The sequence below is a fragment of the Phragmites australis genome, chromosome 22, assembly GCF_958298935.1.
Source record: "Phragmites australis chromosome 22, lpPhrAust1.1, whole genome shotgun sequence".
NCBI lineage: Eukaryota > Viridiplantae > Streptophyta > Magnoliopsida > Poales > Poaceae > Phragmites > Phragmites australis.
This window is the reverse complement of record NC_084942.1, coordinates 21,192,940-21,265,028: the sequence shown is the minus strand read 5'-3', so window position 1 is coordinate 21,265,028 and position 72,089 is coordinate 21,192,940. Positions and strand designations below refer to the sequence as shown.

General features: G+C 41.9%; 4 protein-coding genes and 2 pseudogenes across 5 annotated transcripts in view; 4 read left to right on the top strand and 2 right to left on the bottom strand.

The window, feature by feature from the left end:
• The first annotated feature begins 8,838 nt into the window (after positions 1–8,838).
• On the top strand, positions 8,839–10,318 carry LOC133904272 (zinc finger protein 1-like). Its single transcript, XM_062345735.1, has one exon. It carries the CDS (start codon positions 9,305–9,307, stop codon positions 10,055–10,057), a length of 753 nt encoding a protein of 250 aa, XP_062201719.1. The 5' UTR covers positions 8,839–9,304; the 3' UTR covers positions 10,058–10,318.
• A 20,770-nt stretch (positions 10,319–31,088) lies between these two features.
• LOC133905176 (BTB/POZ domain-containing protein NPY4-like) lies at positions 31,089–37,910 on the top strand. 2 transcript variants are annotated; one of them, XM_062346904.1, is made up of 6 exons: positions 31,089–31,345; positions 31,434–31,521; positions 32,128–32,547; positions 35,391–35,460; positions 35,807–37,000; positions 37,099–37,910. In XM_062346904.1, the coding sequence occupies exons 3-6, from the start codon at positions 32,486–32,488 to the stop codon at positions 37,687–37,689; spliced, it is 1,917 nt and encodes a 638-aa protein (XP_062202888.1). In that variant the 5' UTR covers positions 31,089–31,345; positions 31,434–31,521; positions 32,128–32,485; the 3' UTR covers positions 37,690–37,910. The 2 variants fall into 2 exon arrangements, with proteins under 2 accessions (XP_062202888.1, XP_062202887.1); XM_062346903.1 differs by lacking the exon at positions 31,434–31,521 and having other exon boundaries at positions 31,091–31,345.
• Positions 37,911–38,806: 896 nt separating this feature from the next.
• LOC133904604 (GDP-Man:Man(3)GlcNAc(2)-PP-Dol alpha-1,2-mannosyltransferase-like) lies at positions 38,807–41,536 on the top strand. Its single transcript, XM_062346082.1, has 2 exons — positions 38,807–39,123; positions 41,414–41,536. Exons 1-2 carry the CDS (start codon positions 38,836–38,838, stop codon positions 41,534–41,536), a joined length of 411 nt encoding a protein of 136 aa, XP_062202066.1. The 5' UTR covers positions 38,807–38,835.
• A 454-nt stretch (positions 41,537–41,990) lies between these two features.
• LOC133905058 (GDP-Man:Man(3)GlcNAc(2)-PP-Dol alpha-1,2-mannosyltransferase-like) lies at positions 41,991–43,994 on the top strand (annotated as a pseudogene).
• A 398-nt stretch (positions 43,995–44,392) lies between these two features.
• LOC133904603 (uncharacterized) lies at positions 44,393–45,517 on the bottom strand (annotated as a pseudogene).
• A 20,883-nt stretch (positions 45,518–66,400) lies between these two features.
• LOC133904829 (CSC1-like protein HYP1) overlaps positions 66,401–72,089 on the bottom strand; it is a 7,829-nt gene continuing 2,140 nt past the window's right edge. The window contains exons 3-10 of the mRNA XM_062346403.1: positions 71,033–71,096; positions 70,554–70,763; positions 69,528–69,713; positions 69,077–69,375; positions 68,671–68,947; positions 68,054–68,326; positions 66,929–67,162; positions 66,401–66,766 (exon numbers count right to left, since the gene is read on the bottom strand). Of these exons, the coding sequence (XP_062202387.1) occupies positions 66,611–66,766; positions 66,929–67,162; positions 68,054–68,326; positions 68,671–68,947; positions 69,077–69,375; positions 69,528–69,713; positions 70,554–70,763; positions 71,033–71,096 (1,699 nt within the window). The 3' untranslated portion in view covers positions 66,401–66,610. The remainder of the gene's footprint in view (positions 66,767–66,928; positions 67,163–68,053; positions 68,327–68,670; positions 68,948–69,076; positions 69,376–69,527; positions 69,714–70,553; positions 70,764–71,032; positions 71,097–72,089) is intronic.

The following is a 72,089-nucleotide window of genomic DNA, read 5'->3' as shown; positions in this document are numbered from 1 at the left end:
CTACAGGCATGTCGGCACTCCAATTACCAATATGTCCTGTGTCCGTAGACGATATTAAAAAAATTATATTTTTTATATAATCTTGGATGGAAATTATCTTTATAAAAAAATATACATATCGACAATATCCACAACTTTGCAGTTGAACACTTTTCAATTTGAATATGTTTAGATGCCAAAAATGGCTAAGAATTTCAGATCTAGTTTTTCAAATTGGAAATTTATAACCACTTTTTGTATCTAAACGGATTCAAATAGACAATTTTTCAACTATAAATTTGTAGATATCATTGATATGTACAATTTTTATATAAAGATCATCTCCATCCAAAATCATATAAAAAATATAAATTTATTTTGAATATTGTCTGTGAGACACAAGATCTGTCGGCAATTGGAGTGCCGATACGTCCATAGGGAGTTACATGTCTGTTATCCGGTTACAGATAAGGGACTATTCGGCACATCGATTGGCACGTATTTCTGTGACTTTTCTATTTTAAATATTATTTTGTAATTTTTTAATAAAATAATATTATTTCAAAAAAATCTTAGTATTTCTGGTTTCGGTTCATGTAGCTCAAGTGTTTCAATGTAGTGGGTTTAGTACCACCGTAGCAGTTTAAATAGGTTCAAGCCAGCTTATTAACCTTTGTGTTCCAAATATAGCATCTTCGGTTTAACTATTTTACATGAAGTGAGAATAAAAGTGTAAGAGATGTGTTATGTATATGCGGGTCACAATTGGGTTGGACCGTAAATAAATTTTTGAGATGGAGTGTTACATATGGCATGTTCGTGACACCGATGAGAGATCATGTGTATTTGTCTACCGTGTATGTAGTAAGCTGTCAAGAGCGTCAGTCCTGATGAAGGGGGTATAATACACCGGTCCATTAGTATTTCTAATTTCGATCCGTGTAGTCCAAATGTCCTGGTATGGTGGATTTATTACCACCTTGACACTTTAAAATAGGTTTGGATCGACTTATAAGTCTTTGTGTTTTATAATAAAATAACTTTTTGAGTAATCCTAAATGACTATGAGACAATTAATTGTATTAAAACACCTAAAAACTATCAGCACATATATATGCATTAAAAGCTTATTTTTAATAACAATTTATTACTTTCTCTCCTGTTAGACCTCATAAAAAAGGCATCTAGTGTAGCCTAATCAGTAACCTCTACGCACAGCCGTACGAAATCTCTGAAGAAGACCACAGCATCATGCACAGGGACTGTTGTTGTAGAAGACCAGGAGCTGGTGCCGTTACTACTTCCCTGACAAGGTAAGCATGAGCCTTTCAGGTAGTCTGAAACCACTGCCCATTTCTTTAGTGTGTTTGACGACTTGCTGCCTATTAATTAAACTGTTCAAAAGGCTCACTTGCCAACAAATTACTCGTAGTAATCAAGACCCAAGATCCCATGATCCTTGCACTACACTACGAATTCGTTACGCTTTCAATCATGGAGACGACACCTAACCTAGTGCTGTGCCAGATCAGGTGAGTTGGGAAGTTTGGCCATTGCCTCAGCTCGAAAGTGGCCATGGAAAGTGAAAAAAGAAAGAGAGAAATGAGAAGGCAAAAGGTGCTGCTGCTATCACACCAGACAAGAGCATGTTCTTGCTTAGCAGGTGTTGATTTTGAATACATTTTTTTATCTGAGAAATGATAGTTTCGTATTTTTGCAAGAAATTGTTAGTAGTAGAATATTTGTTTAATTTGGAGGAAGCAAAGTTAGCGAGGTGAACAGTGTGCATATTAGGTTTCAGGCAGTCGATTTTTAGTAGTTTATTTTATTGAGAAAGCAATTAAACATTCTTTTCTTGAAATGAATTACTGGGTTTAGCTAATGACACATCATGCACCATGCACATCACATCGAGCTAAAATAGGATAGGACCCTTGCAATGCAATTTACACACGGTTTCTGCGTCGACAATCTGCCGGTGACATCAGAAAACGAGAAAGTAATGTGCAAGGGTAGGTTCGTACTATTTCAGTTTGATTTTACAATTTGTTGGCACTCATATTTGCACCGCGATAAGTAGATCCCTCGGATTTAAGTGCTACTTAATAGTAGTTCGAAGTCACTATTTAATTTATTTTTTAATTTAGTCAGATGTGAGTAAAAATTTAATTTATTTTTTAGTTTTAGATCGTCTCAATAACTTAAAAATATAAAACTTATATAAAATGCCGTCCCCTCTCATTTCGAAAAACAAAATGATGGACCCTCCCTAACCAAGCTGCCAAAATCATACTAGTCTTCGATGAATTGGCGACTTTGGTGGTCATCACCAACGGCCAACGTCGTAGCCCTCGTCTCAATCTATGTATAGGCGAGATTCTAGTAAACTCTGACCCCTGATTTGACTGAATTTTCCGCTGTTAGAGACAGAGGTAAAGCATGACTCATAATTTTGACCTTGACGTCAAGGAATTAGAGTACCCTCAACCACGGTTCATCGAAAAAGATAAAGAAAATCCAATAGCTTTAGTTAGTGGGATATCTTTAAATAGGATGATCTTATTTTATTTTTTAGACGTTTCGTTAGAAGATAGAAAGGATAGAATGGTCCTCATAAGAGAATTTCCTAGACGTAGTCCTCCTACTTAGGATGTGGGGATGATGGTGGGTTTGAGTTTCTAAAATAGGCTGTTAAATCTCTCACACTAAACAAATATTTTGAATTATCACATCCTTAATACATGGATGGGTCATCCCATCCTCATCCTACCTTATCTTCCAATCAAACACTACTAAAAAATTCGATGAAAAAGTCAGACCATATATACCTTTATTTGTAAATTGTATCACTACTGCTACAACAAATCAAACCCACCCTCTTGATTTGCGACACAGAACTTCATCAAATCGTGAATGTTGCAATCAGAAACCGAACATATGTTCATGTTGAGTTTAGTCTCACATCAAAATTTGATGATGATGGAGTATGATATAAAAGGTAGAGGATCCTCACATATCGACTAATCTTTTGGCTTGTGTTGGCCCGTAAACTTAGTCGTGGCTCCGGTTAGACTTGTGTGTATAGCATACACAGTAAGACCTGAGCTGGAGGCCCCAATTCGTGGGTATAACAAGCTGGACCAGCCTGCTGCACACCCCAACAGTTATTACTGTAACAAAATTCAGAAACAGATACTCGGTTCTTAATCAATATACATCTCTCTTTTTATCAAAAAAAGAAAAAAACTGAATCTAAACTGTATAGTCTGTTTGGTAGGGATCTATATTTTTCTATAAACGTTTCGGTTTCGAATTCTCTCTGAAAACGTTAATCTGTAGAATCAGAATCATTTAGAAATCGTTTAGCTAGTTTTTTGTTTTTCAGTGAGTGTTTCATGGTTATTAGTAATTTTAATATATAGAGCATGTCAATACAGAACCAATAAAATAGATTTTATAATGTTTGGAGTTATATTCTTTTACTATGCATTTTAAAATGTCTCAACCGATTTAATAGTAACAATAATCCTATTTTGCCTTTTTCAGGATAAAACTCAATACTAAACATTTTCGCACCAGAAGAAACCTAGCCATATCGAGGCAAATGTCTAGAGATTTCAGATCTAAAATTTATAATCACTTTTTAGACATATAAATGAATTTAAATAAAAAAAGTGTTCAACTAAAATTTGTAGATATCATCGATATGTATAATTTTCATATAAAGATCATCTTCATCTGAGATCATATGAAAAGTTATAAATTTTTATTTAAACATTGTCTACGGGAACAATACATATCGGCAATTGATATGTCAACATGTTCATAACAAATTACATATCGGCTATCCGGTTACTGATAAGGGACTAGTCGACACTTTGATTGCCTATGTGGCTAGTTGACAATTAGAGTGATGACTAGCACATATTTCTACGATTTTATTATTTTAAATATTATTTTTTAATCTTCCAATAAAATAATATTATTTCAAAAAAGATTCTGCTTTAGAACAGCAACAGTAAAGTCCTTCTGGGCCGGATTCAGTCCAGTGGGTGAATGAAGCCCACAATTACCGATGGCCTATTATCGGGGTAACAAGGCCGGCGGCCCACTAACAACTTCAAACACAAGACGAAACCTGGGCTCACCAGCCTGCACCCTCGCTTTTGAGCCCAACGCTCTCATGGGTTTTATTCTCTTCTATTATTTGTGTGTGTTGCTTGCCGTCAGCGGCGGATCTTTATGGACCCTGCTATTCCACGAGCGTCCTCCAGTTAAAAAACTAGCAACTAATAATTTTTTAAACAGTCCCCTCTACTTTTCGTTTTTGAAACTTTGCGCTCCTGTATCTTTCTATTTTTGAAATTTCTAAATAAGTTATCCGAAATTTTTTTATAAATTTTTCTCGTTAACTTTTTCTAACAACTTTTTCTCAAAACTTTTCTTATTATTTTTTTGAAAAAATATTCAGAAAACTTTCTAGAAAGACGTGAAAGGAAAAAAATTTCAAAAATGAAAAGTTATTGTCCTATCGGGGTGGTGTGAGCAACTCAGAGCGTGTGCATGCTGATTAGGAATTTCGGATCTTTACAGGGGCGGGAGGGGCTCAAACCTCCCATAGCTGCCATTATCTTATAACCTCCTCTCCATTTTTTTATTTTTTTTAAGAGAAGGAGAAGAAAAGGAGAAAAAAAAATGATAGAAGAGAAAGAAGATCAAACTCCTCTATGCCTTCGTTGCATCCGCCACAGCTGGCCGTGTGCTGCATGTGGGCCTGGGTCGCGCCAGACTCACACTAAATCACACGTCTTTTTTTTTTCTTTTTCTTTGGAGCTAAGCACTCCTGCGTCGATCACAGAGCATTCCCTGTCATCAGAAGATCATGATTAATCAGTGAGCGTCTGCGTACTTAACGTGTTTAATCACGAAACTTGTTCGCACGGGGAAGTAGCAGTGCTGGCTGCCTCACTACGAAGTATCAAAGCTGCTGGCAGGAAGGAGGTGTAGAGATTTGAGCACCCAGCTGTAGCCGCGTATATTCCCACAAATTAACCAATCACTCCGTATTTCACACCCCAGCACGTAAAAAGATAGATCCAAATTAGTAGTCAACTGATGGGAACCAGCTGAGCATGCATTTTTTTAACCTCATATATATGTTAAAACATCATAAGTAGAGTACAAAGTTCAGGGTATGAAATCCCCGATGATACAAGTGTAGCACCCTAGCTATGAGCAACTCGAGCAGTACATGGCCAGGATAAGGATAGTTACGACTATGGTATGCAACTAGCGATTCTACATCTTCGTCTAGAGTACATATGTTTAAGAAAATATTATTGAATATCTAATTATAGGTATATACGTATAAAGAGTATATTATATACAGATAATGTATGTTGTGTGCATGCTTAACAACTCTGGATATTACAGAACTGAATTTACTGTACTTGATACTCCCAAAAATCCAGAAGTCGCATACTAGAAAGGTCTCGATTGGTTTCCCAACTTGAGAATAACCAGTATCCTAACCGAATTTATCAGATATTTCTTAGTGGATAAGATAAATGACTCTTTATCAACTACGATGAGATTAAAAGCAGTACAAGATCCCTATATAAGACGGGAACCTAGACCCTCGAAGAGAGACTCTTTTTTCAAAGGAAAACAACTCGTCTGCAACTCGACGTAAGCACTAAGGTCATAGGAAATACTCATAGACTTCGTCATTAATTTAGTTTAGATCATATCTACTTCTTATAATAGATCTAGACAAATTATTTTGTATTCGAGTGAATACAGATACATCATCAACCACACATGACGTATGATATTACTCCAATCTGGGCACTATATCCGTAAGAATAACGGAGTTGTCTTTGTGATTCAGGAATCGAATAATAAACGAGGTACACACAATGTATACAGGTTCAACCCCCCGATTATCGAGGGGTTTTCCCTGACAATATGTCCGTAAAATAACGGGGTTGTCTTCGTGATCCAGAAATCGAACAAAAGATGAGACACACGTGATGTATACAGGTTCAGGTCCCCGATTGAAGTAATACCCAACATCATGTGTGGTTGATGATGTATCTGTATTCACTCGAATATAAGCAATGTGTCTAGATCTATTACAATGAGTAGACGGGATTTAAACTAGACTAAAGTCGTCGAGTATCTCCTGTGGCCCTAGTGCTTGCATTGAGTTGCAGATGAGTTGTGTTCCTTCAGAAAAATAGTCTCTCTTCGGGGGTCTGGGTCCCCGTCTTATATAGAGGTCTTGTATTGCCTCCTATCTCGCCATAGTCGATAGGGAGTCCTTCATGTTGTCCATCAAGAAAGATCAGATAAATCCGGCAGGGATACTAGTTGTTCTCGAGTTGAGTAACCAATCGAGATCTTTCTAGTATACGCCTTCTAAATCTCTAGGAGTATCAGGTACCACATATTCGGTTCCGTAATATCCAAAGTTGTTAAATATGCATACGGTATACCTTATTAGTATATAGTATACTCTTTATGTTTATATACCCTATAGTTAGATATTCGATAAATATCCTCTGTAAGAATAAGCTTTGTTTATATTGTACAATTAATTAAATAAGTGGTTACTTGAATGAATTAAGCTAATTTATGCATGAAGCACATTGCTCCAACTACTCTCATCATAATCTTTACAAGAATTGTGAGTTAAATCTTCGAAAGACCTAGTATTGTGGTAATAACATGCCATTGCTTATACATATTTATGAAAAATATGATTAAGACACTTTGAACAATGAAATTCTAAGGATGTTGCTATGTGGGGAGCATATTTGTTGAACTTTGATCATCTTGTTAAGAGACTCATAAGTCTTACTTTGGATTTGCCAAGAAGGAATCATATTGATGATTATTATTTGAATTAAACTTTGAAGGTTTGTGCCACTTAATTATTTAAGATCAAGTAGATCATATTTGCTAAAACATTAAAGTTTATGCAATGATCATAAAGATTAATACTTATTCATAAAGAATATAATACTAGAAGACTATATGACTGAAAAGGTTAGGTGTTGTACTTTTTTCCCTTTGTTAGTTTTTATATTAATGTTTGTCACATGAGGTTTTTAACAGGTAACATGTGCAATGTAATTTGCTTACGCGATGTATTTTTTTCTTCGAGAACCATTTTTTCTGGTTTTTTAGATGGAATTTTTAATGAGCCATGTGCATCTCACATATTTGTCATTTGCCTAGGGGTGTTATGAAACCGTATCCATAAAGGATACCTGCAGTTTTGTACCAAAACTCAGACTCCATTCCAACATGGCCATATATAACAGAGAAGATGAGAGAGAAATTGTATCGATCATTATGCTGAATAATAAAGAAAGAGAACATCTCCTTATATTTGTGTCTTTTTCTGAGAAAAATCCAAAATTAAATAACATACAAAAGCGTATTTACTGAAATAGATAACATATTATCGTATTTACAAATTTAGCATCCGTATTCGGCGCATCATTTACCGAAAATGGATTTTCGGTACACCGTACGTCGAAAAAACCCATATTTAGCACACCATGTGGCGAATACATGCTACAGTGCTGTATTTACCATACGTTGTGTCGAATACGGACTACAGTGCCGTATTCGCCATACTGTGTGCCAACTATGACCGTGTGGCGAATTAGTGACTGCACGGCAGGCAAAGTTCATATTCGGCACACCGTGTACCGAATATGGCACTATAGCCCGTATTCGGCACACACGGTTGATATTCGGCATATGCTGTGTCGAATATGGGCTACAGTGCCATATTCGATACACGGTGTGCTAAATATGATCAGGCCTGTGGTTTTTCAGCGTACGGTGTACCGAAATTCTATTTTTAGTAAATAATGTATCAAATACGAATGCTAAAATTATAAATACGATAATATGTATATGTTGCCTAATTTTAGATTTTTACCATCTTTTTCTACTTGCATCTATTATTCTCTGTATTGATTGGAGAGGCCGAAAGTGAAAAGTCCTAACCACTGCCAACGTGAGTTTACAACAGCAAGAATTACGTCACTGAGCTACGCCCACCATGCATCCTACGTCAGCAGTGCAGTGTGTAGCTGAACTTTTCTTACCTGGCAAATAGGCTGCTAACATTTATCGAAGCAAATAACCTCTTAAAAACTTGTTGCCAAATGCATTATTGTTTGTACATGTAACACAAATAGTACAACCTTCAGCATTAAGGCTTTGCCGATGAATCACACACTCACCACCGGGTGGCCAGTCTCAGCAAACGTGACACCATGTCAACATAGGAAACGTAATTCTATATGTCAATATGTACATATGGCTTGATCTCAACCGTCTATCTTTTTCTTATAATATTAATCTATTTTTTAATTATCCTCACTTATTCTATAATTATTTTTACTCATCTTTTTAATATAAATCTCAATACAAATAAATTGTCTTGATAAGCGGGCATAAGCTTAGCTAGGTACCTCAACAGCATGCACACCCCTAATCATATGAACACAACACTTAGGCTCTATTTGTTTTATGTTTCTGGCTCTGCTTTTATTGCTGGCAGAAGCCAGAACAAACGGGGTTCTGGAGAAATCAGAAATTTATTTCTGAAGAAAATAAATTAAAGCTGAGAAGTTCGTTGAAAGACGTTTTTCTAAAAAGCTATATACTGAGAAGTCAAAAAATTATTGTAAAAATTAACATCCTATTTCTCAACAAACAGGCCCCCCTCTCTCACCCTTGATGGATGCCTTGACATCACACCTCACGCGTCAACACGTCATGCAAAAGTACGGGTATATATAGCATACAGATCCATATCCATTTGGGCGGCAGCTGAGCAGTTGGTGGCGCCGCCTCTCTTTCCCACACCATTCCGTGCTGAATTTTCCATCTCGTGGACCTGTAGTAACCCCTCCAGTCCCTTCTAGACTTGTACTAACCCCTGCATGCATACTGCTCAAGCAAGCAGCTAAGGCCAAGCTCCCTCCACGCAGTGGCGACTAAAGTTAGCTAATCCACCAGTCGACACCACTCTTGTTCCATCTCTCTCCTCAATCCTCACTTGATCGACACCTGGAATCAGGTTGGAAGCATCCCCATCCATTGGAGTGTTTGACCCCAAGGCTCTTCTCCTCTTCTCTCCTCTTGTCCATCGTATAAAGCCATTTCCCTTTGCCCTACTCTTCCAGTCACTGCCACTAGTCTACGATCGATCTACTGCTACTCTTCTCTCTTTGCCATCAAGCTAATTGAGCAACTTCTCAAGTGTTCAAGAGCTTAGGAGAGACCACCAGTGCCTACCATGGCGGTTGAGGCGGTTCTTGACACGGCGGCGATGCCGTCGCCGAGCAGGGAGGTGGTGACTGCTGCAACGAGCAGCGAGGAGGCGTCAACGGTGCAGGAACAGGAAGTGGAGGGGTGGGCGAAGCGGAAGCGCTCGAGGCGGCGGCGGCAGCGCGCGCTGCCGCAGGAGCCCACCGAGGAGGAGTACCTGGCGCTGTGCCTCGTCATGCTGGCGCGCGGCCGCCGCGACGTCCGCGCCCCGCCCCCCGCGCAGGAGCACGCGTGCTCCGTCTGCGGCAAGGCGTTCGCGTCGTACCAGGCGCTCGGCGGCCACAAGGCCAGCCACCGGAAGCCTCCGGCGCCGACACCGGCCCCCGCTCTCTCCGGCGCGGATCGTCAGGAGGAGCAGAAGCAGCAGGCAGCGCCGGCGCCCTCGTCGTCCGCCGTGTCCTCGTCCGCAGGATCTACCGGCGCCGGAGATGGCAAGGCGGCGCACGAGTGCAACGTGTGCGGGAAGGCGTTCCCGACGGGCCAGGCGCTGGGTGGGCACAAGCGGTGCCACTACGACGGCACCATCGGCAGCGCCGCCGCGCGCGCCACGGCAGCTAGCGGACCTCCTCGTGTCGCGATTGGTGGCTTCGACCTCAACCTGCCGGCGCTGCCGGACATCGCGGAGCGGTGCACGGCTGCGGGGGCCGGCGGCACGTCGGCAGAGGAGGAGGTGCTCAGCCCGCTCGCCTTAAAGAAGCCCAGGCTCATGATCCCGGCTTGATCAAGGTGTTCAATCAATCCATTAGTTGGACACTCGATCGATCAGAAGCATCTGTTCCTTGATTATTTGGTGGTGACTAATTACTTTGTGTAAATACATAGGTAGTGTTCATTATTCTTCTTCACTGTATTATCTCTAATTCTTCTCCTAGCGAGGCTAGAATTAGAATCAAGGATCAATTCTTTCATTGGTCGAATTGGCGTATACATGTAATGTATGACGCGAAAATAATAATAAAAAAGGATGGATTCTTTTTCATCAGTAGAGAAGTGTACCATGTGTTGGATTGAGATAAGGCAGTTGCTTGCCGTTTCAGCCTGGTAATCAAGAGATGTGCATGCGTGTATCTCAGCTTGTGTGCACACATTAGCAAGATATATAGGCTTTGTCAAAGCCAGCACACGAGCTCCACTTCTTTGATGAGTATATTTAGGTGTTTCTCAAATAAAAGTAAGCGAAAGTGTATATACTATTAGTCCCGATTAACCAAGTTGACCAACCATTCCAGACGATGAGATAACGAATGATCTGTTTCAGTTCCAAGTCGCTTCTTTGGTTGCCGGACGAAAAGACCAACCAACTGTGTATAGTATACGGCACAAGAGACGCGTGGAGGCTGGTGATTGGTTGGTTAGCAACCGACCGACGGCTAGCTGTGGATGCATACAGTGATGTATCATCCTGGTAGCTAGTAGTAGGTTTAGTTTGATTAGTAATCAGTGTGCTTGATGATAATTAAGTGGTTGAGTTAGTATCGGTTTGTTTGGGCTGTGACTTTTCCAAAAACTGTTTCTAACTGATGACATTAGAGAAGCTGCTTTTCAAATGCTGCTTATGCAAAAGTTGTGTTTATCTAAAAATCATGCTTTTGGATGGCTTGACTGATAACTTTTGAGCTAAATAAAGTGTGCAATATTTATAATGCCTTTAATTATTTGAAGTGAATGTATATTCCTATAAATTGTTTATAAGAGACTATTGGGAAAAGATGGTGCGGGGTCCCTGAGTGCCCGTAGTGGCAGGGAAACCCTAGTCGCCCTCCCTCATGAGGTCTGTTCTAGAGGCAGTGCACGGGCATCTTGGTCGTAGGGGCGGTAGGCAAGCACCGATTCGTAGTATTTATATAATAGCATTTACGAGTAAATATCACCGAAGTTCAGGAGCAGTCTCATTTCGTCCACTGCAAAAGCCAAAGAAGCCTGCTTGGGCTTGCTTCTCGCTTCCTAACAAAATTAGCTTTTGCGAGAAGCTGTCTTATGAGAAGCCACTTCAAAAAATCGGCCTGTTTATCTCGCCTCCAGAAGTAGGAAATAAGCCCAAAAAAACATGATATTAGACTTGGTCTTGCTAGAATGTTTCGCGTGTATAATTAGCTAGCTGTGGTCAATTCCTTGCGGCCGTATGATAAAAGGGTATTTGACTTCACACATGCCTGATTAGTTAGATGTTTGATCGAGTTTATGGAAATGACGGAATAAAAAAACTTAAAAACATATAGTTAATGAAAAATAAAACTCTGACCGACACGAATTGTGTCATACAATCGATGGTTGGTACCAAGGTTTTTAGAATCGGGATCCTAAGTAAAATCATTTTTTTTCCCAAATAAGATCAAATCGTAGGATTGAATTGCAGGATTATCATTATATGAGATTTTTATTTTTAAAACTTAATTTATTTTTATATTAAAAATATATTTAACAAGCATGGAACATCATTAAATATAGTTTCTAAAGATACAGACTAATAAACACATGTTAGGTTAGACTAATAAAACTTAATTATATATAGATCTTAACGATTCTATAGGATCCTATAGAACTCTCATTTAGGATCGTAGGATCGGGATCATGTACGGCCTTCGTGTACGACCTTTAGCGGAAACAATCCACCATCAGTTCATCGAACTGGTGAACAAAGTACGGATATACGTGATGTGTCTACACGCTAGACCAACCCAGCTGTGCAATCAAACTAAGTTAAAGAAATAAAAAAAGTAATGAACATATACATACACAAGTAGCATATCACTTACCCTACGTCAACACCACAAGGACCCCATGGTCGGGCCATCGACGTCGTCTGCAGCGAACTGGTACACAATATGGTCGACAACTCTGCCGATGGTGATGCGCTCGTACGACCACATCTGAAGCAGCAGGGGACACCCGGTAAGGATCGCATTGATGTCGGTCTTCGTGTAGTCGTCGTATAGGCCGAGATACGTCACAGCCAGCACAACTGAAGCCCAGCTGTAATGTGGGACCTCCCCTGGGTTGGTGTCTGCAATCTCTCTGGCGTAGGGGATCATTCTCCTTGAGACCATGTTGTCATGGGTCTCGGTGAACATGATCCACCCGAATAACTATAGGAGGTACACCTTCAGGTGATGGGAGACGTCCTCGTCATTAGCCTGTGGGTGGATGTTATCCGCTTGAAAAAAAAGGAATAACTACCAATATCTTCATCCATTAGTAATGTAAAGGAGATAAAAATACAGTACAAGATATATTTACAACAAATTGAACGAGAAATGCCTTCGTCAGGCCATGCTTCTCGATCCCTAGAAAAGGCCTCAACGGGGCTACACCGTCCCTCCGTTCAACGATGGAGAAGCAGGCCAACATCTCATCATGCCAGCCCACGTCCACGTCCCTAGCCCTAACAGCGGCACCCACGCAAGGAAGACACATCAGGAGTGAGACATCCTTGAGCGTGGACGCCATCTCACCGCACAAGAGGTGGAATGTGTGCATCTCGGGACGCCACCTGTTGACGAGGGCCGCGAGGAGGGCCCTATCATAGCTGAACCGCATCACCGCCTTTGAAGCCCCTGCCAACGCATCCACCTCCACCAGCCAGCACAGCGAAAGTAGACCCGCAACATGCAACCTACAAATATAATACACTTAGAGACAAATACCGATAAAAATCGGTATGAAATGTTAAATTTAAAATGGACAAACCTCGAGATCCACCACTCGTTAATCCTCATGAGCTTATCCGGCACACGAGGTCGTAGTATTGGGAGCTCCTTAGCTTGCACAGCGGTGCGGTACGAATAGTGCCTAATATCGAGCTCAGGGTCAAGTAGCTTCAGGTGCGCCATACCTGCATGTTCACATGTTATTTACATTTGTATATACAAAACAAACACAGAGTAAGATATATGAGAACTAAACAAGTAAACGTCCAACATATAATATGACATAATAGATTGTTCAAATCGTACATAAAAATATGAACAAATCACATCTAACATGTTACAACCTCGCACATAGTGACAATCTCAGTACTAAAACAGTAAATCCATCACACCGCGAATTATATTATTAATCGATCTTAATGAGCCAACAGAGCTGATGACCGACAAACCTGAGGATGTCTCCTATCTGCACCAGACCCTAAAGGACCTGCTTCTGCGGGTTCACACTTGGGACACCAACGATGCATTTTTTGTAAGTGTGTCCTGTTCTGTTGCACTTGCTATATAATTTCACGTGGCGTCAAGCTTCTGCTTTATCCATGTCATTACGGAGCCTCATAGTCCTGGGTCGTCCGTTCTTCTTTTCATCTTGTCAGGATCAGGAATGAATACACAATCAGGCCCAAGTTCCTTCGTGAAAGAACCATAAATCCCGAAATCGTAGACCTCATGGTTCTAAGTGTTGATGAAAGCTTCCTTCTTGAAGTACTCGGAGATGTACCTCCGAGTCCTCACACCCGTCACAACACACGTGGCAATTACACGGGACCATGACTTCTGCAGTAGCATCGACTTATAGCAGGTGCAAACACACCTGTCATAAAAGATGGTGCACTCATAGATAACTCTCCCATAATTGTCTCCTCTCCTTCCTTTATCCCCGTATAGAATTTCATATATGTGTTGTTCAGTTCCCATGATCTTCATCTGGTACATCTTTGCATTCTCTGTCTTGTATTCTATGTACTTAGTTATCTTTGTTCCATAAATCAGACGAGCATTATTTAGTGTTGTGTGCGCTACCGCATAACGGTCTCTGAAATACTTGCAGGTCCCTTGAAGTATGAACTCTGCAATCCCCACCAACTGTAACCCCCTCACACCTTTCATCACCCACTTGTAAACATCTGCTAAATTTGTAGTCATAATGTTGTACCTAGCCCCGTTTGTGTCGTAGAGAAGAGCCTACTTCTGCTTTGGCTCATTCTCAATCTACCAGCTAAATGATCTGGTAGATGACCTAGTCCTTTGCATGATGCCAATTTCATTGTTCATTGGCAGGGACTCAAGAGGTACTAGTTCGTCCTCTGGTTCGCTCATGGGCCTCCTTGCACGCTCATGTGTTTGCTTCTTCGTCAGCTCATCTAGTATCTTCTAAAGGCCATCAAACTTCCACTGTTGGTTCTGATCACACAACCTCTTGAATATGTTTATGAGGTTCTTGTTCTTGAATTGGCGGAAGAAATTTGCACTCAAATACCTTATGCACCACCTACTCTGCAGATCTGGCCACACAGGTCCAATCAAGCCATCGTCTATTCCATTTTGCAGATCCTTAATTGTCGCGAGCATCCCAGCATGCTAGTCATGTATAAAGCACACGTTCAATCAAGCACCAATAATTATCATCGTCACACGGTACAGGAACCAATACCAACTGTTCGTGTTCTCACTCTCCACAAATGCAAATGCCAACGGTAAAACTTGGTTGTTCACATCGACCCCAATAGCAGTCAGGATCCGTCCCGTGTACTTGCCGGTAAAAAAAGTGTCGTCAATGCATAGAATAGGCCAACAATGCTTGAAAGCTTTGATACATGCTCATAATACGAAGAAAGATCACTTCAGAATGTACTTGCCAGGTTTGGACAATAATGAGTATTTATCAATGTCGTAATATGTCCTTGAGTTCTTTCGAGCAATGGTCTGTAGCAATGTGGCAGATTGTCATGTGACGCTTCGTAGGTCCCGAGCCTCATCTCAATTGCCTTCCTCTTCACACTCAATACCTTGTTGTAGCTGATAATGTACTTGTACTTCTCTTTAATTTATCTGATTATGGACTCCGGTTCGTAGTTCAGGTTGTTCACAATTTGGGCATACATCACATTAGCGACAAAGGTTGAGGTGATGTTCCAGTGGCTGCGCTCAAATTCATCTATCATGCAAGTGTGGTCAATCACAATCGACACCTCCCAATAGTTAACCCACTTCTCCTTGAAGTCGTGCACCTACCACGGGCAACCCGCCTTTACACACTTGGCATCATATTCCTTCTTGCTTGACTTCACAACATAAAAATGTCATCGAAGCGATGTTGCCCATTGAGTCACTGCATCCTTTATGGCCTGACAGTCTGACCGAAGAAACGGCCGGTCTGACCGAAGGGCTTTGCCGGTCTGACCGCTATATAACCATTTTTTAGATGTGTTCGGACCTCAGTCCCGGTCTGACCGCGGTGCGGCTCGGTCTGACCGCCAAGATCAAGTGGAATAGAGGTATTGAATAATTCTTATTCTATTCTAGCTTAAGATCAAGTTGCTCGGTGTGAGCCCTTTCTCGTGTGAGAATTGGATACTTGATAGATAGGCGACTAGAAGCTTGAACTCATCTCAACGTGGATTAGAGGTGATCGACAAATCATCGATACCACGAGATAAATTTCGTGTATCATACTTTGAGCAATTTACTTTATACAATTTATCTTCCTAGAATATAAATTATTGCATGTCACCCTATAATTGCATACCTTGACATAGCTCTTAGTTATTGTCATATTACTCTAGTGATCTTTAGTTTGTTTGTACTTATTTTCTTGATCGCTTAGCAATCAATTTTAATACCGTCTATTCACCCCCTCTAATCGGTATCCTTGATCCTACAAAAGGTATAATTATTGTTGTTCAATTATTAATTGCCTAGTCCTCTGTACCTTGTTTAATTAGTACTACTATCATCTTGTGCAAGTAAATCATGGCATTAACCGTATTACTAAATTCCTAAATTTTGTAAAACAACTGCCACACTTAGTTGAGGATCTTTTAAATTTAAATATAGATAGCTGCTATTTATAAGAGTTATATATGTCACCAATATATAATATTATAGACAACATTCTCAAAAGTTTAAATGTAGTATTGTTTATAAAATTAATGTAGCCCCACATGTATAAACTGGGAAATTCCTGCACTACAGTTGCACGCGAGCAGCCCAACTCGTGTGTAACCGAGTGAGACTGCCCACATAGCCCACTAGTGACCCAATACAAACTTTTCTTGTTAATTTTTTTTCTGAAAACTTTTCCTCACAATCTTTTTTCTCAAGACTTTTGAGCTAAACTTTTCCTCAAAAATTTGAGCAAAAACTTTCCTCTGAAAGGTTTTAAAATAAAAGTTTTTTTAGAAAACTTTCAAAAAAAGAAAGATAGGGGAGGGAAAAATTCAAGGTGGTTCGTACGGATAACTTCTAGTGTGCGTTGATTAGGAGTGTCCAATAAACTATATCAAGCTATAGGCTTAGTATATTGTAGGTGTTATGTGCCTCGATGAGAATCTGAGGCTGACTCTGTTTGCCTCAATGATAATAATAATATGGGCAAAATTGGGATTTTAGACAACACACACCGCCGTATTTGAGAAAATAGACAACATGTTGGCGTATTTACAAATTTAGCATCCGTATTCGGAACCTCAAACGCCGAAAACTGACTTTCGGTAACTCAGAATCCGAAAACAGCCCGGTCCCACAATTTTCGGCAACTCAGTTACCGAATACGACACTGTTCACCGTATTCGGCAACTCAGTTGCCGAAAACACTGTAAACAGTGCCGTATTCGGCAACTGAGTTACCGAATACGGCCTCTGCATGCATGCGCCGGCGCCCGGAAGCTACAGTAAACAGCTAGCAAGCAAAAGTGTATAAAAGTGCATGTTTTTTATTTAATTCACAATTTTTTTTGAAAATACAAAAATAGTCCAAAAATTCTAAATGTTTTCATGATCAAACTAGAGATCACCAGCAACCCATTTTAATTAGTTTGGTCCAAAAAACCTGAGCCAATATTTAATTAGAATTCTCCAAATAAGTCAACTTTTATAAATTCTAGCAATATTTAATGCCTCAAATAATTTCTAAAAATCTAGAAAAATTCACTAATATTGTTATAATGTGATATACTAATTTATAAAAATATTTCCATCCCTATGTTATTTGGTGAAAAAGTGAGTTCCTTTGTAATGCTTCGTTTATATGCATTTTTATCATTTCATGTGATATTCTCTTTTTAATTCAATTTGAATAAAAATAATGCAACAAAAAAATGCATATAAATAGAGCATTACAAAGGCTTTAATATTAATCTGAGAACCAAAGTTTTGTGCATGTTTGAATTTTTTATTCAAATTGAATTAAAAAGATAATTTGGCATGAAATGATAAAAAATATATATAAATGGAGCATTACAAAGGCTTAATATTAATATGAGAACCAAAATTTTGTGCATGTTGCATTATTTTTATTCAAATTGAATTAAAAAGAGAATATCACATGAAATGATAAAAATGCATATAAACGAAGTATTACAAAGGAACTCATTTTTTCACCAAATAACATAGGGATGGAAATATTTTTATAAATTAGTATATCACATTATAACAATATTAGTGAATTTTTCTAGATTTTTAGAAATTATTTGAGGCATTAAATATTGCTAGAATTTATAAAAGTTGACTTATTTGGAGAATTCTAATTAAATATTGGCTCAGGCTTTTTGGACCAAACTAATTAAAATGGGTTGCTGGTGATCTCTAGTTTGATCATGAAAACATTTAGAATTTTTGGGCTATTTTTGTATTTTAAAAAAAAATCGTGAATTAAATAAAAAACATGCACTTTTATACACTTTTGCTTGCTAGCTTTTTACTGTAGCTTCCAGCCGCCGGCGCATGCATGCAGAGGCCGTATTCGGTAACTCAGTTGCCGAATACGGCACTGTTTACAGTGTTTTCGGCAACTGAGTTGCCGAATACGGTGAACAGTGCCGTATTCGGTAACTGAGTTGTCGATAATTGTGGGATCGGGCTGTTTTCGGATTCTGAGTTACCGAAAGTCAATTTTCGGCGTTTGAGGTTCCGAATACGGATGCTAAATTTGTAAATACGCCAACATGTTGTTTATTTTATCAAATACGGCGGTGTCTGTTGTCTAAAATCCCAAATTTGCCTAATAATATGAGGTGGCCTCAATTTACCCATTTTGAGGCTAACATCAGCTGGTTGACTCAAAAACTACCTTTTAAGGCAGGGTATCCGATGCAGCGAGTGTTTGTCTCAATATGTCATTTGAGGCTACTTTTGCTAGTTTCTGAGGCTTAAAAGGCAACCTCTAATTCTCTATCCATGTTGCAATGGTTTGATTGGGGACAAATCTAAATAGAGTTATATTGAGGATCAGATGTAGAATATGTATATATTTGCAAATCATGATATCAACTGGTACCATTAATAGAAGGGGCATGTAGCCTAGTGGTAGCGTTGCCAGTGAGGCATGCTGCCCACCTGGGTTTGATCCTTAGGATTGTTTTCTGGGTGTCTCACTAGGGTTTATCCCTAAAATAATTTCAGGTCGATCTCCAACGCCTTTGGATCACAATGGGATAACGATGTGCTCGTCGTTTGCGGAGCTTGAAGCTTTGTGAATCTCTTCAATAGTCATGTGCATGTGTATAGTGTAGGTCTAACATACGTCTTAGAGGTGTGAGTTGATATGTGTTAAGATGTACGATCAGATACTACAGCTTGTACATAAGATGAGAGGTGAATACTAGTACTATTAAAATAGTTTTTGTTTATCCAAAGTGTCATATTATGTGCACAACTTAAACGACATATTTGTCAGAGTTCCAACTCTATAGAGTTGATGCTACATAGGGCATGTTTGGTATAACTCCACTCTAGGGTTTTCAGCTCTGCTCTAAAAATCTATGGTGAAGCAGATCTGCTATGGAAGTGGAGCTAACAGTAAAGGTGTTTTGCTAGGAAGATGGTTCTAGATCCAAGAATAAGAGCTTTTTGAGGGAATTGTCAATAGTACCGTTATAGTGGTACACATACGTTATTTTTTATATAGCATTAGGCTATCTTTAGTATATACTTTAAAAATTCATCTCATATAATACTATTATAGTATTTTTTATACTATTATAGTACTCTCTATTTTTTCATCTTTAACAACAACCCTATTTTCTATATTTTTTTATCTCTTTAAAATCACAGTCATTCTTATAAATAATGATATAGATAGATTCTCTATAAATAATGATACAGACAGAAAGGAGCACCTCAAATATAGAGTTCGTATCATCTAATGCATCACTATAGTACTTAATACTAGCTCTGCTATAGCACCAGCGAACCCTCAAATCTGTCTGCATCACTGTAGCAATAGAGATACGGACGGGGATACCGACATTGCATCTATCGGGAGTAGAGTAGAGCAGAAAAGATGGTTGCGTCCGGCATTGACAGGTCACTCCAGGTAAGGTTAAAAGCAAACTTTCTGTACGCTACAGTCGCGATTAGGTCTTGTAACTCCTGCAGAATGGTGACGACATGCGGACTCATCTACTAGGGCAAAGGGCCAGAGCATTTCTGAGAGACGCCGCGGTGTTTTGTGCGTTTGTTCTTGAAAGAATATGTGCGCACATCTGCGAAAAGTAGAGTGCTATATTGTCATGAGAAAATATCATAGTTGCACTTAATATACTTTCCTTCAACATCCTATCTCACCAGAAAAATGTGAAAAGCTACAAAATGTTTTGTGCGAACCCAACTTTACACAACGAAAATAGCACTTGGGCTATTGGATTATACCAATTTAGTCAAATTTTCAGGCTGCGGCATCATCTTCAGATTGCCTGCCATCCCCAACTTCTTTTCCAGCGTTAAATCGTGCTTTCTGATCTATTGTTTTGTTCCTCCCACCATTTTCAGAGGCAAAATCAGATATATTATCTGCTTTATTCTCAGAGTGGTTTACCTGTTGTAAATTAAATGAATCAGTACATTTTTAATTAATGGAAAAATGTAACAGACGGCCAATAATCTAAATGGATGAGGTTATGACTCACAACGAAATTATCTACACAATTCTTAATAGATAATAATAACAGAAGAGGATATACATTAACATTCCTAAAGGATTAAGGAACCATTAAAAGTTTTTGCACACACCAACCTATGAAAAGTTAATGAGTGCAAGAAGAATAAAACTAAAGGGCAATAAGAACAAAACAAGTAGTGCTCATAGGGGCAGTTACAAGGAACAATGATGGGAACACAAAACTGTACTCATGAGACTATTTATGCTTAAGATAGTCCAAAATGTGCATCATCACTCTAGAAAGCGCTGACAAGTTATCTTGTAGGCGACCTACTACCTAAGCTGAATATCGAGTGTCAATTCTTGAACTTGGCAAGATGCAAAACAATAGGCTGACACCCCAACCCACTAATTTAATCATCACCTGTTTGGCATAGCTTAAGTTCCTTTCAGAAAACAGCTTACAGGATTTCAAGCCTAATAGTTGCATAAGCCGACATACAAGACGAAACACGAAGCCAAGCATGAAGTAGCATACAAACTATAAGATTCACTTGATCAAGAGAATCAACTCCACTGTCAGCTGCGACTTATCCCCAGACCCAAAAACATTTTGTTACTACGAACAATCTCAATTGCCAAAGGAACTCAAAGCGTAAAGCCATGAAGGCGTCAATTGCCGTGCAACTCAAGGTGCAACAGTCCTTATGCCCACATACTCCTAGACTCAAAATTGCAGCACGAAATTGAGACTTGCAGTCACAGACTCCCAACAGTTAATTAACATTATACACATACTGTAACAGCACAAACACATGAAGTAGGATTTGGATGGGAGGCGTACCGACGGTGGGGATGGTGCCGACGATCTCGCCGAGCATGAGCTTGTAGAGGATGGTGGTCTTACCAGCCGTGTTGAGACCGACCATGAGGATCCTCATCTCCTTCTTGGCGAAGAGGCGGCTGAACAGCTTCGTGAACGTGAGCCCCATCTCCTCTCCCGCGCTGAAAACAAAACGAAAATGAAAGCTTCAACGCCACAGATCCACAACCTCTATGAAAAAAATAAAATCACCAGAAACAAAGTCACCGCGGCCTGCAAAAACACTGTGAATTGCCACGGCGGTGGGCGGAAGTGGCCGGCGGCGAGAGGAGGCAGCCGGCGGATGCGGCTAGGGAAAAAATCGCCAGAGAGAACTCGGGCGGGGTGGGGGTGCAGGAGTATTACAGTAACGGGTAATTACTCCTCAACTCCACAATATATTATGAGAGGCTATTTTATAAAATTAGTTTTTTTAGAAAATAAAAAACATTCCAGCCTTTCATTTTGCGAAGGTTTGGCTAATAGCAAACAAAAATAAGAAAGTAAAGCATGGTAAAAAAACATTATGCATCTATTATGTAACTCGTCATCCGTGTTTTGCGAAGGTTTTCATTACCACCATCTATAGAGTGTGGCACACCTTTAAAAAATCTTTCCTTTGTTCCTTCTTTTATAATAGTCTTTAGAATTTTAATTAATAAGTTTCCTTAAAAATTATCTACATAAAAGATTTATGAATTGATAGAATTGAAATATTTAGAAGGGCTCCGTCTAAATTATAATAGAGTTTGGCGCTAGAACCCTCCTGAACAAACCTATAGTTTAGTTCCGTTCGATGCTGATCTTAGATCCCCTCTGAATTCCTCTCATGTAGTAAATAAATAATATATAAGACAGCTTTTGACCATCTAAAAAATATTTTTCTTACCTGATGCACCCTACCTGATTCCAAAGAACCCAACACTCGATGCTAGCTAGCTTCAGTGCTTCACCACTCGATCTCGGTTAACATGTGATCGTGCATCGTCAGTTTATAGAATCAGATTAGTAGCGCTCAATACTTTAGAAGCTTTGCGTGATGGACCACATGTCGCAGTAGTTAGAAGTTTAGAACTAATTGGACCACATTACCGAAAGCAATGCAGGCCTGTAAGAAAGAGAACGACATTCCTTGGATCTCCACTTCTCCATCAGAAGTTCCACTTTGATCCTTGAAAACTCCTTAAAAAAAATCAGTGTGATGTAGTAACAGAAAGGGCGAAATTATATTCGTAAAAAAGAGGAAAAAGAAAAGGGAATAACAGTAGTTAATGTCTCATGTGAAAGAGAAAGAAAAGATTATGAAGTGGTCACCCAATCCTAAGTTGAGATGGGTTAATGTTCTGCAGCAAAACGTTTGGAATGCAGAGAATGGCCCCAAACCGTATAGAGCTTGGATTAATTAGCAGCAAAAAAGTTGATGTTGGAAGTGTGATGTGTCCGACGTTCATTCGGATGCATGCATCTGGAGTGTAACCAGTCCAGATTAGATGCTTCAGCAGGAAGCCCCAGCTGCAGCAGAATCCAATCTCGGAACTGTTCTCACTGGACTTTTTCGACAACCAATCCATCCATGAACATGCATGCACGCACAGTTGTGGACCTGTGGTTGTTCACCTGTTCAGACTTCAGCAGAGCAAGGCCCAAACGGTACGGAGAGGAGGGGACCGTAATGGAAGATCTGATGTCTGAATTTGCGAGGATCTTTTTTTTAATTAATTATTAAGTCGATCGTTTATATAATTATAATTTTAATAATTAATCAGAATATCATTTTGATAGTCTCAGCATATATTTTGTGTCCAAAATTAAAATATATATCTTTTCAACGTTTAATATTACACCACAGTTTAATAAAGAACGAGTAATTAAACTTATATTAAAAGTTCATAAACATTTGCAAATTCTCAAAATTTACAGCAAAACAGCTAGGAGGATACTAAAGCTAATCAGTCTCTAAGATAAAAGAGAAACTATATAACGGAAGCTAAAGCTATAAACATCAAAAAGATGATAAAGCCATATACCTTTAAGCTTCATCAAAAAACACGGCCTCTAAGCATTTGTCTACTCATGCCTGCCACCACCATCGGCAGGCGTGAAGTAGCTAAAGACCAACTCCTTATCGCTGGTAACACCTGAAAGAGCAGCGTGAATATGAATGTACTCACAAGACTTAATTCATAATAGGTACTTATAGATAATCCGACTCCAAGAATTATGCATTTTAATATTAGCAAAAATCTAGCCATATGGTTAAGTAAATTGATGTAAATGGCAATTTAACATAAACATGTGAGCAACTATACTATACCACAAGTATCATTTTAAACCATAACTACCAATATAAACATAGATACAACTGAAACCATAATGTACATAGGTGTAAATAGAACAATTTTAACATACCCACTATATTATCCCAAATTCGAAACTCTATGACCAATACAGATGGACAAAAGTATGCTCATGATCGAGAGCACGATAATTCGACTTGATTTTACACCCTGTAGGAAATGCTCCTTTACCCACATGACTTGAGGACCATATAGCTCATGTGACCGCACATGTCCACATCAAGGGTACTCATGTCAACCATTCTCATACCCATAACTACCCACTTACACATACCCTTATAGCACCGAGAGTACCGCGAGCATGTACCAGACACCTTCGGCTCCCCACCATCTTGCTTCTCCTATTTTTTTCTCTTACGCGTCATAGTCACGCACGACAAGTGTTAGCATGGCGTATGATATTCAGCTTATCTTACTATTAGATCGACACGTGGTGAGGATGTAAATTGCTAAAGCCAACGGTACTAATGGACTGTGCTTAAACGATGCAAGTGGTCTATAATATCCAGGTTCCTCTCCCGACCTACCATAGGGAACTCCACATTGGGGCAGGAGAAAACACCCCTAACACCGCTCACTTCTCGCCTCATCCTCACTACTCATCCAACCAACATCATAAACCCAATATTGTTATCATTATGATAGTAATTAAAGTCAATGCTCGCGAAAGATGAATTCATTTTACCGTTTGACCTCTACCGAAGAACCTAAGCATGGCTAAGCAATTCGGTTAACCTTTGAATTAGGCAATATCAAGTTAAACTCCGGATACAAGTATATAGATCATCAATATCTTAAGACACAGGATGTAATACATTAATATAGGTTCTACCCATACCAAAACCCGACGCCGACTCGAAAACATACAAACATACATAAAGCATATGCTATCATATTAGACACATATGATCCAAATTAATAGGAGAAATATGCTTAGATGATTGCCTTGTTGTTCCGGTGACCGCCTAATGCTACCCATGCAATACTCGCAGAATTCTTCTAGATTGGCGTCGCCTTCACCCACTCTCGCGTCACGTTCCGGTTCTTCGTTCACTAAAGAAGAACGCGTGCAATGTTGAGTATGAATAAAGTGTAATAATGTATGCTACAATATGTATAACAACAAGTTAAAAGTGCAAGACATGCGAAATAATAGCAAACTTTACGATCTAAATGACTTTAAAAAGCTAACAGGAGGCCGGAGACTCTGGGTTTGTCGGTGACACAGGAACCAGGGGTCCCCGAGTCCCGAGGCCAGAATAGCAGAGTGCCACGTGGTGCCCTCCCACGGGATCATCTCTGCAAGGTACGAGAAGATCAAGTCCTGGGAGAGGGTGCATGGGGCCACGAACAGTGGTTCCCCGAGTACCCGAGTTCCCCGATGACCCGAGAGGACCAAGTTCCGAAAATAGAGTGCTCGGGGCTGCGAACAGTGGCCCCCGAGCACTCGGACCCTCGATGACCAAGATAGGGCATATCCGGGAGAGAGTGCTCGAGACGGCGAACAGTGGCCCCCGAGCACTCGGATCCCCGAGGGCCTAAGAAGTCCCACGCCAGTGGCCCCCACAGAGGTCCAGCGATGAAGTGTCAACTGATGAGAGGCCTGATGCTACATTTAAGAGGGCACATGGCCTGTCACCTCCAACTGCTCCTCCACGCTCGCTGTCAGTCCCTGCCACGACCTGGCAAGGAGGCGTGGGGTCATTTAATACACGGGTCCCGTCGCGGGACATCTGGCGCGCTTCGGGATAACATCGCGAAGCCCAAGGCGCCCCGCCTGCCGCCCTGCTGTGTCAGGCCTGCTCTGACCGGGCGGGCACGCCGGGCTGCTCGGTGGCTGCCCGGTGGTCCCCCCCGGCGCCTGTTGAAGAACGACATGATGATATACAAGACCGGACAGGGGCGCGTTTTCAACCCTCCCCGTCACCTCGCGCAACAGCCCATGATGATTGCTTTCCATTTATGGTGCCTTGGAACTCGCGCCCTCCCTTTCTGGGCACGCTACCGCCCCGGCGGGTATTTAAGGCGGAGTGGGCTCCCCGGAGAAAAAAGGCGAAGACCATTCGAAGTTAGGCAAGACAGAGGTTCAGTACAAGCACAGCAGCTCAGATCACCGAAGAACAAGGAGCCCGAAGCTCTAGACTAGACAAATATTCTTGTAACCCAGTAGAACCTCTGAGAGACATTCTCAAAGCATTTATAGCATACACACAGGAGTAAGGTGTTACGCTCAGTGCGGCCCGAACCTGTCTAAAAACCTCCTGAGCATTTACTACTTTCTGCATCTGATCCTTCCATTCCACCTGCATCGCATTTATGCCCATTTATTTCACCCGCAAAACAGATTCAGAATCATCCCCCCGGCCGAATCTCAAAGGGGATCCCTCCGGATCCCTGCTTGAGGAGTTCACCCTCCGACAGGGTTGAACTTGGAACATCCGGATTCCAGAACCTTCGGGTTGTACTCCGAACAGGGGTTCTCAGTTAGTCATTTTTTAATTAACTCAGAAGGTCTGGACTGATTCTGGAACCTTTGGGTTAGGCCGAAATATCTGGATGAGGCTATGAGTGAAGGTGCTCTACTAAATCTAAATCGAATTAACCCAAAACCTTCAGGCTATACATAGAATCTCTGGGTTAGGGGGATTATCCAGGTGAGGCTCCGAGCGAGAGTGCTCAGTTAAAAGCACTGCGAATTACCCGGGCCCTCCGGGTTTAATTCGGAACATCTGGGTTAGGCCGACTTGAACTTCTCGATGGTTTTCCACGACCAATTTAACTCACATGTTGAATCTATCCTACACAGACATGTATATACACTATACAAAGATTTCTAGACCCAAAACGCATCCCAAACCCTAACGATTTCCGAGGATAATTCAGCGGGGGTTTCATTGGGCTACCCGGAACCTTTGGGTTCTACCCGGACTATCCGGGTTGCTGCAGAGAGCATTTTCACGGGGAGAAATGACCGATTTGATTTGCAAGCTTCCTCGATCCAAAGAGAAAAGGTTTTGCACTAGTTTATGGACTCTAAACTTCATCTACCAACACGACAACTCAATTCCATGACTTAAACTCATCTAATGTCTCGAAATCGCTCCTAAGCATCAAGACACGAAAAGCGCCGCAACTTCGTGACCGAAGCTCCATACTCGGAATTTATCCAACCAAAACACGCATCCTTTCCATGGGAGCCTAGTAGACTCACCCAAAATGCTTTACCGAGGTTGGTGACCATCGGGGGAAGGTGGAAAAGCTCAAGAAGAGGAAGAACGTCAGTGCTCCTCGTGCTTCAACCAAGGACACCAAAATAAGTCAAGAATGGCTCGAATCCTTCGGGAAAACGCAAATAAATTGGATGGATGAGGAGCTTAGGAGCTAAGGAACGTGTGAGTACCACATGTGTACCTCGATTGGGCTTCTAGAAGGTGAATTCGAGGAAGAAAGAGAGAGTGCTTCAGGGGAGGGAGAGGGGAGCTGCTCCCTTGCCTTGGCCGGTTGGAGAGAGCGTGGGGGAGTGAGGGAGAGAGAGAGGGAGCAGGTGGGGCTGCTACCCAAGGGAGTGGTTGGCCACCCTGTGGGACCCATATGCTAGAGAAAGAAGCCCGTTTAAACTACGAATTCATTTCTTTTCTATCCTGAATTTCTTCCCCTCATCAAATTGATTTAAAACTAAGTGCTCTAATGCTCCGAAACAAAATTACTCCAAATCAAATATAATACTTATGAAGTATGGTTATACTTAATTACGTGATTACGATTTCAGGATGTGACAGAATCTTTCTTGATGCCCATAGATAGAGGCCGTGTTTGGTTCGTTGCCGCATTTTTTCACACTTTATCAGATTTTCTCTGGGAGTTATTTGTTTCGCTGCCACAGTTTTGGCGTGTCATAGTTTTTTAGCATTTAACCCCACCTATCATAGACCAATTTCTTTATCAAACTTTGCCTAAGGTTAGCGAAAAAAATTGCTCGCCACACCTTAGACACGGTTTTGTCAAAAATGTGGTAATCTATGGTGGTGAACCAAACAGAGCTACAGTATCTACGGCTCAATCATTTGCATGGTAGATATGAATGTAATATAGCAAGAGCTCTGTCTGCACTTGGCTAGAGAAATCGGTGTGGATTCGTGCAAATCTTAATAGAGTTGATGATTGCATGATTCATCATTGAGACTAGACAGTAAGCAGATCAAGCAAGAGCTATTCAGTGAGAAACTGCCAACAGCTCCTGGCCAAAACCATGGCATGCACAGCACAAGCACAATCCTACCTTTTCAGTTAGTTGCCTAATCCAGGGTCCCAGCTAGAACAATGACAGGGAGAGGGATCCAAATCTCACTTTGACTTAAAGCCGCCACTTGATGCATGCCAAAGCCTTTCTGTCACTTGACTTAACCACACAACACTATGATTATCAGTACACATTGAGCCACTGACATGGATGGATGGTTAACCTGCTCAGATCAGATCAGGAATCAGACCAGTCTTTCTTTTGGAGGACAAGCCTGACTGACTGAGCCAGCCATGGTTGGACTGACACAAGAAAGTGGGTGGGGGATCGCTGCCCTCAGATGCAGGTGCCGGGGGAGGTGAGTTCAGATCAGTGATCTGCAGTACAGTCCATGCAGGGTGTGTGTATGGCACTGCTTTCTCCCTCCCTTCTACATAGGACGCCCACCTCTGCTTGCCTGGCCTTGGGGGCTCATCCTGCTTGGGGACTGATAATTCATGTTCAGATTCAGACGAAATGGCATGAATGATCAGAGCTCCCTCCATGTGGTGGAGTTTCAGAAATTAAGGCATCTAATTTCTGCATTCGGAGAAAGCTCCTGCGTGCCAAACTGGTCCTCGCTAAAAACTATGTTGTTTGAACAACGATCTCTATACTGTTTGAAATGATGCCAGTTTTGTCACAGGATGCGAATCCATTGCTTGGTCGGTTGGTCAGCCTCAACCATCACCTATACATACGGTCCTCGGTGATGCCAGCCGGCCAATATGCAAAATATGCTGATGGATCTACAGATCTATGTAGGGCAGACAAAATATTGGCCATTGGGACTTGTGAGCCTATCAAGACGCAGGGCAAGAATCCTAGACCACCTACCTACATGTACCTGGGCAGTTGATCTTCAAATCTTGCAACGCATACTTGAGGGAGAGAGAGAGGGGGCTAATGTGTGAGCAAAAAGAAGGCTAGGCTAGTACTATTAGCATGCCCACAAAACAATGAACAGATTCCTGATCACAAGGTAGGGGAGTCAGCACCATGTGTCACTCATGGTTCATGGTGTGACAGACTAAAAGTTGCAGCATGATATAACATAAAGTCAATAGGAAAGCCTTGTACTCCTACTTAAAAGAAAAGTAGATTAGATATTGAGGAGGGGACCAAGAGAGGTGAAGTGAGGGACACAGATACTGCAGAGGATCCCGTCGCTGAAGTGAGATAGCCTGAGTAGATCACAGGTGTTATATACTCCTACTTAAAAGCATTAAGCTTAAGAAACATCATTAGGGGACGATGGATATGATGAAATCTTACTAAGCACCATTGTGCTTATTTTCATGCATTTTTTTCTGAGGTCAAGTACTTGACCCTGATTGACATCAAAAGATGATGTATATATAGTGTGTTATGGACAAGGGGTCGAGGATTGTCACTTAATTAGGAGGTAAGTTTGGTAGAAATTAGATTTGATATGGTTAGGAGATAAGTTTGTTTTAGTTTCTAATTTAATATGAGATAAATTTGGTAAGTTAAGATTTAAAGTTAATTTAGAATTGTAATTTTTTCTCTTTATATAAATGGGCAGCAACACCTCATTGTAATCCAGCAAAAAGAATAATCAATCTAAGTCTCTTAGGCCCCATTTGAAAGCCCAAATCACTTTCGATTCTCCCCTGATTCTAAATGGAGTGAGGAGTTGAAATTTTTTCTCAAATCAGGCAGAATCAGTGAAACAGGGTGGAAGGTGTTTCAACTTATTCTCCCACCCTATCTCTATCCTTGCCCTCACCACTGCATGTGGCCGCCACCCGCCGCATCACTTGCCCGCCAGCTGCGCCACGCTGCTTGGCCGCTCGTCGCTCCGCTAGCTCGCCATGCTGCCTGTCCGGCCGCTACCTCCGCGCTACCTGCCCGATTGCTGCGCCCGCCGCGCCTTTGTTGAATGGGTAAGGTGAGAGAGATAGAGCTGGTCGGATGGATAAGGGAGAGGGAGAGAGATAAGGAGAGAGGTAAGTGAGAGAGATATTGTGTGTTAAGAAAAAAAAGTCAAATAATTTTTTTTTTGAAATAAAGTTAAATAAAAAACATATTAACAAAGAGCAAAATGGTCAACTGTACCATCATCCTCACTGAATCCAAATAGCTAGCAAAATGATTTCCAGAGGTGATTCTGATTCACCAGAGAAATGTTTTCAAGAAGAATATGTAACCAAAACATTTCTACAAGAATCTGGATCTCTACCAAACGCACTCTTATGATATTATTTCTTCCCAATATATAGTCTAATATTTCTCTTAGCAATTGACATCATCCAGCTATCCTCCCGACGAATATTTATTCTCGTTATGATCTTAGAATCTTAACATAGTGTGTTCGAAAGTTTGCATGCTGTATTGTTCATAATTACACTAGGTTTTGATTAATAGTATGACTGTCACGCCATATTTAACTGCATTTGAAAAATAAATTATCCCTGTGACAGAGGTTTCTGTCTTGTAAATTCTAGTCAAACCTAGGCACTGACATTGAACGGATAGGAGGAAAAAATTGAAGACAAACTAATTGTCAAATTAATGGTCTTGGTAAAGACTTGAAGCCACTGAAGATGTAAACAAATTTAGTTTGGTCAGAAGAGAGGGGAGAAATGATCCAACAGGATCTTTCAGCAGAGGTTTCTTTAGCCCTACATCAGGTGGTTTGACTATTCTGTTATTCAACTTCACTCCTTTTCTTTTCTAATTCTTTTCTGAAACGGAATATTTCTCCTAAGCAGTGAGCATGATCACCATCAAGGCAAAAGTCTTCAAATAATTTGCGTATCTGCATAACTGTATGACTTGATGGTTTTCAGTAATGAGCACCCCAAATTGGCCCGATTAATTTGGGCCCCAATTTGATAATTAGAGGGGTATTGCCGGCAATCTTGACCACTGATGATTACGGCCGATTTTATTAGTTAAACTGCTCATCTCATGCAATGCAATTATTGGGTGCAGTGTTATGACGCCTAACTTTCCCTGTCACTCGAATGTGAAATATCATGAGCATGCCCGGCACGAAATCTCATTCATCGGTCGTAGCATGGGCTTGTCTCCGAAAATAATTGATGCAGTACGCGTGCAAAATTTTCATTTCTTTTTCAGCCTTTCTAGAGCCGGTTCAATTTATGTTTTTTTCCTTTCTTCAGAGAGTAGTCTGACTACAAAGATTACTTGCCTTACTCCGTCACCAAAGAAATCTAAGGGCGCATTTGGATTGCAGCTCTAAGCTGCCTAGCCAACTTTTTGGTATTGACCATAAATATGGACATACGTTTAGATGGACGCCAACTTTTTGACGAGCCCATGTGTTGCCAAGATGAGTGCAGGCTAAAATCAGACGAGCCCTAAGTCATATGAAAGTTATAGCTAAATAAAAAACAAATTAAGGTAAACTGTATAAAAGAAAAAACAGAGAGAGAGAGAGAATACAGAAGTCCATTCGCTGGCCCCTACCCTCCATTGCCACCCCAGTACCCCACCCCACCAGCTTTTTTAAGCTGAACCAAACTGCATCACTCCTTTGCATCGGAGTAGCAGCAAAGCAAGTCAGTTTGTCCCGGGAGGAACACACACAAACAGGAGCTGAAGCACATAGATGTCTGCTTGACTTCTTGTTCTTGCACTGTTCTCTCTCCTCTGGGGCAGTTCTTGCAGCTCCCCCTTTCCTTGCGGCAGTTTCAGAGGTAGACGGAGGCCGAGGAGGTAAGCTTTCGAATCCCTTTTCATTTCATTTCTCCCCAATAAGCTTGTGCAATTTGATTAAAGTGATCAAGTTGGTAATGACATGGAGCTGTTCTTCTCTTGGGATGTTTCTCAGTTCAATCATTCTTTCCTAACTTGTGTGGAGTAGTAGCATGTGAGATTGGTGGCGAACATTCGTTAGTTTCTCTATTTCCTTTTTTTTTCTTGAACTGATGTTTTTTCATAGCCATTCACTGCTTTCCTGAATCGGAGTGTTGTGTGAGCCTGATCTCTTCCTTAAAACACATCCCAAGTTTCTTATACATTTTCCTTTTGTAAATTCTTACTTGTGTTCCGTTTCTCAAATTAGAGTGTGAGTTTTTTCTTTCTTGTTTCTCCACTAAAAACTCAGAAGAAAAATCAATTGATCGGAGCACACACTTAAATAATCTTCACCACCTCCCCCCTGATACACTCTAATTTTATTTTTGGTTCAAGAGAAGCAAACCATTTGCAATTCCTCCACCTCAAAAAAAGAAAAACAAAAGAAACTGTTTGCAATTCTTTGTTTACCCCGGGGGCCCCTGTTTGACTGCATACATGTACTACTGATTCCTGAGAAAAAGAGAGATCTTGCGCTGATTTTTATTTCCCATTCATGTGGTTTTTCTCTACTGCAACCTGATAAGATTCCAGCCTCACTAGTGCCTGCTCCCATGGTCTCCCTACACCCCATCCCCCATTGCCTCTGCAATTATTCCCACTGTCCCCTCACCCCAAGATGCTGCCCTTGTGCTTTGCAGGTGCTGCTTGCTCTGCCTGTGATCCAATCCAACTTGGAGGAGCACTTGGATTCCTGGGGTTGGCATTGTGCTTTCTTGGACCCAGAGCTTGGCAAGATTTGTTGAATAGTTCGCCAATCTAGAGAGCCCTACTTTGTTTATTGGCCATGGATCAAGGGGACACCAGAGCCTAGATCTCTGCAGCTAATGGTTGCTCCTGCCTTTTGGAATTTGGAGTAAATTTCAGGGGACTTGTTCTTCTTGGTTCGGATTTGGTGGTGACTAGTGAAGTGGTGAGGAGAAAAGCGAAAGGAAAAGAGTGAGAGCAAAAAGGGGGAAAGCATACAGAGGTGATTCAGGTTATTCTTGGTGTGTCAAGATGAAGTATATGAAGCTTGGATCGAAGCCGGATGTCTTTCAGACAGAGGGGAACAGTATCAGGTGAAGTAGTCCGTACTTGCTCTTGTTTAGAATTTCCAGAATATAAAGATACAAATTGCTTTAATTCTCAATTTATAACTTCTCCAGTTGATTATTCGTGAATTCTAATTTTTTATTGGGGAAATATAATTCGTGAATGATTCTAGGATCTTGTGTTAGGGATGATTGGATCAATTTTTACTATATACAAGTGGGTGCATGCCTAGTTTCAACCGGACACAGATCCTCTGCATTAATGATGATTAATGCAGAGGATTACTGTTTACACAGTAATATGAGTCTACTGCTACAGCTCTCTGCATTAATTAATTACTGTTTACTGTGGATTACTTATTTGATTCTACTGTAGCACAAATCTGTACTGTAGCATCAGGTACTGTAGCATCACTGTAGCGATTGATCCAATCCATCCACCTCCAAATCAAGGGCTGTGGAGTGCTCCTAATGCACTCCACTGTAGCTCTCTGCAGTTGCAAGCGGACTCACTTGTCAGTGTCACAAAATCATCTTCATACAAGTAACCAATCACCGTCTCAACTCTTACATTCATACATGTGGCCTCAGATTTAGTCAAACTCAGTTCAACCTATCCAGATAAATACAACCAATTAAACATTCTTATATTCAACAAATATAACTCTCAGTCTGCCATGCAAGCAAAATTTATGAGGGCAACCAATCACACCCTATTTGCCCAAGTAAGCAATGATCAATACTTTAATATTGTTCCATGAGTTTGATACAAACCAATGTACCCAGTAGAGGAGGCTAATCATACCGTTAGTTGGTCGCATGTAAGAACAGCCTTTAGCTTTGTGGGCGCGAAGTGATGCCCACTTCTGCCTTTTTTTTTTCGTTTGAAGTAAAATAAGTTAAGGTACTGAAATTGATGGTATATTTCTTTGTGGTCTATGTTGCGTTGGGTTGGGACAATATTAACCTCAACAATTATGCTTGTTTTCGAAATTACGAATAGTGAGCTGGAAGCTTAACTGCAAATAACAATTTTGGATGGATTTTTCTTGGGAAGATCTTTGTACCATATAGGTCGGAAGTTTTTTAATGTTTGATCCTAATAAAGCAAGGCGAACAAGTGGACGGGCAAGGAGCCTAGTGGTTAGGCTCCAAGGTGGGAGCCCGACCGGCGGGGGTTTGATTCCCCTGTCCCGCACCAGCCCCTGGTCTCTTAGAAGACCGCGTAGATGGGATCACGCCGTTCTAAAAAAAAAGCAAGACGAACAACTTTACTTGTCTAGTTTCTAGAGATGGCGAGCAACTGAGTCTATTCTAAAACATTTGCAATGAACTTTTGAATTATTATTATTTTTCCTTTGGACAATGATTGGCACCATAAAAAGGATCTTCTTGAAAGTGAGTACTTGTGGTGTCAAGCAGAGGGTTTCATGATGGCATCCAAAAGACACTATGTACATTGATCTCCTTTATAGGATACATCGTCTCAGATTCTTTACAAATGGCATCTGTTCTTTAACTTTCTGTACACTTCATAGCATGCGCCACTTTCCTGGTATACTCTTTTCCAGCCTCTTTAGTGTTCATCTATCAGATCAATTGCATGGGTTGATTGAAGGCTGTGTGGTCCACTTTGATTTTTGAAAACGAAATTCTATAATTTCCCTAGAATTTTGCAATATCAATTTGTTGTCAAATCATTTTCCTTGGACCACTTAGTAGTTTGATTAGTTATGTTATACTCCCTCCTTTCTCAAAAAGATGACGTTTAGGGATGTGTGCATTCAATCTTTAGAAAATTTGACCATTAATATACATAAAAATATTAAGATTTGTCACATACAAATGATATTAGTAGATTTTTAATGGAAAATATTTTCAAATGATTATATTTTTTATAACCTTGGATTACAAATACTTAGAAAAAGCAATGATCAAAGGCATACATTGGAGACCAAATCGTTGTCCTAAACGACAAGTAAAAAAGAACAGTCAGGCATAGGGCTACCTTATAGGAATATATATAAAAAGGAAAATTCTAGTTAATGGTTCCATGATTTCCCCACTTTATTGCTTTGCTCTTGGTACTTTATTTAGGATAAAATTGCAATTCCTTTTCTGACACTTGGCTGATTCAGTGGGTGAATTTTTCATTTTTATCGTTTCAACTTTACTTTGTAGTTTGTACTTTGTACATGTATTATTGGAAGGTTATCTGGATTCCATGGATCTTTTCTTATCGCACCACTTTTCTTTTAGAAAAGCTTTTCACCCCTTGGTGTGTGACCATTTTTCCCCAGCAATTATTGTGGTCCCGGTAATATGAATTGAAACAACACGCTTCACTTTGTTATCCATGCTCTTTCGTATTTCCTCCATTGCAATTTCTGCTTTGGCTTTGCATGAGCCTTCATATCACAAAATAACTATTTCTCCACAGTCTCTGGGCATTTCATTGCAAAGCTTATCTCGATGATGCTCATGTATGGATACTATTCTAATCAAGTTTGTCCATGAAGCTTTCGGAGCTATCTAGCTTTGGTTGTTGCCATTGTCGGCCCCATCTGACAATATCCTTTTTTCTGTTTCTCCTTGCGGTTTTTTTTTAGTACTGAACCTTTTTCCTGCTTAAGACGAAGACGCACAGTTCACCTGCATGTTATCGAAAAGATAAGCTATCTCAGTTTAAGTTTAAAAATATCATGCAAAACAATCAATAGAAGATCAAGGCTTCAAATGTTAAGCATTTGTTACAATCTTGTTGTCGATCTTAGATGTTCTTCACTTCTGTATTACGACTTTCCTCGATTTTTAGTACTTCTTCGACATGATGCTAATGTTGCATTCATCCTTTCTAATACGCTTTTCAGGTTTGTTACAACTGACCTGGCGACGGACATTGTTATCGCAGTAGGAGATGTCAAGTTTTATCTTCACAAGGTAACTCATTCTTCTGCCTGTACATGTTACAGCCTTAGCTCCACCTTTTTTGTTAGTAATTCTGTCTTAGCTCTTAAGCGTAACAGATATCCTTTTTGTATGCACCGAGGTTAGTGCTACCTAAAATTATCTAAACTCTGTTTTCATTTTGTTTGTTCCTCCATTGATGTATTGCTTCCCGTAATTTTTGCTTCACTAATGCATTTCCGGTTCCCTTTGCGTACTTAATATTTTACTATTTCTTTGAGTCCTTTCTAGTGCTCGTATTAAAACAATAAAATTGTGACTGAATCTTGAATGTGGTTGAAACCTTGAGTGACTAAATGCGTTGTTTAAATACATGCAGTTCCCTCTGTTGTCGAAGAGTTCCCGCTTACAAACACTGGTGGCCTCAACAAATGAGGAAAACAACGATGAAGTAGACATCTCTGATATCCCAGGCGGACCTGCAGCATTTGAAATATGTGCCAAGTTCTGCTACGGTATGATCGTCACGCTCAACGCCTACAATGTCCTCGCAGCCCGGTGCGCCGCCGAGTACCTCGAGATGTTCGAGACGATTGACAAGGGAAACCTCATCTACAAGATCGACGTGTTCTTGTCCGCAAGCATATTCCGCACCTGGAAAGACTCGATCATCGTGCTGCAGTCGACAAAGTCACTCCAGCACTGGACAGAGAACCTGAAGGTGATCAACCACTGCATCGATTCCATCGCCTCCAAAGCTTCCATAGATCCATCGGAGGTCGACTGGTCATACACCTACAACAGAAAGAAGCTTCCATCCGAGAACGGCCTCGACTCGCACTGGAACGGCGTGAGGAAGCAGCAGACGGTGCCTAGAGACTGGTGGGTGGAGGACCTCTGCGACCTTGAGATGTGCCTGTACAAGAAGGTCATCTTGGCCATCAAGGCCAAGGGGAGGACAAGCAGCGAGGTGATCGGTGAAGCGCTGCGGGCCTACGCCTGCCGATGGCTGTTCAGTTCCCTGGACAATGCTGTCAACAATGGGCTTGACTGCACAAAGCATCGTGCTGCTCTTGAAACCATCATCTCCCTGTTGCCAGCTGAGAAAGGTTCTGTCTCCTGTGGTCTCCTTCTGAAGCTGCTGAGAGCTGCATGCTTGCTGGGGTCCGGTGAGACCTACCGCGACGAGCTGATGAAGAGGATCGGCGCGCGTCTGGACGGAGCTTCAGTCTCAGATCTTCTCATACCCGCGGATTCCAACGATGACGCTATGTACAATGTAGACCTGGTCACTGCAATACTGGAGGAGTTCATGCTGCAGCACACAGATGGGAGTGAGCGAAAGCTGCAAGAAGACGAAGAGACCTTGGATGTAACTGATAACCTGATCACTCCTGTCTCCAGCGCTTCGAAGCTGGCCGCTGTCGCAAAGCTGATCGACGGGTACCTTGCTGAGATCGCCAAGGACCCCAGCCTTCCTCTTACAAAGTTCATCGCGCTCGCTGAATCGGTGCCTGCCGCGTCTCGACCGGTGCACGACGCGCTCTACCGCGCCATCGACATGTATCTCAAGGTGTGCATATATGTGATGATGCGCATGCTCTGCAATCCTGCATAGTTCTGCATTTCAGTAGGTGAAATGCTCACAAGCTACATGCTGTGCGCATGCAGGGGCATCCGGGCATGTCGAAGAGCGAGAAGAAGCGGCTCAGCGCGCTGATGGACTGCAAGAAGCTGTCCGCCGACGCGAGCGCGCACGCCGTGCAGAACGAGCGGCTGCCCCTGCGCGTGGTGGTGCAGGTCATCTTCTTCGAGCAGGTCCGGCAGTCGTCGGTCTCTGCCGCCGGCGGTGCCCGCAGCGCTCCCGCGCGCTCGCTCCTCCTGCCCAAGGAGGACGGCAACGGCACCTCGTGCGGCAGCTCCAGGTCGGCCGCGACGACGGCGACGACCGAGGACGATCAGTGGGCCGGCACGGGCGCGCCGACGTCGACGTCCGGCGGTGACGCCAGCTCGCTCCGGTCGGCGAGCCTGGCCGCCAACAGGAGCGGGAGGAGCAGCAGCGACAAGAAGGACAAGAAGAAGGCGAAGGGCGGCGCGGTGGCGCCGGCGCCTGCGAAGAGGATGTTGGGGAAGCTGTGGTCCGGCAAGGCGAGCAGCAGGGAGAACAGCGGCTCGGACACGTCGGAGAGCCCCGCCGGCTCCGTCAACCTGGAGGAGACCAAGTCAACGCCATCACGAATCACGAGGCATTCTGTGTCATAGTGATTGTCTTTTTTTTTCCTTATTTTTTTGGAAGCCAGTCATGGTTTTGTTACTACTGCCTTGGATTGTATTTGCCTGACAGAAATATATTTAGTGTAATATTGATTATTAGCTACATATCCTTTCTAATATTCTAGTAGTAGTATAGGCAAGTGGAGTGTGTGTTTGCAATTGAAACTTCGGAATTGGCTAGAAAATCATTCGGCTCAAAATTTCTGTACAATCGAACTGGCACATCTTCAATGGCGCACGCACACCACTCATATATTTTATCATATGTCTACAGATAATACCGTTAAAAATATGCATAAATTGCGGACAAAAGGATTTAAACCCTGGTAGATCGAGTCACAATATCACTTCTCTACTGTTACACTAAGAGGTGGTTTCGAGGGAGTACTATTATCCTTATACACTAGTGGAATGGCTCGCGCAATCTTATGCAGTAATGAAAAAACACGCTAATTTTCACATGTAAGGTGTTAGAAGAGATACAAATGGTGACTTTTGTCCATTGAATTTGAGCCAAAGAAACATGCTGATTTGGTTCTAAGCTGTACACAGCATATTTAGAGAATTAGAGTTCTAGATTTCACGCAACTATTCAGTGAACTCATGATTCTAGAACTGTATTTACAATTGTATACATCGGAATAGGCCTGTTTGCTTAGTGAGCATTCGCTTGTTGTTTTTTATTTTTAAATCAAAAATTGTAAATATATGGATCTTTGAAATTTCTCTTTTTTTTCTCATTATACAAATCATATTTTTATCTAAATTTTTTAAAGCTAGACAATAGCATCCTCTACACCATAATTTTTTTATTACTATTTGATTGTGTTTTGAATTATGAGAGCATTGGAACATAATATTTTTTATTTTTAAACTTGTCGATGGGTGATAGTTAGCCTGTTATCCAACGGACGATAAGAGTCTAGATTTGTAATTTTTCAAATAGGCACGTATATTTTCAATTTTGTATTTAAAAAATAAAAATAAATCGTTTGCTTGTTGCAGTGAATTCGAATTCTTTCGGCCCATACCCGGCCCATATCCAGCCCATGGGTCAACTACCCCAAGCCCGAAGCCACTCACCCTTCTCGAGCCCAACGAGCAAAGAGACTTGCAGTTGCGTCAGTCACACCAATGGCGATCTTGGCCGGCCTCCTCGCCGTCCTCTCCGCGCTCCTCGCCGCCGCGCTCCGGCGCCTCCTCCGTCGCCCCGCTCCCACGCCCGCAGCGGGGTTCTTCCATCCGTATACCAACGATGGCGGCGGCGGAGAGCGCGTGCTCTGGTGCGCCGTGCGCGCCGTGCAGGTGCTCCGCCCGGGCCTCCCCTGCGCCGTCTTCACCGGCGACGCCGACGGATCGCCCGAAGGCCTTGCCGCCCGGGCCCTAGACTGGTTCGGCGTCCGCCTCCTCCGTCCGCCGCAGGTACGGCGCGGCCTGATTGGTTGTGTTTTTTTCTTTCTTTGGAGCGAAAAAATTGGATCTTGGCCGTCCGAGCTGCTTGGTGTCCTGCAGAATAACTTTGCTTTAGTTGAAATCACTGATGTTAGTGCAACTGATTAAACGTTTCTTGTTGCTTTTAATCTGGATTAACAAGGGGTTTGTTTCAGTTGTGCATTGCCGCTTTGGAAGTCCAGTAGTAGGGCCTGCTTAGTTCATGACTGTTGCTGTTTGGCGATAGAGTCCTGCTGTCCTGGCTAAATATTGGACCTATTTAGTTTTAGTTGGTAATATTGCTTGAGAAATTAGCCAATTAGGTCAAACTAGCACACATTTTGCGATCATAAAAGTTGGTCTGTCTTCGTTAGCTGCTATTGTTAGCTTTGTTTAGGATTGTTAGCTCTATGCAGTAGGAATTATGCTGTACAGTAAACTTGCTTCCTAATGCATAATTTAAATCTTTGGTGCTGTATAAAAAAAAGACCTTGGTAGTCGGTAGTTTTGGTTGGAGACTGCTCATGGAAAAAGTGTGATTACCTTCCTAGTTTGCAATACATCGTGGATAAAGCTAGAACCATAGTTAGAGGGAAAAAGAATGATGACAAACCTAATCAGAACTGGCCGTAGTATCTTAATTTTTCCTCTATAACTTGAGTTGCAAATTGAGAGCAGCACCTCTACTGTATATAGAGATTTGAAGTAATGTCCTTTTAGTAATAAAAAATGGGGTTTTGTTAACTCACTCCCTGGATGAGGGAAATGTATGTTATCTTTTACTTCATTTGAGTGCATACTGTCGGTGTATCAGGAACCGGGGGTCCCCGAATCCCGAGGCCAGGCCAGCCATCCGCCACATGGCGTCATCCCGCGGGGTCTCTCCTGCAAGATGAGAAAAGATTAAGTCCCGGGAGAAGGCGCTCAGGACCACAGTCGGTGGCCCCCCGAGTACCCCAATTCCCGAATGATCCATGGAATCCAAGTACCGGAAAGAAAGTGCTCGGGGGAGTGTATAGTCACCCCCGAGCACCCTAGTCCCTCGACGACCAGGAGAGCTAAGTTCCGGGAGAGAGTGCTCGGGGCTGCGTGCGGCAACCCCCGAGCACTCGGTTCCCCGAGGACCCGAACAAGTGTGCCCGGGAGAGAGTGCTCGGGGGAGGTGAACAGTACCCCTGAGCACTCGGTTCCCTGAGGACAAGGAAAGGCATTCTCGGGAGAGAATGCTCAGGGAGGTGAACAGTACCCCCGAGCACTCGGTACCCCGACGACCCAGAAAGGCCTCCGAGGGGCCCACCGATGAGATGTCAACCAGTCAAAGGCCCGATGCCGCATTTAATGAGCGTGCGTGGCCTGTCGCCTCCAATTGCTCCCGCCGCGCTCAGCGTCAGTTCCTGCCGCGTTCTGGCAGAGAGGCGTGGGGTTATTAATTGCACGGGTCCCGTCCCGTGTCATCCGGCCTGTCTCAGGATAACGTCGTAAGGACCAAGGCGTTCCGTCTGCCACGCTGCTGTGGCAGGGGAAAAAGACAGGGCGGGCACGCCGGGCTGCTCTGCGGCTGCCTGGTGGGCCCTCTCCACGGCGCCCGTTGCCAGGGCATTTATTGTGACGGATGACCGGGCGTGCGACGCATTTTTCACCCCTGGTCACTTCGCCCAGAGGAAATGATGATGCTCTTTACATTTATGGTGTCTCGGAACTCGTGCCCCACCTTCCGTTCGGGGCACGTTGCTGCTGGCGGGTACTTAAAGCAGACGGCGGCACAGAAGCAGGATATACGAAAAAGAGAGCTGAAGAAGACGGTTAGAGGGAACGGATAGACAAGAACACAGCGCAAGAGAAACACTGTGAGGAAGGCTGAGTCCAGTCCCAGCCGAAGAACAAGGAGTCCCAGGCTCTTAGATAGATCAAGATTCTTGTAACCAGCAACATCCTTGAGGGACTTCCTCAGGACAGTTATAGTATCCATACAGGAGTAGGGTATTACGCCCCCGTGCGGCCCGAACCTGTCTAAATTCCGGTGCATTTACTTCTTCTTGCACTAGGTCAACACCCCCACCACCGGCCGTTGCATTCATTTTCATTTATTTCTCCGACGAACGTATTCAGGATCATCCCCCAGGCCGAATCTCTAAAAAGGGGTCTCTCGGGATCCCTGCGACTGGAGTTAATCCTTCGACACATACTATTGCACTTGCCTGCTGTGTTTTAAAAATTAAAGAATTCATTTTTAACAGATGTGACATATTTGCACTATATTTTTTTTGCGTTGCATTTTCAGGTTGTTCACTTGGATAAGAGAAAGTGGATCGAAGCCAGCACATATCCCTACTTCACAATGATTGGGCAAAGTTTTGGCTCAGTTTATCTTGCATGGGTGGCTCTGACGGACTTTAACCCCTAGTTTTACTTCGACACAAGTGGCTATGCTTTTACATATCCACTGGCTCGTCTATTTGGTTGCAAAGTCATCTGCTACACTCGTTACCCTACAATCAGTTCTGATGGTTGGTCGTGTTAAGCAGCGCAGTTTTATGTACAATAACAACTCTCATATCACAGGAAGGTATGCAATACACAGAAATATTAGCTTTTTCTTATTGTTGTATCAATATATGCAATTCAGCAAACCATGATGCATTGTTGTATCTGAGAAATCATCTTACAATACATTATAAAATGGTCAACAATGTGTTAGCTAACCATGCCTATTCTCATGAGTGCTGAATTAATCTATCTTATGCTCTTTATTACCACATGTTTCTTCCCTCTTAATAGATAATCTGGATTAATGGGATCGTGTAATGCTTGATTAATAGATTTTTGTTCACTTGTTGCTTTAATATTTAATTAACACGAACTAAGCTGGTCTGGTTTTGGCATTCTAAATGTGTTTTACAATTGCCATAGCTGCACATGTGATATTAATTGTTTTTACTTTATATATGGTTGATTGTGACATTTTTTTGTTCTTTTGTAATAATATCAACCATGAAAACTAACTGGGTACTCATTCGACTGCAGTGTTTGGCTGTCACGATGCAAAATCCTCTACTATACCATATTCAGTCTGGTGGGTTCGTGTGCACATCTTGTAATGGTTAATTCCTCATGGACGAGATCCCATATTGTAAATATTCAGAAGATCCCAGAGCTTACTAAGAGGGTGTACCCTCCATGCGATACTTCTGCACTGCAGGCATGGATAGACTCCAACCATATGTTGCTAAACTTCTCTTATTAATCCCAATCAATCAATTATGTGCTGTCATCATCTGAACACATTTTAGAAGCAAATTAACTACTTATTGTTGTTCATGCTAACCTATTATGTAACTAAATGAAGATGATTCTGTTGGTACTCATCAGAAACTTTGGTGAATAAAACAGATGCTTCCCCTGGAAAGACCAACAACACCTCCTATTCTTATATCAGTTGCACAGTTCCGCCCAGAAAAGGCATGTGAAGTTTCTAGTACAAGAGCTCACTCAGTTCAGAGTATGTGCCTATCTTGCTCTTCCACCAGGCTCATGGTCTTCAGCTGGAGGCATTTGCACTTACTCTTCAAAGGCTAGATCGTGATTTTCCTAAGCCAAAACTTCAATTTGTCGGTAGTTGCCGAAATAAGGAGTATCTGGAAAGATTACAAAAGCTTAAGGACAGATCCACTGAACTAGACATAGATGACCTTGTGGAGTTCCATAAGGATATCTCTTACAGGTATTGTGTTCAACCTAGTACTAAAAATTTCTCACCATGCATGTTGTTTTATCAATTACCAGTATGTTCTTTTGGTCTAAAAAAATTAATAGATATGTTCACATATTTAATTGAGACTTGGTACAGCTTCTTGGAGGTGCCATTGCTGGGATTCGATGACAGATGAGCATTTCGGAATTAGTGTTGTTGAGTACATGGCAGCTGGAGCTATTCCAATTGGTAAGTAACTGCCTAAGTATCCTATTGATCTCCAGTTGGTGTCCTCAACTTTATTCTTCCCGAGGATTGTGTTAGCAGGATGCACTCCTAGTTCAAGGGCTTGGTTTCAAGTTGCAATTATTTGAAAAACATTTTAATTTTTGCTCTGAACATCAAATCCACATTTGAGTACATTCCTTACTGCAATTTTTTTGTTGTTAAATACTAATGGTAATATGGACTTTTAAAGCCATGAACCAAACACCACTGCAGGTGGGGCTAGACACTCATAGGTTGAATTTTCTGATGTCACCAACTAAGAAGACTGGTGCATAAGTCATATCTTTGATATGTACATTAATCTTGGTAACATAACTCTCCCTACTTTCTTCACTTTCTGCAGCTCATAAATCTGCAGGACCTATGATGGACATTGTGCTAGATGAGGACGACCATCAAACAGGATTTCTAGCCTCTGAGAAGGAAGAATACACTTAGGCAAAAATTATCAAAGTCTTGAGGATGCCAGAACCAGAGAGGCAAGAAATGGCAGCTGTGGCGCGGAAGCGTGCTCAAAGATTTTCAGAACAAAGATTCCATGAAGATTTCACTGAGGCTATCCGCCCAATTTTGTCAGCAAGGGAAACTTGACAAGCCAAACTGTTTCCTCCAACAGTTTGAAAGAACTAACAAGTTTCACATGATAGAGTGATTCTAACTTCTGAGACTGAAAGCTGGATCTTGCTTGCATACTGCATTGGCAGAGTTTTGTTTTGAGCTGTTCCTTTTTCCAGATTGCTGGTATATGTGCATCATGTACCACCACTGTTCAGAAAACAAACCACAGAAATGATATGGTTAACTTTGTTTGTGCTATGCTACTATGCTAGCAGCTTAGCAGTTACGAAATGGCGAGCATGGGGCCATGGGCCACACTGTTCTGAATCTTTCTGGCAGTAATTTCAGTTTCATGTTGAATTTGTTCTTTCAAATTTCAAGTTCTTTGTGAAACTGAATGCTTCCATTGTACATCAACTTTGAACTGCAAAAATTCTCGTGAAATCGTGCCACAGACTGGTGGGCCCAAATGCACCCAAGGATTTCAGTGGCGCCATTTTTCAGTGAATATCACTCTGATTTCCCCTGAATGCTAAGAATGGCACAACTCCCATATAGTTTTTTTTTTCATCCACAATTGACGGACTAAACAAATCTTATTAATTTCCTGAACAAAACAAATGGCTAAGCAAGTTGTCACCAGAGCTTCACATTTGAGTGATCAGCCATGCATGTAGCAAACGAATGCCACACACAATCTCTAAGCTGATCAAGCTATGCCACTTAGCAGAGGGGAGCCAAGTGCAGTGTGCTCCACAGCAGCACGTCGCCCTCGCCGTCACCGCCGCTAGCCTCGGACGACGAGCTCGCCGCCTCCTGGATTACTCTGCTGCTGCTGCCTGAACACTCCTCTTGACCTGCCTTGACATCCTCTGCTGTTTCGGCTGCTGGTTCTTGTTCTTGATGATACTGTTGAACTGTCTCTCGCTGCTTCTTCCGGCACGCCCTCAGCCCGGAGAGCTGCTCTCGCGCGGCAGCGCCGGCGTCGCCGAGGCCCATTTTCAGGCACTCCGAGACGCTGCTGAGTGCGTAGAGCGACGCCGAAATCTTCCTCTCGTAGTCCATCCTCCTCATCAGCTCCTGGACGGCTGACTCCGGTTCGCCGTCGTCGGCCTCCATCGCACCGCCAGCTCTGCCGCCAGTCCGCCACCACCTCGAATGGCGAGCAGAGCCTGCATTCACCTCCCGCCGCCGGCGACGCTCCTCCTCCTCCATTTCTTGCAAGCTGTTGCGTCACTGCCGCAGTCGTAGCTCAAAAAGTCCGATATTTCCGATATTTCCGTTTTATCGGCCCCGTCCGGTAAATTTCTTTTATCGTTTGAAATTTTTATTTTTTTAAATTCTCACTTTGTAGCACACTATTACACATTACTATCATATCTTTAAATCAGTGATACTCTCTCATTTCTATATTATTATATGTAGTTTTTTTATGTTAAATGGTTAGGAGACGATTGATGTTATTTTTTAGAGAAATTGAGCTGTTTTTTTCTCTAAATTTTGACGAAAAAATTTATCTATCACCGATAGAATTCCGATATATCCGAAAATCCCGTTTATCGGTGACCCCTGATAAATTTCTGCTATCGGTAAATAAAACCCTGGCTGAGCCACACGCGTATCTTCTGGATGGTGTCCTTATCTCCGCCACCCACCGCCCCCACGACCGCTACCGATGAACCGCTTCCTTTCCCGTTTCTGCTGTGCCGCCGCCACCACCGCGGCCATGTTATTGCCCAACGCCTGTGCACACGCGTCCATCGACGCCAATGGTGGTCGTGGGTTAAGCACGTCGTTACCGCCGTCAATGTCAGCAACGGAGTCGGAGGCCTTGCGCTTCCTCGCCATGGACGAACTCGATAGACTCAGCTTGGAGGAGGGAGGATATGATGAAGAAGAGCACTTATATAAGAGTGGAGAAGAGGGAGTGGAGACAAGTGAACAGGAGGCTTTATTGTTGCTTGCGTTAACTGTTCATGGCAGCTCATTTGTTCGTCAATTATTTGTTGAGTGTATGTGTGTAATATAATCTATGTTGTTTTTTATTGTCGCCGTTGTTGTTGACGATGATGGATTAGCATCGTATAGTTTTGATCCTCAACATAAGGATTATGGAGGGATACAGTGAGATCTAGTGAAAGGGATTCGATAGTTAATTTGTTAATTCCTTAGCTAAGCAAAGGTCACTTCACCTCCTCCGTCGGACTAGCCTCTCTCTCGGGAGCTCTTTGAAGCCCGGCGACGAAAGAAGCCTCCTAAACCCTACTGGCGGTAACCACCCCCCCTAAACTCCTAGAGTTCCATCACGTCGCATGGTTGCCTGAAATTTCGCACGGTTTTAGTGGCTGAACTCTAGGAAGCGTGGGAAAAATGTTTTATGTTTTAGCCTTTCTGCTCCCATTAGTGATAAGATGTTGAAACACTTATGGTCATCAATATGTGGTGTGTTCTTGCAATACTCGACCTGAGCATCTCATCTTCTCATCCCCAAATTATCTACCCTATTTCCCAAAGTATCTTTTTCTCCACCAGATCCGCACCCTTACCCTATAATCTACTTTTGTTCGACCTTCACCCAATGATACGTGGGGAGTACCAGCTGTTTCGACATACTGGTGTTGTTCTAGTGGTGCTGTAATACGTACTTACTAATCTGTTGCTAAAATTGTAATTCTAGGGATGTACTCTGTTAAGATTTAATGAAATCGAGTCATTAAAAAAACAGGTTTAACACCCTTGTGTTATATACACAGAGAAAATTCCTTAGCCATTAGAAGATAAAGTGATTTTTTATTTGTCATTCTACGAAATAAATTTTCTTATTTGTCACTGCTTTTAATTTTTATTTTTTTCTCGCCACTGTCATCTATTTGATATATAAAAAAGACATATTTACCATTGGGGATGAAGTATCCACTGCAATCCAGTCACCTTGTTATTTTCATACCTATTTTTCTACTATAGGAAAAATAACAAATAGCACAAAAAATATCTACGCAAAATGTTCTACAACTTTGATATTCACTACAAAAATTAATTCTGATTTTTTCTATACCTAATCACAGTCACAAATGTAACCATGCAACTCTCCTAATGATCAGAAAATAACACGAATTCAAAATTCATATCTCCTATCTATTCATCCAAATTTAGCGTTCAAAAATCTTATGGAAGCATAAAGAAATTTTAAACAACTCTAGCACATCATATTTTAAGATTTAGCCTCTAAAGAGCTTTAAACTTAGATTAGATGTCTGCGGTCACGTCTGAGGCTGTCGTCTTCCTCACCAAGGGTAAATATATTTGTTTATAGATTAAATGGACGAAAGTGGCTAGAAAGAAATAAAAATTAAATGCAGTGACAAATAAGAAGGTTGATTCCATAGGATGACAAATAAAAAATTATCTTATCTTTTAATAGTAAATAAGGAATTTTCCTCCTATACATATTACAATACTGTAAGGATCCATAAACAAACAATGGAATACACAGTGACACGTAAAGGATGAACGTGAACGCAATTGAGCTGGGTGACCTGCATAGGGCACACATACTCCACACTCTGGTCCCACGTAAACTAGAACATTGCATCCCATGTGTTAGACCGACTACAATGCAAACTACTTTCACATATTATTTTTTCTTTAGCATGGGCGGATTTATATTAGCTAGTGCATGTTAAGGCTAGTAAACTTACGTTACAATCATATTGATTATAAAAGATGACAGAGAAAAATCTATCATAACGAGTGAATCATCAATTTAAAAATTCTCTTCTTATTTTTTCGTCTCATCTTCCTCTTCTATACTAAAAATTGGAGACAGCATCCCATGTGTGTTGGGAGGAGGGGGTGAGGGGACAACACCCGCTCCGCCTCCGGTGGATTCACCCCTAGCCTGCAGGGGGGACAACACCCGCTCTGCCTCCGGTGGATTCACCCCTAGCCTGCAGGTAACCATCCAACCAATTGTTGATGGGAATCATCTTTTAGTCTTTTGCAAAGAGCTGAAGTGATATTTTCATTTAATAATCTGATGTTATTATTTTAACCACAGTACCGAGACGTGGGACAGAGGGGAAAAAACATTGAAAGGCATCCTGTGCGGTTTATTGTACGTAGGCTGCCTTTCACCTGGTCCTTGCATCCAAATATCACCTTAATCGTTTGGCGATTAGCTCATGTCTTACGTGCTAATTAGGGAGCTTTTAGCTTGATGTAACAATGGCCTATATTATAACTGCTTAATTGTGGGCTTGAATTGATCAAACCAACTAGCTGGTGTGATGCAACTTGTCTCACTCTATTATTTTCTTTTTGAAGCCATCTCACTCTATCAATTATTTGCATAGCCAAATTTCATATCATTATTCTCGAGGCATATCTAATGGTAAGTATGATGGCAACTAGTGCTTGTGGACAACGAACTGCGACGAAAGTAAAAACGTATAAGTTGAAAACCATGGGCTGTATTGCTTTCTTAATCCCCTGATTAAAACGGTGTTAACTGTTGTGTTAGCTGTGCTTGATTTTCCTCTCCTCCGATTGTGTTTGTCACGCATGACGACGGTGATGGAATACCCAATGCCCGCTTTACACATCCTCCTTTTGGCGAAATATTGCTACTTAGTCTGTCTATTATATTGGAAAGATATTGAAAACTAAGGTATCCCTTTGTAGCACATACCTTAATGTCTCTATCACATGTGGTATGCATGTTGTGTTTATGCATTTGAGCCATTTTGTGCATCTTGTGATTGGCCCCATGTAGACCTGAGCATGGGCCGGGACAAAGAAAAGCCTGGCTTGTTTCAGTTTGAAACTGGTTGTCCAGTACCAATCCAATAATCTCGCCGGACAGTAAAGTCTTCGGGCGGCTGGATTTGCTTCTCGGTTTCGCAGGGTTTTGGAATGAGGTATGAGAGTCTTTGTACGAGAGCATGCTTCAATGAGGGAACACGATAAAAAGTGAGTTATCAGGTAGAGTATATATATAGCTGTAAAAAATAAGGTTAATGGCAGTTGAAATGGTGTGCATTGGAAATTGAACCGTTGCCGTAAAAGACGGTTAGGTATGAACCGACGGCAACTGGGGTTTATGAATCCTAAACGTTGTGCGGGGACATAGGTCGCACGGTAAATTTTACATGTAAATATAATTAAAATTAATGTTTAGGGCGGGTTTAGGCTGAGCCTAATTTTTTTCTCATAAACTGCTGCCTAAGCCCATTCACAGCAGCCAGTGGGCTGACCTAGGAAGGTCAAAATCAGGCCGAGCCTAGGCTAGGTCAGGACTTTTTTCGGGTAAATCTTTTTATGCTCAGGTCTAGCCCCCATGTTATTAGTATAGTTTGAGACTTTGAGTTACACTAGCTACATATTAGCTGAGTTGCTATTTGCTAGCATAGTTAAAAATTGATAATATGAGGATCTGTTTGGAGAGGGAGGGGAGGTCTTGATTCCGAATCGTTAGTCTTCAGTTCAAATTTAAATCGAATCCCAAAAATTCCTTCGAAAATCCCCCTAATCTAATCATCACCACCTAAGATCCTAACCACTTGGCATAGCCTGTTGTCACCATTTTTAATTTCCCATCTTTTTGGTCCTGGTCAGGTCTTGCTAGTGACAATATGGTGTGACAACTGACAAGGTCAAGCTTGCAATTGCAAAATGAGAGGCCCTGGATCTTGACCAAGAACATACAAATGAGGAAAGGACTTCTAAACTCAACATTCCCTTTAGGTTTACATCGCCATGACTTTTCATGCTTTATGACCAGAATCAAGAACGTGCCAGTAAATATCCACAAATTTTAACAAGTAAATGACAGTGATTTAGAACAAAGCAAGTAGTAATAAACTAACAGAGATATCAAGTGGATATGATGGTCTATACTTTATACAAGTTGGCAGAAAAATAGCGATTTTTTAAATATTATTATTTTATACGTAAATGTCAAAAATAATACGCAATTTACAAAACTACAAAAACAATACCTATTCACGTTATAGTACCGTGAGAAAGGGATTTTCGTGTCCTCAGAACGCGAGAAAGGAGTTTTCGCGCCTTGGAAAAATGAAAACACCTGTGAAATTCTCACGTGTATACAATGAGCAGGATAAGGCTTTACGGTTTAGTTTTAAGTATAAAGAAGTTTATGTAGGTATTCAATTGTATGATCTATGATTGACTTTAAAATAGTTTAAATAATTCAAAACTAGGTAACAAGCTATATCTGGGAGGCTTTCGGTCTTGGGAGGGGCTACACCTTGCTCCATATTTCCTTTCATCATATCTGTTGCATCTCTAGTACCACACAACTCCTGACAGATCGAGCCAGTAACATTATTATACGGACATCTAGTCCACACACTCACTCATCAAGACACACGCACCTAGAGTCTAGTCAAAAAGATTCTGCCTTCGCATGCCCATAACCGCGGATACGGCTATTTAAATAGGTTTACATTCTGCAGATGTTGTACACGGTACCCACACGATATGCTCAGCCTCCAACCGTTGCAAGTGAGGGAGGGAATCATACCGAGACACTTCAATCACCTTTTCTGCTGGGCTTTTCTTTGAGATTTACCCCTAAGTACTAGTGGTCTTACACTGAATGCCATGTTCCCTTTTTAAGTATTTGCCAGTATCTACACGTTCAAATAGAGGGCCACATAGTCACTTGACTGCTCGGTGCTCCTAGCCTCCGAGTATGATGCTTAACTCAGTCCGGTGAAGAAAAGTCAAGTCCTGCCCATTCAGGACATATGGTTGCATGGGGGTTGCTAAGGCATGGTTGCGAAATGACTTAGTTCTTAATTGGCCAGGCCAGGTATCTTCCGGCAATGAATACCATAGAGGTAACTCAAGCCTTTGGGAGCATCTTCATCCAGACTACTACTCCACTTACCCCCGCCAAAACAGTTTTCACTCATTTTTACACATCACCCTCCACATCCCACACGACATCAAGGATTTTATCAACATCGTAGAATTCACAACCATCAAGGATTCATGGTATATGAGTTAACATTGATAACGATCAAGAGATATCTCGGAAGAGACATATTTTGAAAGCGATGTCTCCGGAGAGACGTATTCAATCATAAGAATGCTAAATATCAAGGCGTTGTCCGACGTTAATATAGATAACGACATGTAAATCATAAGGTGATATGTATGATATTCAAGACATGACATATGCTGATAGGATTAACTATTACAAGCAGTTTGTAAAAGCACAATACATAGCACATGTGATAATAAATCAAGTTTTAGTTGATCATGTAGATTATCTAAAAACATGGGTTCAATATTATCAAGGAAATAAGACTTGCCTTCTTCGAGAGTTCCTTCAAAGTCTTGGTTGTAGTTAGGATCTTCCTCGCTCCTGACGCTTCTCGTGCAACACTCACAGAATTCTAGCGGTTCTGCAATTATGACTACTATCATTAATGACCTATACTAGAGAAGAATCAAATAATACCAAATGGAAAGATAAATGAGCCCTAATGGATATCTCACTATGATAGATAGGTAGATCTTAAATTTAGATAAATTTTGGTGAAAGAATCGCTGAAATTGAAGCCAGAACGGAGAAGTTATGACTCTCGGAAGATCTAATTTAAAATTAAATCAAGAAAATGCGAAATTATACTATTCATAGGTGGGGCTCACTGAACAGTAACTGGGGACATGTGAATAGTACTTAGGTGGCCGAGTTGGGCTTGGATTAGGTTGGGTCTTGGCCTGGATGGGCCGAGCTAGGCTTGGGCTGTATAGTACTGGGTTTTACAGTACTGGTCCACTCGGGTTTGGGCTGGTGGCTTAGCGGGCTACAGAGCTGGGCTGGCCCATTGGGGCCCATCCTGTGGGTGGTTGGACCAACCTATCAGGCCAACAGCGCATGGGCTGAGCCGTGGCCCACTCGGCCAGGCCAAGCCATAACTTGTGGCCAGTCCACGCGCGCGCGTGGGCACGCGGGTGTGCTAGCGGAGTAGGGTAGTGCGTCGCCGGGGAGGTCATCAGAGTGGGGTTTTCGCTAGAGTTTCACAAAGACAAAAGGGCGCCAAGCGTCTACACAATACGATAGATTCTACTGGGAACTCATTGATGGTGGTTAGCGGTGGAAACAGTACCAGATGACAGCTGGAGGAGAGGGCAGAGGGGCAAGAAAAATGGGCATCACCTCCCCTCAACTATGCTTTATCCACCTGCAAAGAAAAGGGGCCTAGCACCCCTGGGCTCCATGGCACGATGGCCGTACCACACATACGGAGCACAAGCACGTCGTCGGTGAGTTGAAGCACGACACTGGAGCTAAACAACACGATGTATTCATGGCTACACGAAAAGGAGGCATGGGGGCGATGATATGCTACCTAGGAGGGTTGTGTGAGGGGCGGGAAGCTCACCAAGAGGTAGAGTGGCGACGGGCAGGGTAGCGGCCAACGATTCATCAAAGAGGTGGTGGCGGTTCTGCTCCGCTCCGGCTCAGATGGCCTCCTGTCGGGCTTTCGATGAACGGACGGCGACACAGGGATAGCGGCGGCTCCTTGGTAGCATGTGGGGGCAGATCGGGGATGACAGAGCTATGGCAGAGAAGAATGGCATGGTGGCGGCGCTATGGTAGTAGCAAAATGGGGAAACATAGAGGGAGATAGACCGAAGCACTCTATTTATAGAGGGGGAAGTGAGTAGGAGGCGCTGGAGTCACTGCGTCACACGGTCATCAACGATAGCGTAGCGGTGAGGTGGCAGGGCAGCAACCACCTCTTTTCCCAGGGCATGGGCGCACTACACTGGCCATGCACGTGCGAGGGCGAGAAAGTCGTGGTGCCAGACAATATGAGCAGTGTGAGGGCATGATCAGAGAGGAGAGAGAGAGAGAGAGAGAGAGAGAGAGAGAGAGAGAGAGAGAGAGAGAGAGAGAGAGGGAGGGAGGGAGCAGAGGATGGTCGCGGTGATATTTCCCGGAGGGGAAACGGGGGTTGGCGATGCATGGCATCGCGCTGTAGGAAAGAAGGAGAGGGTGTGGGTGACGATTGCTGGATGGGCGACATGTGGATGGCTGAGCAATGCTGCAACAGCCTGCGCGAGGGAGGGAGGGGAAAGGAGGCTGGCTGGCTGTGCGTGGGCCGCACAGATGGGCTAGGGAGACAGGCTGTGCTCGAGAAGAGTGAGGAAGATTGAGCCCGGGACGAAAAAGAGAAAAGAAAAATGAAACCAGTTTTAGGATTAAATTCAAATGAGAGATTTTAATTTGGATTTGACTTTGGATTAGGATAAAATCCAATAGACATATTTGAACTTTGATTTGGACTTGGATCTTGATTTTCGGGAGAGGATTTGAATTCAAGGGATTTGAATCCAATTTGATTTGAGCTGTGGGGAAGCTACGAGTAGATTTAAAATTGAGAGACATTCAATTTCAAATCTCCACACAAAGAACCATAAAAACCATACACATGAACCTATTTAATGCAAGGATCATTTTGAAAATAACTCTAGTGCTTTTTGGAATACTAGTCAACTTAATATATTTGAGTATGTATTTTTATTTGATTTTAGTTGACTTAATTAATCACAAAAAGATTTAATTTGGAGTGAATTTTATAATTAATTAACATATAAAAAACTCAGGATGTTACAAACCTACCACACCTAAATAGAATCTCGACCTCGAGATTCAGAAAGCTCGACGAAGAGATTTGGAAACTCCTTCATTACATCCTCTTTGTGTTCCCATGTAGTTTCTGCTTTTGAGTTATTACTGCATTGTACTTAGCAGAACCTGACTACTGTTCTTCTGGTTTGATGACTTGTCACATCCAAGATCCGGATGGGTCTCTCCTCATACTGAAGGTCTTGTTGTAGATCCATGATTTACAGGGGAACCTGTTCATCTGGAACTCTCAAATATTTCTTTAACTATAATACATGGAACATATTGTGCACATCGGACATCTCTTTCGGAAGAGCTAACCTATACGCCACTGCTCCAATTTTTTTTCCCATATTTCATAAGGTCCCACATATCTAGGTGCCAATTTTTCGTGTATCTGGAATCTCCGAGTGCCTCTTATTGGGGACACCTTGAGGTAAACATAGCCTCCTGCTTCGAAGGTCAAGTCTCTTCTTCGGTTATCGGCATAACCTTTCTGTCTACTCTAAGCTGCTCTTAGATTCTCTCTGATCTTGGTAAATTGATCTTTGCATCTCTAATCAACGTAGGCCTGAAGAGAGAACGCTCTCCTACTTCTGAATGTAATAGAGGTGTTCTACATTTCATTATATACAATGCCTCAAAAGGCGGCCTTCATAGTAGCTTGGAAGCCGTTGTTGTAAGAGTGCTTCGCAAATGATAGACTTTTCTCCCAGTCTTTTCTGTAGGTTATCACACAAGCTCTTAGAAGATCTTCCAAGATCTGGTTCACTCTTTCCATCTGACCGTGAGTCTATAGGTGGTAAACATTACTGAAGTCCAATTTAGTTCCCAGGGCAGTGTGCAAACTCTTCCAGAACCTTGATGTGAACTGGGAACCTCTATCGGAGATGATCCTACTTGGGATTCTATGCGGTCTCAGAATATTGTCAATATACAGGTATGCTAACTTATCTCCACTATATGTCACCTTGACTGGTATGAAATTGGCTACTTTTGTCAGATGATCCACTATAACCCATATGGAGTAGTTACTCTTTTGAGTTCTAAGTAACCTGACTATGAAATCCATACCAATTTCATCTCATTTTCATGTTGGGACCTGTAACGGTTGCAATAATCTTGCTGGTCTTTGGTGCTCTGCTTTGACCCTTTGACATATGCCGCACCGAGCGATAATTCCTGCTATGCCAAATTTCATTCCTGTCTACCAATATTTGGTTTTCAGGTCCGTGAATATCTTGGTACATCCAAGATGAATGGAGTAGGGAGAGTTGTGGGCTTCCTCCATAATTAACTCCCTAAGATTTTTCCGATCAGGTACACATAACTAATCCTTGTACCATATAGTTCCTTACTGATCTACTCTAAAACCTGGTGCTTTATCTAAACCGAGATTCTTTTGATTTCCAGAACCTCTTCATCTTCTGACTGGGCTTCACAAATTTTATCCTTTAGTGTTGGATGTAACACTAGGGTGTGAACTTGCCCTTGTGTTATGTGCAGATTGAAATGTTGCATTTCTGAGAGAAGTTCTGGTCTTAACTCTGGTACTTGAAGACTACTGCAGTAAACTTTCATGCTTAGGGTGTCAACCACCACATTAACTTTGCCCGAGTGATATTGCATACTTAGATTGTAATCCTTTATCAACTCAAATCATCTCTGTTGCCTCAGGTTCAACTCCGACTGAGTGAAAATATACTTTAGGCTCTTGTGATTCATGTAGATCTCACATTTATTTCCAAGAAGATAGTGTCTCCATATCTTAAGTGCATGCGCAACTACTGCTAACTCCAGGTCATGGATTGGGTAATTTTCTTCATTCGTCTTTAGTTGCCTGGATGCATAAGCTATAACCTTGCCTTCTTCCATCAATACACAACCTAAACCTTAGCATGAGGCATCACAATAGACCACGAAGTTCTTCTAGATATCTAGCAACTTTAACACCGAAGCGGTAGTTAGTGTCTTCTTGAGTTCTTGGAAACTCTTCTCACAGGCTTCATCCTATTCAAACTTGGTGTCTTTTTGGAGAAGCTTGGTCATTGGTTTAGCCAATTTTGAAAATCCTTCAATAAACTTGTGGTAATAACTTGCCAGTCCAAGGAAACTTCTGATTTATGAGATATTGATTGGTTGAATCCACTCAACTACGACTTCAACTTTTGAAGGGTCCATCGATACTCCTTCTGTCGTGAGGACATGTCCAAGAAATGCCACTTCTTGTAGCCAAAATTCACACTTGGTGAATTTGGCGTAGAACTGGTGTGCTCTTAGCCTTTCCATAACCACCCTCAGATGTTGTTCGCGCTCTTCGACACTCTTTGAGTAGATGAGAATATCATCAATAAATCAGTTCAATTCTTCCATGAACACTTTGTTTATCAGATTCATAAAGTATGTCGGGGCATTTGTCGATCCAAACGATATAACTGTAAACTCATACAATCCATACCTTGTTACAAAGACGGTCTTCTTGATGTCACTTTTCCTGATCTTTAATTGGTAATATCCAGATCTCAAATCTATCTTAGAAAAGTACTTGGCTCCTCTTAACTGATCGAACAGATCATCAATCTTAGGTAGCGGGTACTTGTTCTTGATGGTCATCTCATTCAAGAAATGGTAATCAACACACATACTTTGACTCCCATCTTTCTTCTCTACAAACATAACTGGTGATTCCCAAGGTGAAGAACTAGGCCTGATGAAATCACTTCTTATAATTCTCCGATCTGTTCCTTCAATAACTCCAGTTCACTGACGGCCATCCTATAAGGTCTCTTGGCAATCGGGGTTGTTTCGGGTAAGAGATTGATAACGAACTCTATGTTACGGTCTGGTGGCATATCATGTAATTCCTCTAGAAATACATTAGGGTATTCATATATTACTAGCACATCTTCTATTGACTGGGCAGTTAAGTTGCATACCATTGGGTTAGATTTGGTCCTTTAGGCTCAAACTCTATCTTGATTCCTTTATAGTTGACCAAGGAAACTCTTCTACTAGCACAAGCTATATTTCTTTCGTGCTTGGTTAACTAATCTGTTCCAAGTTTGATATATGTTCCATTTGAAATCAGAATACCTAGGTTTGCTAGAACTCTACCCCACTTAAACAGAGTTTAACCCGGGGGCATCTTACACGACACAAGATACTTCCCGCTGGGGATTGAATCAGCTTAGGATTCTTAAGAACCATAGTTGGTAACTAATGAAGTGCAGCAAACTTTGAAGAAACAAATCAATGCGAAGCTCCAGAATCAATAAGACTGTTGCAAGGGTTGAGTTGATGGGGAACTCACCGAATATGACTTCTGGTGCTTCCTGCGCATCGATGTGTCTGATGCGGCCTCGTCAATAGTTTCGTGATTGTCCGGCTGACTCTGCTCCTGCTGCTGGAGCTCTAGGGGCTGAACAAGTTGGAGCATTGTTCCTATTGGCATTGGGGCAGTAGTGACCTAGTTGATGGCAGACATAGCATGTCCTCTGCGTAACTACTAGAGTTTGGGTGCTGCTCTGCTGGGATTGCCCTACATTGGAACCGTGGGGAGCTGACACTGCTATGCGGGATGTGGATCCTGGAGTCTGTTATTGCATAGTCCGTTGTTGCCGGTATTGAGATTTCTATCGTTGGCTCTGGCTGTTCCCTTGGGGTCTACTGCCCTGCTACCTTTAGTCAGAGAACTTTCTCTTCCTTTCAGCTTCTATGGGTGCACATACCTCTTCTAGAAGGATGGTTCTGTTCATCGGAGTGTTGAAGTCAGGGTAGATGATAGGTACAAGATGGACATACAAGTTGCGTTGCAACCCTTTCTTGAAACGATCCTACTTTTCTTGTCCGTTGACACATCTTCTGGGGCATAGCGGGAAAAACGGATAAACTTCTAGATGTATTGGTTTACTGTCATTGATCCTTACTTTAGGCCATTTCCATGGTTCTTTCTGGTACATGATATTTCTGAAATTCTTTACATAATTCTTTCCAAGTGATGGCATTGACATCTACTGATGCCTCGCAGTAGTTTTTCCATCATTCTGCTACTGATCCAGTAAGTTAAAGGGCTGCTAGATTCACCCTTTCTTGACCCTCATAGTTGATTACTTTGAGCTTTCTGGTGATGGTCCTAAGCCAGTCATCAGCCTCTAAGGGGTCTTCGGTACTGTCAAAAGTTGGAGGTTTGATCCTCATGAACTATGGCATCTTGTTCTGAGATCCATAACCTCGGTTGTTGTTTCCTACTTATGTTATGGCCTCTAGTAGGTGGGTTTGGTTGGCCATCACCTCCACTAGGTCAGTATTCGGTGGTGGGGGTAGTGGGGTTCCTTGACTGCTGTGATGGCTCTGGTGGACCTCTTGACTGGGCTGAGAGTCGATGACCCTGCCTCTTCTTCTACCTTGGCCCGTAGGGACCATTCCTCGGGACCGTATTGTACTTCCTGCTTCAGGACCCATATCGGGGGCTACATTGACAGGTATGAGCTGGCATTGTTGCCGAAGACGAGACGACTACCTGAATGATTTCATCTGTTCTCTGTAGATAAGAGAGGAAGAAAGAGCTGAGATACAACTATGAGATGAGGGCAAGCAAGATAGAAGCAAGGACAATCCTTGCCAACTGAATTGATGGAACAAGAGTAATTCGAACGAATAACGCAATCAAGAGCCAACAAAAATCAACACAAAATACAAGCACCAACAACATGTATTAAACAAACCTAGGACTATCTCTGCTAGGTCACTAGTACAAAAGTTTTCGATCTACAAACGACAAAATCATGCTCACATAGCATCTGATATAGGGTTATCTACAACAAAATCTACTAAAGGATCTAGTCCTACTACTAACTCACCACGACGCGTCGTCCTCAAGCGTCGTCTGCGGACCTGTCAGCGGCATTATCGGCAGCTGATTCAACCAGTGAAAGGGTCCCAGCTGGTGTTAGGGTAGAAGTGAGGTCGAAGATCCTATCGACACCGTTGTTGCCATCGTGGTCACTAATGAGCTCACGCTCTCTAGGGTCCTCCTCCTCCGAGTCGTCAGTGGGTATCACCATATCTCCATCCTAGATCGGCTTGGTGGATACTAACCCCCCCCCCCTCTAGCTGCTAGAACTGGTGAGGGGCCAATACTATCATCTACTATGGCTACTGCAATATGCGCCGGTAGGAGAGGAATGCCAACTAGGACGACGTGGTGGTTCTGACTCGCAGGTAGCCTAAAGGTACTTTTCCTCATAGTCCACCTGGCTCGAGAGCCATTCATGGCATTCTGTTTGTTGAGATCCCTGAGATGCGTCTGTACTGCTCTCTGCCATCCTTGGTAGTTCCTTACGGTGGTGTCTTTAGCAGCTGTGGCCTAGACTCTAGTCTGATCCAGCATCACATAGAGGGCTCTCTCCCGTGTCTTTGACTCCTCTGCCCTCTAGACACTCTTTAGAAACAGCTGGTAGCTTTCATTATTCATGTGCTCTATGGCGTAGAGGTACTACACTGTGACTACTACGATGGTGTCGTCCTCCTCTTCCTCTTATCCTACATCCTCCATGGCGGTTAAGTGTGCACACCAAGCGACTTGCTGGCCCGTGGCAGCTGGAAAGTGCCTCATGGGAGTGTGTGCCACCTCTCTGACACGCCTCCTACACAGGTGCTGAAGTGCCTTGTAGTCTGCTAGCTGGTACGTGTCAGGGTATTGAACTCTGGTGGTGTTGACATGCCATCGCCGCTAGCTGGGGTGCCTCGAGCAGTCGAAGATGTGCAGAAGAACCTGGCAATTCTGGGATCCATTCTCGTTGTACTCATGCCCGGTGTACTCGGGGCGTCGGTTGTACCTCAGGTGACAACAAGCTTCCCATAGCAACTTGGAAAAGCCCTTCACTCGCAGACAACGTACTATGTTCCAGTCCTCGTCCTTCATCTGTCAAGAAAAGGGGACATCTTAGAACTAGCATAAAAAGGTTTCAAAAACGAAAATACAAAAGGTAAGCGCGGAAGAGTTTTCACGACATAGTTTTCTTTAGAAAATAAGCGGACACGAACCAGTCTATCCTAAGGTCACGTCCTATAGCCAAGCATGGCTCTGATACCACTCATGTATGACTCCAACTCGGGATCTCCTGTGCCTCCCGTATTAGTCCCTGGATTAAATAGCTGATACGCACAATATAACATTTATAGTATCACAATCAAACTTCATACTTAAATACTAAGGTTCAAAGTATAAAATGTTACGAACCATACTGTATACTATAAACCTGGCCGACCGGCCAGCAAAACACAGCGAAAAACGGAAGCCCAAACCACAAGCAGCTAGGGTGCGAACGCGACTTCTCAGACTACTCTTCATCCTCGCCTTCACCTCCGATGAAGTCGGCATTGGCTTCTTCATCTGAACGACAGTAAGAGTGAGTATGGAAGGTACTCAGCAAGCCTTATACTACTTCAATGTGTTGATAGATGCAAAAAGGGGTAATTTAAGGATAAGGTTTTACGGTTTAGTTTTAAGCGTAAAGCAGTTTATGTAGGTATTCAATTGCATCATATATGATTGACTTTAAAATATTTTAAATAGTTCAAAATCAGGTAACAAGCTATATCTAGAGGTTTTTCGGTCCTAGGAGGGGCTACACCTTGCTCCACAGTTCCTATCATCACATCGGGTGTAACTCTAGTACCACACGGCTCCTAGCGGATTGAGCTAGTAACATTATCACACGGACAAACACTCACTCATCAAGACACACATCCGGAGTCTACTCAAAAGGTTCTACCTTCGCATGTTATGACTGCGAACATGGCTATTTGAATAGGTTTACACTCTGCAGAGGTTTTACATTGTACCCACACGATATTCTCAGCCTTCAACCGTTGCAAGCGGGGGAGCGAATCATACCGAGACACTTTAATCACCTTTCCTGATGGGTTTTTCTATGCCCAAGTACTAGTGGTCTTGCACTGAACACCAGGTTCCCTTTTTAAGCACCACTCATAGAATTCTGTTGGTTCTGCAATTGTGACTACGATCATTAACAACATATACTAGAGAAGAATCAAATAACACCAAATGGAAATCCAAATGAACCCTAATGGATATCACACTATGATAGATAGGTAGATCTTGAATTTAGATGAATTTCGATGAAAGAGTCACCGAAATCGGAGCTAGAACGGAGAAGTTATGACTCTCGAAAGATCTAATTTAAAATTAAATCGAGAAAATATGAAATTGAACTATTTATAGGTGGTTCCCACTGAACAGTAACTGGAGCCACGTGAACAGTACTTGGGTGCCCGAGTTGGGCTTGGATTAGGCCAGGTCTGGGCCTGGATGGGTCAGGTCGGGCTTGGGTTGCACAGTACTGGGTTGTACAGTACTGGCTTGCTTAGGTTTGGGCTGGTGGCTTAGTAGGTTGCAGAGCTGGGCTGACCCATTGGGGCGTGGCCTGTGCGCGACTAGGTCGGCCTATCAAGCTAGCAGCATGTGGGCTGAGCTATGGCCCACTCGGCCAAGTCGAGCCATAGCCTGTAGCCAGTCCATGCGCGTGTGTCAGCGCACGTGTGCGCTGGCGGAGCAGAGTGGCAATAGGGAAAAGTGGGTGGCGGTGAGCGATTCATGGTAGCGCGTCACCAGGGAGCTCGTTAGAGCAGGGTTTTCACCAGAGTTTCACGAAGACGAAAGGGCGCCAGGAGCAGATCAGCGCCAGCGGAGCTACGGCGGAGAAGAATGGCGCGGTGTTGGCTCTATGGTGGTGGAAAAATTTGGAAACAAAGAGGGAGAGAGACTAGGGTACTCTATTTATAGAAGGGGAAGGGAGTAGCAAGGCGGTGTAGTCACTGCGTCACGCGGTTGTCCGCGGTAGCGGGACGGTGAGGTGGTGGGGCAGCACCCACCTCTTTTCCCAAGGCATGGGCGCACTGCGCCAGCCACCCGCATGCGGAGGCGAGAAAGTCGTGGTGCCATACGGTATGGACAGTGTGAGGGTGTGGTTAGAGAGAGAAGAGAGAGAGAAGGAGCGAAGGACGGTCACGACAATATTTGCCGAAGGGGCAAACATCGGTCGACGATGCGCGGTGTCGCGCTGGAGGAAAGAAGGAGAGGGCGCGGGCGACAACTGCTAGATGGGCGGCACAAGGATGGTCGAGGGACGCACGGGCGCGGGCGAGCGCACATGGGCGCGGCTGGGCCGATAGCGTGTCGAGTGGGCCGAGCGAGGCTGCGGTGGCCTGCATGAGCGAGGGAGGGGAAAGGAGGCCGACCGGCTATGCGTGGGTCGCATGGATGGGTTGGGGAGTCGGGTTGCGCCAGAGAAGAGTGAGGAAGATTGAGCCCGGGAGGAAAAAGAGAAAAGAAAAAGGGAAATGGTTTTAGGATTAAATTAAAATGAGATATTTGAATCTGGATTTGACTTTGGATTAGGATCAAATCCAATAGACATATTTGAACTTTGATTTGGACTTGGATCTTGATTTTTGGGAGAGGATTTGAATTCAAGAGATTTGAATCCAATTTGATTTGAGCTGAGGGGAAACTAAGAGTTGATTCGAAATTGAGAGACATTTAATTTCAAATCTCCACACAGAGAACCATAAAAACTATACACATGAACCAATTTAATGCAGGGATCATTTTAAAAATAACTCTAGTGCATTTTGGAATACTAGTCAAGTTAATATATTTGAGTATGTATTTTTCCTTGATTTTACTTGACTTAATTAATCACAAAAATATTTAATTTGGAGCGAACTTTGCAATTAATTAATATCAAAAACTCAGTATGTTACAGAGGGTGAGGGGGTATTTATACCTAGCCCCCCAAAACTAGCTGTTATGCAACTTTCTAGCTTAACCTGGAACTTCCAAGTTATTTGAGTTAGACCCACCCGAGACCCCTGTCCGGATAAAGTTTGGAACCTCCGAACTAACCACAAAATCTGGAACTTCCGGATTGAAACTTCAAACCAAAACCAAGAATCCCAACCCAGATTTCATCCGAAACTTCTGGCCAATCCGGAACTTCCGAGTTTAGCACAATAAACCCTCTGAAAAGGCGATAACTTTTCATCCTGATATGTGATTTTGATGATTTGGACTCTACGAAAAGCTTATTCAGAGGACTACCTATCCCACCAGAAATTATAATCCCAAACACATTGGATCAAAACTAGGAACACTACAGAACCCGATTCGGACACTTCTACACTTTTCGCACCGAATTTCTAAAGCGAACTCTTACTTTGGGTTGGTTAGAAACTCTTAAGCACTAAGACATAACAATTAGCTCTATGTTGTATCCCTTTTAATAGTGTGATATACCTATACTCAAATTCAAATGAAAAACTCGTTTGAACCACTTTGACCCTTTGGATACCTTCGAGTACCACTTCTTTCTTTCAAACCTTGAGGGTTGCAAACTTTCATATAAACATCACTCCATCTCTTCTTGATTCTTCATGTGATTGATGCGAATCACCCATAGCTTTCCATAACCTCGCACGGTCCTTTGATGCAAAGCCTTCACTCTCCCTTCACCACTGCCTTGGTCCTTCCGCACCAAGCCCTTTGCTTACCCTTCACCACCGGATGGTCCATCATAGTCGAGCATCGCTTGCCCTTCACCGTCTTGCCATAGAAAATCACTTTGTATCCAGCATCTTCAATGAATTCACTTTATCATATATGGAGTCAAATCTTTGTTCTTCACTCTTGGCATATTTGATATCTCAATTTAACTCGTACCTTCTTATGGATCCTAACCCCAACTCAATCTCAAGCACATAACATGTGGGTTAGTCCATAAAACTTCACCAACAACTTTATACCTTAAGTCATTTAATCTCTATAAGCGACTTAGCTTTCATTCTTATTATCACTCTTTTTGAGCTTCTTCTTCTTCTCATGAGCATCACCTACATCTTATTTATCTTGATGCATATCTTTGATTTTCATGGCATTCCTCAATTACACCATGTCTTATCACTTATGCATCTCCTATGGAATAACCTACTAATAATTCTTAACAACAGTTCATAGATATTGCCATTCACTTACCTGAGCATCACCTAGAGCTCATTCATCTTGATGCATATCTCTTCTCCATGCATCACATATGGAACAATCTACTAACAATTCTCAATAATATTGTTAGTTCATAGGTATTATCATTAATGATCAAAACCACTCTTAGAGGGCTATATGCACTTTCAAAAACCCTTCGCATTACGAACTCTACTACTATTACGCGTGCAAAAAAAATACAACGTTACATGACAGGGTGTGATTTATTTAATTACAAACAACACGGTACAAGATAGTACATCCGACCTCTAAAACACATCCATATTACTCCTAGTTGTTCCTCTGACCTGGTATACGAGGTAGGATATAGCGTCTTCTGATATTGCTGGCTCTCTCTTGGCGCAATTGTTATTGTAGTTCCTTGATAACGACGTGCAGGTGCGGATGTATTCTTGAATGTGTGGTTCTACCCACGAGTCAACCTAGTAGTAAAACCCACAATCATCTATTTGGAAAAAATGATAGATGAGGTAAGTAAATGGTGTTTAGAGAATACAAAAGAAAGTGAGTATTATTTGTTCGTACTCTAAAATGTAGACAATGGAAGAATTGATGGCCTCTGTCAACGAAATGCTCATAAAATTGGACTACATGACGGCCAAAACGAGCAAGGAAGAGAATTATGGCTTTCATAATAATATCTATCATAGACATCTAAATGGGGGTGTGGAGGTGGTGGATCAATGGGGCCATCGAGAGGATGATAATATATCATTTTCTTGATTCAATTCAAGGTTACAAGATGCGTGAGTAGAAAATCGATTGGGTTTTGTTTATATACAAGAAATCTCGACTTTAGTGGATAGATGTGACAGCACTGAAAAGCCTATCGGCTAGACTGAATCGAGCCTATGAAGGGTAGCACTGAAAAGTCTATTATCTAGACTGCACCAGCCTATTATCGAACTACAACTACCCATCACCTCATCGCATTGCAGCATTAGATCATGCACTGGTTTTTCCCTACCGTGATGCACGATGATGAGCTTAATAGAGTATCCGATGCCCTTCGTCAATAAAAGGCACCTCCATCGCGACCATCTGAACACAACTGTCTTATGTAACCGTACTCGAATGAATTATCATCGGGCGTTATACTACAAACATTTTTTACCTCACAAAATTGGTGACAAAACACTGGCCCTTGTATCATTGATTATTATTTGAGACTATTACTGCATGATGTAAAAGAAGCACCCCTTGTGCGTAATACTTCCATGCTCCAGCCCCCAGCCATGTTCATGCACCCAGTCCATGCACCAGCCCAGCCACCATAAGTAACCTCACCCTCAACCATGGATAGATTGCTCATTCCTCAGCTTTCTTAACTACAATGTTTTCCTCAGCTCCACCAAACTCACCTAAGAAATATTGGGGGATTTTCATCCCCCAGGGGGTCGAACCCCGATGTACTTCTATGGCGACCCTTGTAGGCTACGAGAGTCTCAGGACATCTCTTACACCTATGGTAAATGCTTCTTCATGTGAGCCAACTACCAGTACGACCCACCTCGATATGGACCGTATGAGTATCCACCGATATAGCGATATACATCACTCATGTGGCACTTTCCATACTATCTCATGCATTATCTTACTAATCTCCCATCTTGTTTCATTTCTCCAATCTCCTCCACCTATCTGTGACTTCATGAGATGGCTGCACATGGAGCAAACAGAGAACCAGAAGCGATGGGTTGACATGATCATGCAGTGGAGGAGATAAGCTTACGAACGCCGAAAGTATAAGCAATAGCAGGAGGAACTACGGCTGAAGCGTCAAGAGGAGGAGTGCATGAGGAAGGCAGCGAAGGAGAGCATCGTAGCTGAAGCACGCAAAGTAGAGAGGGAAAGGAAGTGGAAGAGGGTCCATCGCGCTAAGGAGGAGGGCTCCGATACCCTACGAAAGGGCAAATATCCTAGGTGCACTCAGTAGAGAGCATCTATTAGAAGCTGACCTATTTTCATTCCCTAAGGCATGTTAGATTTAGCAGTAACACGTTATTAGGCTAGTCTTTAGACGTACCATACATACCAACGTTTGTTGTCGTCATCTCTTTATGGTTAGGGTCCATTTACGCTACGACGATTAAGCCTGTTCAAACGTCACGCCGGGCCGAGTTTCAGGTTGGGCTTTGAAAAGCCCAACAGGAAACCCGCAGGCTTGAGCCTGGCCCGAGCTCAACGTCAGGCCGTGTTGCTAAGCCCGAGCCCGTCCCGACATTGAATTTTTTTTAGGTTGGGCTCGGGTTTTTTGAGTTTTTTTGGAGCCGGGTCGGATTTTTCGAGTTTTTTTGGTTTTGAGCCTGTTTTGAAGCCCGAGCCTAGCTCGGATAGAACTACGGGTCTATGCTTTGAAGCTTGAGCCTGACCCATACATTGATCAGGTCAGGCCGGGTTGCCCATGAACTAGCCTAACGACGATAAACCCCATATTTCATGTAATATTTATCAGCATATGTAACATCTGTACTGGTTTTATGATACTTATACTTTACAACTATTATTGTTAAAAAAAATTATAACCTCCCCTGTAATGTTTATTAGCTACGTCTCATTATTGGACAAGTGATTCTACGATTTTTTTCATCTTTCCATTCCGTATAAGAAAGAAGTTGAATCGCAAGCAAATATATGCTGGATTACATTTGAGCCTGAGGGGCATAAACAAAACCAGCGGGAAGACACTTTCAGAATCAGTGACTACAAAGCGTGAACTTATCCGGTAATAACTAATAACACAACATGGGCTACCACATGATGATCGTTTCCACACTGTTTGCAATATTTTGCATTTGGAAGAAACAGAACTCTTGACATCAACATCTATATGGTAATAGATAGATAGTCAGAGCGCCCAAAGAAATGACAAGTAGAACATAAACAAAACAAAAAATTGAGAGAAAGCAGCTGCTTCTGATCGCAAATGGTCCAAGTGGCAAGCAACATCATAGGTTGCATAAGGTGAAAGCAAAACAACATTCACATACACAACCTTACAAATATGCACAACAAACTCGGGGGGGGGGGGGGGGGGATATTGCACAACAGACAACAATTACAACCATGTGTCTCAAAGGTTCTGCTTTACAGTGTAACACACTAGTGCACCTGTACTGCTGCGTATCTGATCATCAAAATCAAACCAGAATTCACACAAAGGAGTCAGCTGTCATCTACAACTTATCTGGATCTAGGCAGAAGACAAGAGCGGTGCAGTACGTTCATCCGAGTTCGAAGAGCGTTGGATAGGTTTCAGCGCTGGGTCACAGTACACTGTTACAAGATTGCTGAAGAATTCTGCCATCTCTGGTTTGCTCTGTTCTTCTCTATCTTTCTTTATCAAAGACTGCATGCAAAAAAATAAAGTGTGAAGACATTACCGCATTATATGCCACAGAAGTGACAACAGAAGGACAAAGTGACAGAACAGTCATCAGGGTTAGTAAATAGTAAATAGATCCACAAAAGCATGTGATGTACATTTGTGCCAACAATCAGAAAATACTACCTCAGTAGAGTATGCTCGAAAGATAGGCAAAAATCTGTTCCGGCAGAATTCATTGAACAGAAGGGTCAGGATTGGAAGAGGCACCAGCAAACTTGATGCGAGAGGAAGTTTCTTTAACCCAAATACTCCTATAGTAATTATATGCAGCACCACCAGAGAGAATATTGTTGTGTTGTGCACGACAGGCCAAAATCTTCCTCCAGTATCATACTTGGGCGAATATACATTAAAAAGCTGCATTTATACCGTTCGAAGTTACAGATTTTACATCATACAAGCTTAAACAAATGCAGATTGCAAATATCCAGTCAAAATAAATCAATGAAACAAAGCTACAGTTTTTCTAAAACGCATATACTACTATTCTGCTACACTACTTGATCAACTACATCATGAAAAGAGCATCTGAATCTTTAAATTGAAGGCTACCTATATTTATCGAGTAACAGAATACTCCACTCCTGCAATGCATGTGTTTATTTAGGAATTTTAACATTTCGAAATAACTCATTGTGTAATCACTTCTCAGTTCTCATAACCGAAGTAACTATATCCACAAATGCTTAAACAGATCCACAAATCCTCTCTTTTCTATATTAGTTCAAAGAAAGCATTGACATTTAAAACTTAATAATTACTATCATCAAATCAACCTAAAAAAAATTGAACTTTCATGCCTAAAAGCTTCAAGGCATGTCACAGTAACATACAAACATGTTACAAAAGTTCATCACGAAATGGTCTATATCACCTTTTAGGCTTTTACTTTCAGGAAACAACATTGTCATTATGTGCTACACATCCTTAGAAGCTGGTATTATAATTAGTGAACTAATGACTGATCAGGATTTCATGAGCACCTGATGACTGATATTATAATTAGTGAACTAATCATAGTAATCCAGACAAACAAAATTCAGCAAATACCTAAGCGAACTCAAGCAAATTCCAATAATTTTCCAAGATATAAACACAACCCTCTTTGTTTACTGTTTATCTGCACTCCAAAATATGAACACATCTAGGTATCACTGTCTTTTCAACTTCATGCAGGTTGCATGATGGTATGTTGGAGTAGCACAAAAAGAGATAAAAGACTGAGAAAATAAACAGCAATGTTCTCACCTGATTACGAAATATAAAGTAGCCAAGGCAGAAGTAAACCAATACGAATGGGAGGATCAGGGGGGCTACAATAAAATATGTGAGTCCAAGTAGTCCAAACAAGAGAATCCGCGGAATTTCGCTATGATACGTCATTGATGGAGCTTTGGAGTCATCCCTTTTGCAACATTTTGCACACTTTCCCCACAAATGACAGAAAAGGGCAGTAGTTTGAGTGAGTTCGGATGTTATGCTTGTCCATGACGTCACCACATATGCAATAAAGAAAGAAGCCTGCACAGCAAGCACAAAACCAATGACAGTTTAATAATGCACAGTTAATACAGAGGCCAATACCATACTAATAAATATGCCTACACAGGTAGCATTTACATATGTTATGTTTAAGCTTATTATATGCTTGTTACTAAGGCTATTAACTTAAGAAACAAAGATACTATATCAATGTAAGTGTATCATGTCCGCATGAAAGAAAATGTCATCCCATATGAAGCATAGTAGGAAGAACATGTTCCCAGAAGTAATTTTTGATAACTTTCTCGCATAACACTCCAAAAGATGGGCAAGCATGTGTTGTGTCATGATTCATTAAGACAATCAAGAAATGCATGAGCTACCTGTGCTGGTACAACAACTGCAAGTCTTGAAGGTATTTCCTTTGGATTAAGGAAAATCTCTAATTGACCTAAGACTGAACCTGTGAGAACATTTGCAAAGAACACAGTCCATATTGTAAACCGAAGCATCTTACTGCAAGCACTTCTCTCAATCCCACTAATAGAAACAAATCCTTGCATAGTCGAAAATAGCTTCATTATTGAGGGCACATAAGAGGAAAGAAAGTGAAGAATGACACTGGGAAGATATCCTGTAACCAGTTGGCTCACAACAGCTCTGCAAGGATAAAATAAAATAAAGCCCAGTCAGTGAGGCTACCCTGTAAAGCACTACTTGAGATAAAGTACTTCAAATAACAAGACCAGTCAGTGAAAATATAAGTACAAAATTATGAAGGAAACTAACATTTCCAGTATGTTCCTCAGGAAAGGCAACCATTTTTCTAGTTGTTCCAAATAGGTGAGTCCTTGAACAAATGCCACAACTAGGAGAAAGACAAGTATCAGGAGAATTGAAGCTACAAATACTACAAACTTGGATATCCATCTTTCCATGAAGGATGTAGAAAAGAAAGGCCAATAAACATCATGAGGATCAGGAGCATGCTCAGTTTGCCACTCAGTTGGATTGTCTGACTGCCTAATGTAAACCGCATTTGCAGCACCATATCGAGATTTGAATGAAACAAAAGCAGCAGGAATTTCCTGAAGAGATAAGAAACAAGAAGTATAGATCAGAGAATAGGAAAATGTTTGTGCTTCCATACCATGAGCATAAAAACCAAACATCAATTCAGGATAACAATAAGCACATCTAGTTAATCATTGCAATACCAAATGGATACAAAAATATGCACCTGTCTCCTAGTAGCATCTGATTGCTCCATCCTAACATTCTCTTCTAGTTCCTCCAGCCTTTTTTGATATTTTCCATGAAGATCATTTCCGCCAAATAATCCAAGAAATTTTCTTGGAGGGTCTCCAAAAGACCGTCGTACATATTTTAAGTCGGTAAGCTTTGCATAAATATTCTCAGCATCATTCTGGACAGAAATACAACAAACTATCAAAGTGAAACCAGATATTAAATTCAGAAAATCAGAATGAAGAAATTGTGAAGCTGATCTCAATGTAGAAATGGAATGACTTAAGAGTATACCAGGTAGCAAAGCAAACAAGCAGTAATTACAGATATATCCAGGATAAATGAAAATGTATTCCGTGAAAATGAAATACTAAAAGGTGACGGAAGAAATGATGCACCAAAGAAGGATGACAATAATAGACCAAAAAAACTCATGGAATGAACTATATTCTTCCTTCCACCATCTTGGCATTCCTTGGAACAATGTGGTATTTACATTACATATTTGTGAAACCATAGATCTAGAGATCTCTCCAACCTGACACAATGTCCGATATATCATTTTTTAGGGAACACAATCCGATACACTACTTCGGAACAAAATCAGTACATGTATATGTTGTCCAACATATTGGTCATAAGAACACTGTACAGTAAGATTTTTGTACAGTAAACTTGTGAAGACTTTATGTCTTAACCATTTGAATAATGCATATATTGAATACTGAGTAAACATCAATGCAAACAAAATAGCAACTTCAACTATGCTGTGTTACTATCGTTATAAGAAATACAAGGAAACAAACTAGTAAATGAAGTTAGAAGGAATGCAAGTCTAGCACACCTAAACTAGGGTTTTTTTCACATGAAATATATAGATGAACAATCCATTAAAAATAAGCAAGAAGTCAATCAACAGACACCCCATATAAGTATTTAGAACCGTGGGTGAAGTAAAGGATGTAGACATCTATTCATAATGAAGCAATACAAAGTAGCAAAAAGAATTAAATCTTACAAGAAGACGGCGAAGTTTGCCAGTTTGATGAACAACTGTGTGTGACAAGTAGGTGGAAGAATGATACTCTTTGAAGAACTTGCCAACAGCATCACCCACTGAAACACCATCAGATACTGGAATAGCTCGAACAAGAACTGTGAAATGCTGAGGTAATGGCATTGAAGTCATAAAATACTCGAGCCTCTTGCCAGAGATATATTTGTACTCCTGCAAAGTGACAACACGGAAGATGTTTACAAACACACATGAAAGTGAAACTAGTAAAATATTAAAAAAGAATTTTACAGAAAAATAGTTGTAGTAAGTATGCATTAACTAAACGAGGACAATGAGCTGTGATGAACTCTACTGATACTAATATTTAGGGAAGTAAGGAGTCGGGATGTATCCTGTTGAGAAAGAAAATATGCATGCTAAAGTGTCTACAAATATAGAAAGTAGGTAACCAAAAGGAAGCAAAAAATTAACTTACTTACGTGATACAGTAGGTAGCATGCAATTCCAGTTATGATATACACAGCAGAAAAATGAAGCCACAATCTGCAAACCATGTTACCAAAGGTAATCAATACATCTCTAGACCAAGAACAAAGATTTTTTGGTCACATCTTTCTCTGTGTAGAAGCGAGAAGAAACTCTGTAAACTCTGGGTGGGAGGGAGGCGAGTTCAGCGTCTCTGTGCTTAGCGTTTAGATTTCGTATGTTTCTTTCTTTTTGCTTAAACTTTGTTGTAGTGAACTACGGTTTCTAATAATAGAAATCGGAGGGGGTCAGAATAAAGATAATTTGTAATGCATATATAAATCTATGCTTCTAAAAAAGAGAATAAAGATTTTTTTTCTTTTTGAGGAAAAGGTCAAGAATAAAGATAATTTGTAATAGATATATAAATTTATACTTCAGCGGAACAAATGTGTCAGCATGGAGCATTAAACACTAAGCAGAGTAGCAGACACTATGGACGGGGTGGAACCATTGCATGCCATCTGTATCAAATTGTAAATACTGCTAACATATTTTTTCCTCTTTGGTGGAGCTAAAACATGGTCTCAGTCTGAACTTTGCAATCATCGAGCGGCGACGCACAATGATGGACGAGATGGATGCGGTGGAGGAGAACCGAACCTGAACTCTCGTCGACCTCCTACCGAGACACCGCCCCATAGGTCTCAAATGGGTTTACAAGCTCAAAAGGGACACTAATGGCGCAGTGGTGAAGCACAAAGCGCGCTTGGTGGTGAAAGGATACGTATAGTGGCATGGCGTCAATTTCAACGAGGTATTCGCGGCAGTGGCTCGTCTCAAGTCTGTCTGTTTACTGATCGCGATTGCAGCGCACGAGGAGTGGGCGGCGCATCACCTGGATGTGAAAGCCGCATTCCTCAATGGCGATCTCCAGAAAGAAGTGTTTGTGGCGCAACCACCAGGTTTCACTATCGCAGGGTAGGAGCACAAGGTCCTCAAGCTCAGAAAGGCATTGTACAGCCTGCGACAAGCACCTAGGGCCTGAAATGCCAAGCTCGATAGCAGCCT

Coding starts and splice junctions, on each gene's coding strand:
- LOC133904272 (XM_062345735.1), top strand. CDS start 9,305: ATGGCGGTTGAGGCGGTTCTTGACACGGCGGCGATGCCGTCGCCGAGC.
- LOC133905176 (XM_062346904.1), top strand. CDS start 32,486: ATGAAGTATATGAAGCTTGGATCGAAGCCGGATGTCTTTCAGACAGAG. Junction 32,548..35,390: donor ACAGAGGGGAACAGTATCAG/GTGAAGTAGTCC, acceptor TACGCTTTTCAG/GTTTGTTACAACTGACCTGG. Junction 37,001..37,098: donor CCATCGACATGTATCTCAAG/GTGTGCATATAT, acceptor GTGCGCATGCAG/GGGCATCCGGGCATGTCGAA.
- LOC133904604 (XM_062346082.1), top strand. CDS start 38,836: ATGGCGATCTTGGCCGGCCTCCTCGCCGTCCTCTCCGCGCTCCTCGCC. Junction 39,124..41,413: donor GCCTCCTCCGTCCGCCGCAG/GTACGGCGCGGC, acceptor TTGCATTTTCAG/GTTGTTCACTTGGATAAGAG.